Here is a 72,089-nt window from a genome sequence, read left to right on the forward strand (position 1 = left end):
AAAGATCTTCTATTCTAACATATTTTGCTAAAACAAGAACTGCAAACCTTCTCAACCATCTCTCAGGCTGCAAAATTCCAACTGCGACCAAGAATTATCTGATGTAGTTATTATTATAATCTTTACTGAACCAGCCCTGGAATTAATAAAAATCTGTATATGGATATGATTTTCTCTGATGGGACCACTATGGAAGCTGTAGTAACAATTAACTATCCTTTGAAGGGAAAGATTAGGTCTTCTTCAGGTGGACAAAAAAAATGCTCTCCCTTAAAAAACAAAAAAATTGCATACAATAAAGTAAATCTCTTCTGCACTGCACACATACTACACTTTTGTATAACTCTGGATGTCAGAGTAAAGGCAGACAGATCCACCGATCAGCCACAACATTCTGACCACTGACAGCTGAAGAGAACAACATCCATCATCTTGTTCTAATGTAACGTTCTGCTGGGAAACCTTGACGTTCATGTGGATGTTTGACATGTACCACCACCTAAACACTGCAGGACAAACAACCCCCTAGTCTCCATGGCAACAGCAGTCCTTGATGCCAGCTGCCTCCCTCAGCAGGACAAACTAAAACTGATCAGGAGTGGTCCGAGGAACACGACAGAGCTAAGCTGTTCACCTGGGTTCCACACTCCCCACATCCAGATCTGATTGAGCATCTGTGGGATGGTCCAGGATCAGCCTGGTCTAGGTAGGACCCACCCTGCAACCCACAGGATCCACAGAATCCACAGAACATCCCCAGAGGTTCTGATGAACCACTGGGTCAGAGGAGTTTTAGCAGCATAAAGGGACCAACACAGTATTAGTCAGGTGGTCAGAATGTTATACTGTTATATTGTCATGCTGATTATATGATCAGTAAATGTTACCATCGATTATAACATCCACATTGATCAGGAAAAAAAACAACAACTATCAGTTCATTCAGAAACTGTGGGGTTAAACCTAAAAACACAGACCTCAACAGCAGTTTGTTTCAAAGCAGAACACCAGCTGGTTTTCACTAAAGAAGCTTTCAAAGCAACAATTAAATGACAGTTTTGTTCTCATTAAGTTCAGAGTGAGCCAAAATAATGTACACACATCAGGAAAAGAAAAACTTTTATAAATATTTCATTTTTATAAGTACTTCTATACATATTGATACCTCTTTCTAAGTTTGATCAAATCACGATAACTCTGTGTCCTGTTGTACGATGTTTTCCCAACAGATGGCGCTACCCTCATGAATGGAGCATCAACAAGTGACGTCTACAACACAACAGAAATGTCTGGAAGCCAGTGGCCACCACTTTGAGCACCTCTTGTAATTGTAGAGGCCAAAGATAACTTTTATTAATCTCATGATGTCTGAATAAATTTGGTATTGATATATTTATGCAAGTTTTTCTTTTCCTGATGTGTGTAAACATTATTTTGGCTGACTCTGTATAATGGGTTTCTGACAGGTCACCAGGCAACATCTTTTTATAATAATGACAAACATACCTGCATTCTACAGGAGTGATTTTCCTCATGTGCAGGTAAAGATGTGTGAGGAGCTTAGAGATGACAGGAGCAGGAGTCATCCTCACTAATTCAGCTTCCACCTAGAAACAGAAAGACCACAAACAAACACACTGATATACTCTCAAACATTCAACCTCACAGCCTCAAATTATCTGTTTAGGAAGTGTTGTGTTTCTAAATTCTGCTGAAAGCATTGACAGACATTCTCTTACAAGGTTGTGTAAAAAGCAGCCTGTCCTCTGAGCTACTCAGAAATCTTCCTGAACAAAGTTTCTACGTGTAAATCAGCTCAACAAAAACTAAAGCCTCAGTCACAGATAACAGGTATCGCAAATTATAAATAACTTTCTTTGTTAACTCAGACTTTCTGCTTCAACTTCACATAAAAAGGGGAGTTTAACTCATCAGGTGACTGAAAATGAACGGCTTGTGCAGTTTTAGATCCAAAAGTAGGATGTTTCAACTCATGTTTTACTACAAATACATGCAGTAATAAATAGATACAATGGCTGGTTGTTAGTTTATTCACTATTAATGTCATTTTATATACTGGATTGAACTTGAGCAGTGGAAGAGAGAAGGAATTTAATGAAATTATGGAGATTCAGAGAGGTAATGTTGTGCAATGTTAAGTTAAGCACGGTTTAATTCAAACCAGCTGAATGTTAAACTTCAGTGCAGCTCAACGGGTTTCAGTTAACCTTAAAGTAAAATAACTTTTTTAAAAGCTAAAATACACAGCAGAGAAATACAGGTTGAGAAGGTCATTCTAATAAGGAGGACAGCTGCTGCAGCAACTAACACAGGTGTTCAGCGGTAAGTTAGCCACCTGTGTTAATTAGCCCGCTAGCTAACTTAGCCACTTAGCTAGCTAACGCGTCCGGACCAACTGCTGAAACACGACAAAACACAACTCTTCACAAGTCGCTGACTTAACGTACAACAAAACAACGCTACTGGTTAGAAGTATTTATCGTCTTACCGTGTTTTACTCCAAAAACAAGGTCAACAGCAGCCAGAGATGCTACCAGACGTGCCGACCATTGATATACATAGTAGACTAGATACGCTAGCGCGCTGTCTTCTATATTATCTGTGGTCTGACCAATCGCTGCTCTCTGGTTCCGCCCTCTGAGAATCTTGTTGTCGTTTGGCTCCACTCTTGCTAATGACCACTTCCGGTCTCAGAAAATGAAAAAAATGACCTTTTTTCGTTTCTGTCTCTTACTGATTTTACTTTCTTGTTATTCTAAATATAAAACGAAAATCAAAGCATTTTAAAAAAAAAATGGCATATCCCTTTGTGATCATGAAAAGGAAAAACGCCTTGTATTTTAATTTTTATATTTTAAAACGAAAATCAAATAACCACTCGTTTATTGTTTTTCAATACCGTTTTCAGAACGGAAAATCCAACTACCAGATCCGTACACGGACCGTTCTCATACCCTTTGCTTACATTTTGAGCCCAGAATTAGCATTGCTAAGTAAAGGGTAGAACTGAGGAGTGAACCTTTAAACATACAGCCCATGCCTTTAACGCTGTGCATTAACTTTGACCCTGAGCGCTTGCCGTAGTCGAAGCGGCATCATGGCGGCTGTCATCTGACTCGAAAGTTTTGACGTGACAAACTTTTTCAACTGATATGTCTTTCACATTTCTGACAGCCGGTTCCAGAGCACTCCATCTGCAGCCTTTCGACCCAGCACCGGACGGCAGATAAAACAACACGAACAACGACCTTCAGGATGTAAAAGTTTACGACTGTTAACCGGCGCAGAGACGCAGCGCTGATAGCTAACGGTTGCTAAGCTAACTACTTTCAACAAGTTAGCCCGCTGCTGAACTCACTGTGGACTTCAAATGTCGTAACGGACAACAGACCGAATATAACTCGTCAAAGTGCCTGTTTCTGGGTTTGTGCAGTCAGTCTTCCAAATCAAAATGTGTCGCTTTCTACGCTACTGTGTCAGCCACTGCCTTCACGCAGCCATGACACGGCTGGAGGAGGTCAACGGGGATGTGAGCATGTGGTCGTCTGTCCGGTGGCTGGGCTACCTGTCCAGTCTGAACCTGCTCATCGCCCTCTGTCTGGGTCTGTATGCCCGGTGGGAGAGGACCGCAGAATCCACTCTTCTGGTCATTTTTGTTCTGGCCCTGTTTGTCCTCGGAATAGCCAGCATATTGTACTACTACTTCAGCATGGAGAGGATGAGCCTCAGCCTCCTGCACCTGTGGTTCGGCTTTCTGCTGGGTCTACTCTGTTTTCTCAACAATCCTGCCCTGGAGAGCGACGTCAAGGAGCAGGCGGCCAACTACCTGCTGCTGGCCAGTGTGGCTCTGAGGACGCTGTGGGCGCTGCTGGAACGGCTGTTCGGATGTACCCGGTACCGTCCCGCCTTCCTCACCTCGGCGGAACGGCTGGAGCTGGCGGGCTTCGCCACCGCCAGCACGGCGCTGCTCATCCAGAAGTCCCTGAGCGTGATGGTGCTGGTGGTGTCGCTGGGTACGGTGATGGTGGCCCTCAGGATGAAGGCCCTGCTGGCTCTCCCCAACCTGGTCTGCTTCGCTGTCATCACCGCCGTGCTGTTCTTTAAGTCCCTGAACATCACCACCAACCCGTTCGCCCTCGCCTGCTTCTTCAGCCAGCTCATCTGCGACCCCCTGCTGGACGTCTACTTCAGCGGACTCTCCGTGACCGAGCGCTGGCAGCCTTTCCTGGTGTGGAGGGGCATCTGGCGCCGCCTGTCCCTCCTGCCTCTGCTGGTGGTCGAGGTGATCTTCATCGTCCTGGCTGCTCGGAAGCTCACAGACCTGGACCAGTGGTACGTGATGATCCCAGGCTTTGTGGTGTGTGGGCTCTTCTGGGCCATCTGCCACATGGTGTTTGTCATTACTGTGTGGGGCTTCCACACCAAACTCAGCGACTGCCAGAGGTTGTGCTTGTCCCAGGGGTCAGAGGACAACAGCCTGGACAAGGTGATGGCCTCAAAGGGAATGAGACATTTCTGTCTCATCTCTGAACGCCTGGTGCTCTTCACGCTGGTGTCAACTGTTGCTGTGGCAGCTTTTTGTTGGCAGGTAAGCAGGACATATTTATCTCTATATTCTATCTATATTAAATAGACTTTGCTGTAGTGGTACATTCTAAGCACAACTACAGAAATATCCTCAAAATACAAAACAGTCTCATTCATGTGTTTATTTACACCAGTTTGCTTTCCACTTCTTAGTATTTCAGTGACTCTTGTGAATTTACTCTGCAGGCCTCCAGCAGTATTTTTGTGAGCATGTTCCTGCTCATTCTGCCTCTGGAGTCTCTTTTCCAAGGACTCTTCCATGAGCTCGGGAGCAGCCTGGGAGGAACCTGTGTGGGCTATGCAGTGGTCATCCCCACCAACTACTGCAGGTAGTGCAAAAGTCAAACCAATGCACTTGTGTGAGTTTATTAAACAGTCATCGGTCAGTTTAGACCATGAGGCCCTATAATGTCACTCATTATTTACTTTGACTTAATATGAATTGATATATTTATAGTCTTCACTCGTGATTTTCTTCATTGTCGTCTGTTTTATTTGTGTTTGTCCTGCAGTCCTGATGGTCAGCCTATGCTGCTGCCTCCAGGCCAGGTGCATGAGCTGAACAGGCGCTCTACAGGTATGTTGAGCAACGTGCAACGTTTCTTCGCCCACCACCTGATTGAGACTTTTGGATGCGACTACTCCACCAGCGGGGTGACTCTAGAGGCTCTGCAGGCCAAGATGAAATCCTTCTTGGAGCTCCGCACAGCAGACGGTCCTCGCCACGACACCTACGTGATCTTCTACAGCGGCCACACACACCGGACAGGAGAGTGGGCGCTAGCAGGTAATCATTTTAATAGTAGTAGAATTAGATGTTGGGGCTGCGCAATTAATTGTACAATAATTGTTTTCTTCTGCCAGTAGTATGCTTTGTAAACTGAGAATTCCATTTTTCTCATGGGTAATTTGTTTTAGTGTAATCTAACATGGATTCTGTGTTCTCAATCAGGAGGAGACACTCTTCGTCTGGATCAGATCTTGGACTGGTGGAGGGAGAAAAATGGCAGCTTCTGTTCGCGCCTCATCGTGGTGCTCGACTGTGACAACTCGTTGCCGTGGGTGAAGGAGATCAGGAAGGTGGAGGGCCTGTATGTGGCAGTGCAGGGAGCAACGCTGGCCAGAGTGACGGATGTTGAGCTGCAGGACCCTCCACAGCTCGGAGACTTCACCTGTCAGTGGGTGGAGTATAACTGTAACTCAAACAGCGACATCCAATGGTCAGAGAGGGGCAGGGCGGTTTCTGCCAACTATGGCATCTCCAAACACTGGAGCGACTACACGCTGCATCTGCCGACAGGAAGTGATGTGACCAATCACTGGAGCATGTACTTTCCACGGATGACCTACCCGGTGGTCCAGCTGGCGCTGTGGTGCGGCAGTCTGAACCTGCTGTGGATCTGTGGCGTCTGTCTGCGATGTTTGAGGAGAGTCAAACTCAACTGGTTCCCACCAGCCATACTGGACACTGGGCAAGGCTTTAAACTGGTCAGATCATAGAAATATAGGCAAAGGCTATTTGTTTTTTTTGTTTGTTTTTTTGTAGATTGTATTTCACCAGAATATTTTCTTAAAGTGAGTAAGTTTTTTTGTTTGTTTTTTTTTTTACCCTGAAAACAGGCAGCTATTGGATCATCAACTCCTTGTTAACCAGCATCCTGTTAAGTTACTTAAAAAATAATCAGTTACTAATGGAGCCATTTAGAAATTTTGTCTTTAAAGCACCATTTTTTATATTCTTTGAAAGTAGTTATGTTGATGTGTTCTATTTGACTTGGAGATCTTATTGTCTAACATCCCTGACAGACACATACATGCCAACTTGTGGGATCAGACTGAGCACACTGACACTATTTTGCACATTAGATCTGATTCCACCTTGAATTTACATACATTCACACGGTGCCTTTTAACCTTAAAATCACGAAACATCAAGCTAGCTTGATTGATCTTTCGAAGCTTAAACCAAAGTGGCCGAGGTACATTTTTAGACCAAGATCTCAGACATAAACTCTATTTTAAACAGTCGGTTTGTAGAGCACCAGCTTTTATATTCTTGTTTTGATGAAATGATTCCTCTTACATGCTTCGGCACTCCTTTATGTATTTTACACTCGTAGATTCTTTCTGCTCCAATGCACTGCTTTGTGTCTGTTGTAACAATGCTTTCTAATGCTTCAGGGGTGAACTTTGAATCCACTCCAGCTGCTTCAGGGAAAAAAGAGAGTTTTAACTGTACTGATGAATGCACTACAAGCAGATGTGTATGAGGACTGCAGTATTTATCTCATGAATGAGTGAACCGCAGGAATTAAATGCATCTCACAATGAGATTAATTTTCCTCCTGGGGTTTATTACCATTTACTGCTCTATGCAAGTTTATTCTCATCAGTTTACTGTGTTTGCAAAGGGATATGTGGTAAGAAAACTAAGTGGAAGGTGGATGGAACTATGCAATAAACGAGAAGTGGAACTTGACTGCTCAAATTATGAATTTACTGGGGTCCAAGTACTTCTTATTGGATATATTCCATTGTACACAAAATGAAATGGGTTACGTTCACACGTCAGTGACAAATCAGATTTTTTAAAAACTCAAAAATTTTATATAGGGCTCTATTTCATATATTGCAAATATTATATATTATTCTTGAAATTCTCCTGGACAGAACAGTGCATTTTGGTACTATTTATATGGGTTCTGGACAGGAATTAGGAGACTTATAATTTAGTTCAGAGATTAGGTTTGTTGAGTTTAGAAACATTTGTTGGCATCCAGACAAATTTATTTAAAGAGGGGCTCTATTTGAACTTATTCAATATTCACTCCTCATTAATTTATTAGAAATTTCATTTGTTTTTATATGTTAGATTGCCTGCCTGCAGGAATTTCACATTTTTGCATCTTAAGTTGACATGAATAAGCACCTAAATATACAATTACTTCACAGGAAATATAGTAAATGACGAGGACTGGGAGGACCTGCAGGTGAGAGAGAAAAAAAAACATTTTAGACTGTCACTTAGTCACTCTTACAGATACACAGTGGAGGGCAACCTTCTCACTGGAAGCTGTGTCTTTGTTAAGGTCGCAGTCTACTACAAAGATGGGTAACTCCATTATAAATTCACTCATTTGGCCAAAATAAAGTGTATGTATGTGTGAACTGTGAACAAAGCAATAAAGGCCAAAGTGTTTGCTACTTCATTTCAATGTGAAGTGAATTAAAGAAGCAGGCAATGCCAAGGTTTTGTAAGTATCCATGTGTAGGTGTACTGGTCCAACCTGTTGGCTTATCAATGGAGTATCTGTGTGAATGGTGACAGAAAATGTACACCAAGCATGGATAAGACTAAACGGTAAACCTTTGTCTCTGTGGAGTACCTGGTAAAATAATTGATTGCACTCTTTGGTGGTTACAATAGATTAAATATTCTATGAAAGTACCAACAGTGATCTAAAAATAAAACTCCTAGCTGCCTCGGTCAGCTGAAAATCAAGCAGACACTTTGCTAAATTCAGGTTTTCTGTTTATTTTATTGAAAACATTATAAAATTATGTGGTGCAGCAGCATATTTCAGTTTTTCTGATCTTTTAACATTTTCACAAACGAAGTTGAAAATGGCATTTACAGCAAGTTATCATTGCTCAGGGCAGAGAATAACTGAACATCTACTGCCCCCATGTGGCTGCATGTGAAACTAAACGGAATCCTCAAACGCTAAAGGAAAAGGACCTGTTTTTGTTTTTTTGTTTGTTTGTTTGTTTGTTTTTTTTACCAATTCCTGTTTGGTTCCTCAGTTCATTTTGGAATTCCCCATTTAATGATTTCAGCACGGATGTCAATTTACATAGCCTGGGTTGGTTTAAGCTTTCAGTTAATACAAACAAAAAGCTGTTTGACCAATCCGAGGCATGACCACAGGTGCAGTGAATCTTCAGCCTGCGTCTAACAAAGCTCTCATTTAAGAAAGGAGGGGGAAAAAAAAGCAAATTCCTCAAGTGACTGAATGAGCACAGCACAGGACAACAGGAACAAACTGACATATCTGCTAAACATTTTTAGGGCTTCAAATCTGCACAGCAATCACTGTATTCAAAAAAGAGGTTGAAATATGAACGGCAGGATTTGCTTGAATAACAAACTTCAGTTTAGTGTTTGTGGTAAAATCACAAGTGGCCAATCCCCTCTCATTTGAACTGCATATCTACTGGATTACATTCACAAGAAACTTACTATAGTGGTGTTAAACATCAGCCTAGTTTACAACAGGAAAATTTGAAGCTATAGTCTCGAATGTCATCTACTTCGCCATCAGCTATTTAATACAGAGTCACTGGGGCACAACGAGTAACACAGAAATTTACAACTGAGCCACAAGACAAACACTAAAGGTATTTGGTAACAGTGTGGTGGACGCTGACCAAGACTAATTGTATTCAGTTTGACCAATGGCAACGTGAAGCCTGTGTTTTGTTGAACATTTAAATGGATTTCAAATAATGATTATTTTTTATTATTAGATTAATTATTACAACTGTGAAAATGCCAAGTGTAAGCTTAATAATCCATGATGTGTCATCTTCAAATGTCTTCTTGTGTTCAACCAACAGTCCCAAATGCAAAGATTTACAGTTTACTGCTAGAAACTGAATCATGCGAATTAAACATCTGTTGACTAATCATGGCAGCTTTACATTTAGCAGCTTTGTTACTACCATAGTAACAAAGACAATTCTACACATATAGATAACATGAACATACTGTCTTTGTTCAGGTGAATTTGGTTTCAGTGACCAGACGTCCAGGTAATCTTTTGTAACATAAAGATTGTATACAGTCGTGACTTTCCCTGACGGTTCTGAACCTCTGCCTAAATTAAAAAGATACAAAATGCAGCTCAGCAGCAGTTTTAGAGGCTCAACCAGTTCTGGATGGCATTTATGGCTTTAGCAGGAATGAGATCTAAGCTTTGGCTGATTGCATGTGCAATATGGCAACCCCACGGAGCTGAAAGGTTTGTCTCCAAACCCAAACCCAACCAAAACCTTCAATGCTGTCCTCTGACAATAAAGTTGGTTCTCATTTCATTTCAGCAAATTCAGGCCACACATATCATGACATTTAAACGAAATCTCAAATAAAGACAGATTTGGCATAAAAGTAAATATTAAATGCACGTTCTGATGTGACTGAATTCCAGCCTTAATTACAAAGCTGTTAGAGTGAGGGAACATCCAGATCTCTGCCATTTACTACTGTGAGCCAGCACATCTCCACCAGAGGAAAACTGAGCACAGTTTTCTATCGGTGTGATTGTCATGGATGTGTTCATCAGAGCGCTCAGCATCTTATTTCACAAAAAGTAACTTGAGCAAAATCTAGTGTTTACCATCAATTTACCCTAAAGAAATAACAATAGGCATAACAAAACATCTACAAAAACACCCAAACTATATCCCATATATCATGTATAATATCACCAGTTAAATAACTAGAATATGGTACATCTTGATTTTATTTTTTATTTTTAAACAAACTCATCGTTCTTTTCAAGAACAAAGCCTGAGAGAAGAGAAAGGCTTTGGCCAGTTGTCATTTCTGTGTCTGATTGAGGGAGGATCCTCACTGAGGACCCTCGAGGCCCTGAACTGTAAATGAAATGTGTAACTTGTCTCCTACATGTAAACCTGGGAGTACCTGGGACTAACCGTATGTAAGCTGTTAAAGAAGCATGGGAATCAGTGGGTATAATGCCTGTCATTTCACCTGAACCCAACAGAAATATGCCATTTTTGTTGACCGAGTTTAATTTTAACAGCCGCTTGGCAATAATGTACTCCCAGGTTGATACTAAAGATTGCATAGCAGTGAAAGATAAATGTAATCCAACTCAGTCGTTAAACAGAAACTTGTTACTGCTCCAAACACTCTCCCTACTCTCACCTCACTCTCATCGATGCACAACACAGAGCAAAGCATATTTACAGTTGTCGAAATGTTCCTGATGCTCGTCTATTGTGTTTTTTTAAGACAAAGTGAAGCTGAGAAAACAGCTGGGATTATTATTATCACCTACATCCCATCTTCCACTACTCTTTGATTCAGTTTCCCCCTTCATTTCCCAACATTGAAACAAAGTAATAACACAAAAATGTATCTTTTCCTGTGTATAGTTACCCAAATGTTCTTAAAAAATAGAATGAGGTAAATCCAATGCACCAAATGAAAACTGCTCCTTCCACCCACTGCCTCTGTTGAATGACTACTTGGTTCATTTAGGCACAAGAACAGTCTACACGGCACATGTGTGTCCATCTGGTTGCCTCGGTATGTCTGTGTCATGATTCTTTCATGTTCCTCAGTATTTTCCCCATCAAACCTTGTCCTTTCCCCTCCATTTGCTGTCGACAGTGTGACTGACCGACTTCCTCTCAGGACCTCCTCTGCCGCAGCGTCTCAGAGCTGCCGTTCAGTTTGCTTCTCCCAGATGGGGTGGTTGTGCTGCCGTTGCCCAAAGGCCGGTCCCAGTCGGCGGGGACTTCCTGTTTGCGCCGACGCGTTTCTTTGTAGCGGAGTGTGATGTCACTGTGAGAAGATCAGAGGAAAGCAGACGAAGTATTAATAGAAAATCACCCCTGGGAGCACTTCCTCCCTGCTGGTTTCTGTTCCACTAACTTTTATTACATTCATGTGATTCTCATGGAAACCTTGAATAACTCTTTCTGTTCATCCCAAGCTCAATTATACTGGATGTTTTTTGTTGCCAAATAGATATGTGAGCTTTGCTTTTCTAAAGAAAAAAAAATGTTAAAGCTACAAGTCAGCATGGGACTTGAATACAAATGAATGTTACATTCAAGCCCTCGCCAAACCAGTTGACAGAATGCTTATAAAACCTATCAGCTCTAGGTATATGTTTCTGTATTCTATAGTTTACTAGAATTTTTGATTGGGTGTCTGCGGTGACATTCCCACGCTGGTGCTCTGGTAGTGATGCATTTTATACAACCTAGCAATGTTTGGCTGAAGAAGGGAGCAGCTGTAGCTAAGACTGAGAAGACTACAGCAACTAGGAAGCATCCAAGAAAAGTTTCTGATGCTATAGATACAATTCTGTATGTAGGAGACTGATCACAAGTTATCGCAAATGTTTAACTGCAGTTATTGCTGATAAAGGGTGACCCAAACATGTATTAGATTTAGGAAGGCTGTTACTCTTTCACATAGGGCAAGGTCGGCCTGGACAGCACATGGACTATGCATACATCATAACGTGCGCGTCGACAGTCGCTGTGTAGTGTAACAGCAAAATATTGATTTAATTAAGTGAATAATACTCGATAGCTCATTATTTGTGCATTAAAGTGTGTAATCTGGATACTTCTTTGTATTTGGTTGCAAAACAAAAAGCACCAAACACAGATCGTATACCATTAACGTGTCCTAGATCAAGATGGGGTTTAGTCAGAAAATAATCAGTGACACTGGAAAAAAAGGGGCATCATCTTAAATGCTCCTGATGAGAATCTTGAAGACACTTAATGGTGGCGCACCCTCAAAACTCACCTGTGTCTGCTGATGCTAAATGCAGTGTATTAGATAAGGACCGGGACATGACACACCTGGGTCTGCACAACTGGGTAAAAATAGTATTTGCAAACCACTCGCAGATACGATTCACCCAGGTGGGGAATAACTACATAATGGCATGCTTCAGTGCCTGGTGTCCTTGATGCACTGTACTATATGACTTGGAGGGAGGTGCACCATGAGAACTGGTGGAGGTGATCTGCAGTTCAGTAAAAAGGTGCCGACATGCTGACTGGCCAGTGGTGTGTATTAACAGCTCCTCTGGGTTTCATTCTCCTGTCTCGCTTCAGCAGTGTCAGCACAAGCTGGATGTCTGCTGCATCACTCAACTGACTGCAACTGATGTGAAAATGATGGGAGGGGAAATGAAGATGATACAAATTCACCACAGCAAGAAACTGTAAACTGCCATGCAGGAGATGGATCCACGAGGAGTGACATCTGTGTTATCTCTAGAGGATCCTAAAGATCTTCTGATTATAATAATGGATTCAAACAGTGATGTCTAGAGAAGAAAAAAAATACAACACTGCTGACAGGAGGGAGTGGATGGGGGACAAGGCACCTCTCTCCTATACCTACCTCACTTCACAAGGACATTACTGCATTACTGCTGAGCATGAGCAGGAAGGAGTTGGGAAGGAGGGGAGGAGAAAAGGAAGGTGGGCGGGGGAGAAAACAGACAAGAAGCTTAACATGCTGGGACTGGGCTGCACTTAACAGGAACACTACTCAACAGAAGGTGAATCAAACCAAAAGTAAACTAAATCATATCACCGCGTGAGGTCATGAGGAAAGACTAAATCAAATGGACGACCAGCTGCTAAAACTCACATTGGATGGGATCCCTCACATGTGAAGCCACCCTTTTCAAATTCAGTTGACCGCTGGGATTAAACTGTGCTTTTTACTAGGTAGCAATCACCAAAATAAACTGATCAAACTGTAAAAGTCAGTCGTGCTGCAAAACAGCAGCATGCAAACTGATCGTTGTTTTTTGTGCATGTGATGCTACACTGCCAAAGCCCTGCCGGCAAACTTAAAGAACACATTTCCATAAAGAAAAGAAAAAGTCTAAATGATGACAACTATCCATCAGAGTTTCACCTGTCTAATAGTTCATGACCTGCTCATCTGTGACGTGGTGTTCCATTAAACAAACACAAGCAAACCTACACTTTGAATAGTGATATTTCACCAAATTCTTCATGTCTCATTGTAAAAAATGATAACTGACTCTGCAAAAACTAGAATTTCTTCCGGTTTCGATGCAACACTGAAGCCATCAGTGACTCGGCTGGAACTAACAGTCAGGTGACAAACATTCTAGGACTTTTCAGCTGAACTGCAGGCTGTGTTTACACGGAGCACAATAGAGAAAACTATCAAAGTAAAATATCTGTCAGTTTTGTAAAATAGTGATGATTGTGCCATTTTCATAGAGGTGCAGGACTTTATACTGCAGAGAAAAATGTGTACGCAAAAAAAAACATGCTCAGAAACTGTGGCTCAAAGAGTTATTTGTAATTTTGTCAAAGCATTATTTGCACCAAACAAAATAATCATGGCTTTACCTCGAGAAGCAGAGATTTTAATTAGATTTTACATCTTTGCATACCGCATTGTTTACAACCCTAACCATCTTTCGCCCCTGCCCAGTAAACCATCCCACTTCTTACCGAATGAAAAACCTCCACAGGGTCCAGATGAGTATAAGGAAGATTCCTAAAAACCAGCACTGCATGACGACGAAGGGGATGGGCAGCATGATGGTGTTGGGGTCATACTTGACCACTATGAGGAACTCAGTCACTGTGATTGCTGCCACCAGCCACGCCTGCTGGCCAAGCTTCTTGTGGAACTTCCTGTTGGGAAAATTACATAATGTGTTGTTATGGAAAAGTGATATAACTAGGAGGATGTTTGTACTGTTCTTAGGTAAGTTGGTGAAGTGGAAAATACCAGCATGCAACATCACTGTATTATAAAAGTGCCCCTATGATCTGATTCTGGATAAATGGCAGATAATAAATATTTTGTTGATAAAAATCCTGTGCGGGGAACTTAAAAAAATAAAAAATCAACACCATCAGATACAATACAGAAGTTTATTTATGGCTGGTGGGTGTAAATGTTCTCTTTACTCCAATCAGTTTGCACGCTGCTGTTTTTTTATTGCTATTACACACATGGGAAGATTGAGTTTTGACCAATCCAATTACCGTGGTGCTTATCATCTACTTTTCTGGTTTAAAATGTGACCATGATTCCTTGTCATATGTTCAAAAGATAGCAATAAACACTGGTGTTACAGCTACCGTAAATGACAAATCAACAGATACAACAGTCTGTCAAATGAATGACTGATTCTGATGATTCGTCAACTCCTGCTCGCTGTACTCATACACATGATCAACAGCTGACACAAGCCACCCCCTCTACCCCCAGCCAGCCAACTCCACATTGCTCCTCACGGGTCATCCATGAAGTCGTAGATCTCCCTCATGGCCACGCCTCCGACGTTGACGAAGAAGACGAGGCGAAGCAGCACCAGGTAGTGTTCAGGAGGCATCCACAATACGAACTTCAAGTAGAAGGTGTTCAGCTCCGCCAAGAGAAACTAACAAGGGAAGGAGGTGAAAAAATACATATTTTAGTTTAGAAACACTGAGACTACAATAAAGAAGAAGGAAGAAAAGGACAGAAAAGTTACAACAATAAAACATGGAAAAACTTTAGATTACTTTGACTGTCGATGATTATTCCTATCCTATATCTGATAGTTTTACAGCTATACTAAAGAGATAGTGAAATTAATTTGTCAGGCAGAGAACCAATAATGGTAAATATTCTTAGGACATCATACATAACTTTGCAGTTCTTCTGAAGACATTCATTAGTAGGGTATGTGTTTCATTTTCAGTGCTTTTATTGTATTATCTCATTTTTAGTTGCGATAAGTACCCCAAATCTTCTCTTTCATGTTAGTAAAAACAGGATATTTCCTACCATGAAGATGATGCCCAACACAGCAAGCCAGCGACGAAGGTTTGAAGCAGGCTTCCACTCAAACTTCACCCAGCTGTATGGTGTGAACTGGAAGGCTATACGCTTTATCTTCCCCCTGGGATGTAAACAGCAGAGATGCTATTACATATGAACCAAATTTAATGTATAACACAGCTGGTTGGTACTCATAATGGAAACGTGTGGAGTAGATAAAGACATACGTTTGTAAAAAATAATGTTGTGGTTTTGAATTCTATATGTGTAAAGGTCTGTGTCCTGCAGTTTTATAAAGTCATACTTGTATGTAGGAATGTTCCAGAGGCCCTGCCACTGGTACGGCTTCATCGACAGCCAAGCCAGCGTCTTCATTCCACAATAAATCCCCAAACCGTTGCACACCAACACATCCATGATCCACTAGCAGGAGAGAACAATTTTAATAAAGTGTAAATAAGGTAACACTCCTACACAACCGTGATCCACCTACACAAGCTTGTTAAGATTAGACCTTTTTTTAAGGCTGTGTGGGTGAGAACACATCAGGCTTGACTAACATCTCCCTTACATTCCTGTTACAAGTTGCAATCTCACTTTCTTTTAAGATTATAGAGTTCATGACCTCAGAAAAAAACAGCATTTCTCCTCCTGTCAGACAGAATGAAATGAAAAAAACAGTGTGTGTGTTTCTCTATTTCTTTATAGAGCATGTAGAAGATATTTACATTCTACATGTATTAAGGTGCCATCCATGTTTACTATAAATATGCAGTTTTTGTGTTACAATCGAAGCAACTGCATATTTCACACAGTCCGTTTAACATGTTTTTACAGTCCACTGTTTATCCTCGCACTAATTATCTGTTTACATTCTATTTTGTTCCCTTTTTACATCCTAATGATGCTCACTTGGCTTTCCTTGCTATCGGCTGTGTGCTTCCTAGTTTGGTGCTTGTATAATATTCTTATCATGTGAACAAATGAGACCTTAATTGATATCATAAATCTCAAGAGCAAAAATGAAATGGCTTTAATTGCTCCACAGTCTGCCCCTTCACTGCACTGCAGTCTGCAGTCTCAGGCTTGAAATTACCAGTCTGTTCTGAAACTCCTCACAAAAAAACAAACATTGGTTTACTTTTACAGCTATACTACATTACATCTAAGTATGCTAGCTCCTTGTTTTGAGAAACTGTAACTTTTATCCTAGGTGGTTTACAAGACAGAACGTCTATGTTATGTGGACACATTTGAACACCTGGAGTCACCTTCAGTATATTGATGTCTACTCACTGCAGCATATTCCCATTTAACACGGTTTGAGGAAAAGCATAATGTCAGCATTATGTCTGCAGTAAACACAGTCAGGGTCTCAAGACTAGGTGTCTTGATGGTTCATACAATTTTGTCTCTAGTACGTCTACATTTTACTTGCTAAAATACAGTATGCAAAGAATAATGCCTCATGTGCTTCTTTAATTGGTGCTGTTGACTGACTTGGATAATGTCAGTGTGTTACACAGAAGAGCAGAAATACTTACGTGGTCCCACCAACACTCTGAGAAGTTGGGTAACTGGTGCTCCAGGCTGTATTCCAGGAATTCAAACATGACACTGATTATCATACACATCCACCAATCCCTGATCATCAGAGTCTGGAGGAAAACAAAGAGGAAAAGGGGAGGATGAATGCATCAAAAAAAAAGTACATTGTTCATTGCTGTATATCTATACAATATGTACAGCCCATTCTTGACACTGCAATTGTAAATAAATTGCAGGTTGTAGCCCACTAAAGTAATGACAACTGAGTTTAATGTAACTGCGTGTAATCATGGGCTTGAAAATTTCTGTCAACAGTTAATGCTTGCAGGACTTACTCGCACAATACTGTGTCACATGCTCAACTGATTTCATGACGCAAATTAATTTTGTTTTGAATAGGGAGCTGAACCGGTGATTCTCATCATTGGACAACAGTACAGTTGAAGCCAGTCAATTGGATCACCTATGTGAACTGGGTTGAGTTGTGAGGCAGACTATTCTGAACTTACCTTGATATACCATCCTAGGAAGTGAGCAGGGACAAAGCCATCCATCTTGTCCTGTAGAGGAAAACCAGTGTGTTAATTTAACACTATGCTCTCCTCACAAAAGCACTGCTAAGCGTCTATCTGCGTCTAATTCAGGCCTAACATACACCTTGATTAAATTGTCAACTGCTAAATGACATAACATAATTTTTCATTGTCTTGATTTAAACTGAGCATTAGAAAACGGTACATACAAGAGCCAGCAACACTATAACATTTATAACTGACTTTCCACTATGAACAGAGGTTTCTATGTAAATTGGTTGTTATTTTGGTAAATTTAAAAAAAAAAAAAAAGCTTTATTTTCCTGCTGATAAAGGCACATATCTGCATTTGTTTATGTAAGAATATAAGGAATTCCTTTGGTATCTCTTGTCCACAGCTTCTCTAGGAAATCATTTATCTCTGTAGCGACTTGAAGGCAGCACACATACTGATAAATATACAGCTTCTTATTTGACAAATGCCACACCACAGTGTAGTGCACGACCATCTGTCGTGTTTACATTCATTAAATCACCTCCAAGTGACAAGGCTGCGACGAGGTAACTCCATTTAATGGAGAGAGATGCACCGCAGTGTCTCATTAATCTGTGTGTGATTGCCTTCTTTCCAACTTTCTATCTCAGCTCAGCTTTCACCTGTGGTGTGACTGGCTGAATGTGTATTTTTAACACCATGCTCTTCAGTTCATATTCTAGTTCATGTAACATTTTTGCATGTTGCACTGCTGCACCTACATGAATCAAAATAGCAAGGTGCACCCAAGACCCATCACTTTGCACTTTTACTTGGATGGCAAAAATAGGGCCCTCTGTGTTCTAATAAAGCGGCGCATCTAGTTCACATTGGTACCAAACAGAAATGAGCACAGTGAGTACTGGGTCACTGAACAGGACAAACTTTCACAGCGCATCATTGAACATCATTAAAATAAAACGCATAGAAAACTACAGTTCAGCCCAATGATACTTGGATTTAGTTCTTTTTGTGATGTAGTTTAGCACATTTCAGTTCACGTTCATGTACCAACAAGTCAAAATCTGTTTTGTTTAAAGTTTCTTTCTAAATATAGGGTCATACTTTGACATTTAAAAAATAAACAGTCAGGTAGATTGGCAGTAATTTAGTGAAGGAAAAGGTGGTTTGACCCACTCTGAGTACAGAAAGAAATGAGGCTAATGGTAGACATGGGCTGTGGGTCATGGCAGCACCAGCAGATTGCCTTCCCAAGGGAGAAGAAGGCCTGGTTCTACTGACGGGCTGTAATCTGCACCAGACACAAGCCTCTGGAGTCAGTCAGCACACAGGAGCGCTCACTGTGTGCGAGTATGAGAGAGAAAAAGCAAGAGAAAGAAACGGCAAAGACAAACTAAGAAAGAAATGAGTGAATGGATCAGGGAAAGAGAACGTGAAAAAGGAAAAGAGAGGATTTACTCAGTTTCGCAGTAATGCAGAGGGCCGTGTATAGACTTGTTTAGCCTGCCACATTATTTGAGATCTGGGTCATTTCCTTATTAGTAATAATGGAGGACGAGGCATACAACACTAGAACTGCAAGGCTGAGCCAGAAATTTTACTTCTTGGAAAGTAGCCTGTTACTTATAAATTATTATAGTACAGCAATAACAAGTAAGAATATTTCCATATAAGTAAAAAAAAATGTTTAACACCTGAGACATCCAAACAGTCACATGGGCAAAGATGAAGTGAATGATTGACAGAATGTAAAAAAAAAAAAAAAAAATACAAAAAAATACAAAAAAACCCCAAAAAACCATTCTCTCACCCAGATGTTGTGGAAGGGGTCCGTAGTGTTGCCTGGGTCATACATGAGGCAGTTTCCTCCATAGTCACGCTCAGGAAGGGGTACGCCCAATTTGGGGTCAATGTACTTCATGAACTGTCGTCCATCATGCACCGTCTGGATAACGTGGTAAAAAGAAGAAAGACTAACCATCACATCTTATGAAGTAGGACCACTACACAACACTTCCTCCAATTAACTGTGCATTTTTAACTATAAAAATAGAGTTTTTAATCGCTCTCACCAAGCTAAAACTTCAACTTTTCAGTTCAGAAGGTAGTTAAGTTTCTAAATTTTTTTTAGTGTTCAAGCCTGATTAAGACACAGTGTGGCTTAGTGATAGAAATTTTAATTAAACTGGGAGAGAGACAAGAGATTTCCAGGGATCACGGCAGAAAGAGCATCAGAGATTGGAACAGAAATCTAATAAAAATCCTGTATTTTGGCGACTGTTTTGAGATGGTTTGTGGACTACAAAATCTGAGATTTAAACCACTAGTCAGTGTGAAAGTCCAGAAAATCGTTTTTAGTAAAGAAAGTCTGCCGTCTTGCTGTGTACTTGACATACTTTATGTGATTGCTATATGGTTTTTTCCTAAGCAATGTATTTGGATGCGTCTTCAACTGTATTAATGCAGGGACTTTAGCCAGTCTAGGCACCAATATTATCAACCCACCTGAAATAGGATGAAGATGAGGAACAGTTCGTAGACAACAGTGACACAAAGCCAGAACCGCCAGTAAGCTACAGACAGAGAGAGAGAAAGAAAGCAACAAGTTACAGCAGAAACAAGCTTAGTCACTTAAACACGATAGATGACAAATTGCATTTGTGTCGAGTCTCACAGACCATTCTGACAAGCCTAGTTACATCTATTTGATTTCAACCTCCCTTCAGTTGGGAGTATTTGTCATTCAATACTCAGTTTATGAAAAAAATTTTATCAGTAAGTTATGCAATTTTTGTGTTCTTACTCCAATTTTGACATTTAGTCCTCCCACTAACGCTCTTATCCAGTCAACACACAGTAAATAAATGGGAAGTGTGGGTTTTGGTGCAAGACATTTAAAAAGAACACATGACCACACACAAATACAGTGCACGTATTTGATTCTATGTTATATTATGACTCTGAGTTGTGGTTGACTTTTTTTTATTTCCCTGAAGGATGTCTTCCTAAATTACTTCACTGAAAATACATTAGTGTGTTTTTCAACTATCAAGGATAAAGACAAACTCTAATAATTTACTACTACAATCACTGAAGCACTGCTGCTAATCTAATTTTCATGAAAATTAAAAATCTAATGAAAGCACTTATAAAAACGTTACTAAAAGCCTTGAGCATTTTTAGTAGAACCCAGTAGTTAGTCACCCATAAGAAGTGTATTTTAAGTCAAATGTTACTGTTATAATATTATGTGCATTCATACGTAAAAGCTCAGTATAATGTGACACTCCCAGCATGTGATCCGTTGGAGTTACAGGTTATAAATCTGAAAATCCCTCTTGGCCTTTGTCCCAGGATGCAAACCCTGAGCTGCAAAAACGTGAACACCACCAGAACTTACTTGGCTGGCTCAACAGGTCAGGGAGCGTGATGCAATAACTGCATGCACACACACAAACGACATCCCCTTCTCTTTCAGCCTCACAAAAGGAGGGGGCAAGAAGGCACAAGTAATGCAACAACGGCAACCCAAATTCTTGCCTGGCCACTTCATGCCTACAACCAACAACATTCAATGTGTCTGTAACTGCGCTCTACACCCTGTTATCTTCCTTCCTTCCTGACATCCCTTCCCTCTGGAGTTGGTTGTTATGTGTCGTAAAACAGACAAGATGCATTTTCTGCATGAATGCTCTCATTAAAAAACTAGATAGACTGCTACTCTCAAGCACAGTGTTATGTAAGTAGAAGCCATCTAAACAGTGTGGAGAAATGTAAAAATATTTCCAGTTTAAAAACACATTCTAGCTGGCCCCAATATCAGAAACAAGTACTGACCATATGCTTGAATAATGTAAAAATGATGATGCAACTTCTATAATGATTCAAAATTACAAAAGTATTAGAAAACAAATCCAACTGCCACAGCACTTCTGTCATAGTCAGGCCCATACAGTTTATTTCTTTGTATCTGCACAAGACGCTTTTCATTCATTTTATCCAGTCAACACACCCAGCAAGTTATCTGACTATTCTTTTGCTGTCCTTTCACATGCAGATGGTCTTAAAACACACCAGTTACACATCTTTTATACCATGTACACAAATTACACAAGCAACAAGCCATTGAGCACAGCCCCAATGGTGCTGACATTACATACAGATTAAATACCAGCATATTAGACCAAATCTGGTGACAAACACTTCTATTAGATATCGAAATCATACTGATAATCAATCACAATTAACAATTTCCACTGGCCATGGAATATTGTCAATAGTCTTAAACATGGAGCATTTAGTTGTTGAAATTTTCTGCATATTTACCACACTTCAATAAACTGATGAACAAGATCATGACAAAAAGAAACAAAGCTTTACACCATTAAAGAGAGTTTATCATTCTCATGTCTAAATCATTCGCTGAGCTTTACAGCACTGTAAATATTACTACTATAAGCCAGAAGAAACTTCTGGACTGTTTGTTGTTGTATACCTTGTTCTCTAAGGGGTTTGGACGAGACCTAAAACACTCCACTTGCTTTTAACAGGAACTCTAATGTACTCAGACGTCTCCTTTAATTTGACGATTACATTTAGTCATTGATCCCCAGCACTCAGAGGATGTGTATTTCATATTCAAGGCCAACATGAGATTCTCAAATGCTGCTATTGAATGAAGTGGTGAAAACAGCTCTCGGGTTCTCTTACCCCCTACACGGGTAAAGGAATGGAGAAATAATCAATACACACTTTAAAAAGTCAGTCTCAACACCTGGGCTTCTGCTGATAATGGCATGCTGTATGAACGAAGTGGTCAGTTACCGTAATGACAAATGTATTTTCAATGACTTTTGATGCTTTGGAGACTGGTAGCAGATGCGTTTCTACCTTTTCATTTAGTGGAAATTTATAACACGGAAAAACCAATGTCACACTGACATAGTCTGGATATGTTTCAGAGGGGAATAAGATAGAACTGAAACAGCTTATAGCGTAGAAATACAGACATTTCTCTGTATGAATTTCTTCATCAGGGTGATAAATGTGCTTTTCCTACCTGGATGTGGTCTGGTGAAGGGTCCATCTTTGGCCTGTGTCACTCCAAAACAGAGGAACACCAGAATGCTGGCCACAATTCCTCTACAGGAGCACAAATAGAAACACAGAAAAATACACTTAAAGTATATGCTATATTGTACATACACTACTAGTCAAAGGTTTGGACACACTTTCTCATTCAACAAGTTTTTATTTAATTATTCAATACATGGTAGATTAATACTGAAGACAACAAAACTATAAAAGAATACATATGGAATTATGTTGTCAACAAAAAGTGTTAATCTTTAGTATTAATCTACACTGTAGAAAATAATACAAATAAATAAAAAGCATTGAATGAGAAGGTGTGTCCAAATTTCGACTGGTAGTGCACAAATAATACGTTTCCTGTGATCCAGAAACTCTTCAAAGCTTAAAAAAAAGTACTCATCCCTGTCAAGCTAGGACTTTCTCAAAGACCTGTGATATCAGGGAATTAAGCACAGCAGGAAGGGGAAAGTAATGACGTATAATTCGATATAACTCGAATCTGGATGCCTTGCTCAGCAGCTGGCCATGGATTCATTCCTTATTGCATTTTCCTTTGTGTTTACTGAAGGATCGGGCCAATGTAAGTCAAGCTGTGACGCCTTTAATAGTTGTAAAGATCTGAAAAGCAGGAGACCAGACAAGCATGTTACTCTCGACTCACACGTAAACAGGGCTGGCTTAAGACACCGAGCATAACAATAAGATTACAGCTTGTGCCTGCCAGTGAGTGTGGGAGCATGAGTGTGTGTGTGTGATTGAGTAATTGATTGCGTGTGAGTGTGTGGGGGTGGGGAATGCAGTGTATGTCATTCAAATAGTACAACAGTGTGTCAGTGTGAAGGTATGTGTGTAAACTAGTGCAGATGAGCCCAAATCACAATGTTGAATGTGACTCGAGTATAAAATTGAGCATCAGTGTATAAGTGAGTACGTGAGCAGGACTCAGGCTGTGTGTTTGTGCACTCCACCGCCAGGAAGAAGCTCTAGGGTCTTTATCCTGGCGAGCCGGACTGCGCTGACTGCAGCAAATCCTGTTAAGAACCGTCCACAATCCCTCACAAACATTAACATGCACACAAACACAGTCTACTATTAGTATCACGCACATCATTAATACAGCATGCTGGTGCTTTCTTTCACTATCTCAATCAATCTGCTAAAGGTTTTCCATGGCATAAAAGCAAATTAAACTTTAAAAAAGAAGTTTATCATAATGTTTGTAATGTGACATGCTTCCACAGTTCCAGGACAACTTTGGTGAACTCTGACATAAGAATTAGAATCTGTAGCAAAACACCTTAAAAGCTGTTACACCATGTAAAGTAATAAAACCCTGCTCTGTAAAATCAGAAGCTACACCAATAAGGTTTTATTCCTCATTTCCATTTCGTCACAAACAAAAACGGCCACAATCAGCAGTAGCTATTGCACAAGCTAGAAGCAGTTTTGATTTGTCAGCCTATATACACAATACTGTGAAAAGGTTGTAGGCATTTTAGATATTTAAATTCATATCCATCATGTAATACCATCAGAAAAGAGATTTTTAAGCTTTAAAGTCATTCTGCAGGATGAAAATTACACCAAACATCAAAGTCGGAGTCAAAAAGAGCTATCTTAAGTCACAAGAAGAACAAGAAGTCCTGCATGAGATTATGTCTCTCCCACAGAGCCCTAATCTCAAAAGGGCTCTGTTAGTGTGGGATTTCATGAAGTTAGAGAAGACTGAGCCAACCTAAATCCACAGAGAAACTGTGACAAGTTCTCCAAGACGCTTGGAAAAACACAACTGCCAAATACCTTGAAACTCTGTGCTCATTTGTTCCTCTGGGGATTGGTACCGTTTCAAAGCCAAAGGAGGCGGTCACACCAAATGTTGACGGGATTTAGAATAATTTTTTTTTACCACACTTTGCATGACATTAATAGATAGGACGTGGGTCAAATGGGTGAATATATCAGCCAAGAGTGATTGAATGAGTCCATCGAATTTGATTGGTTTTATTAGGAGCACATGTTTGGGAGATTGTAAAGCACAATTCAAAGCAAACACGAACAGGACCTGAACGATGGAAGTTACATGTGTGTGGGGAATTAAGTTAGCAGCACATAGCTGCAGCCTAAATTTCAGTATTTTTGTAAAAGTTATCCAAATGTTGTGTACCATGTTCACTTCTTCAGAAAACAAAATGCAGAGTTATGATGGCGTCTCTCTGTCTCTTCTCATCACTTAACAGTTGGTCTGGACAATAAGGCTAGTTAGCAGCTATGAGCCAGATTAGAAGGAAAGACACTTAGCCTAAAACCAAAGGTCTCCATGCCACAATTAGGAGACATATTACCCTAACAGAGTTAACTTCAGTGTGTCACTTTTGAACAAGGTTGTGCAGAAGGGTTCATGATGCTAAGCATTTATAAACTCCGGACTAATTTTATTCTGAAAAGCCAACATGCATGTTTTGACTGAGTGTGCATGGAGGGGAAAGGGCCAATGTGTTTATAAAAGAGAGAGCGAGAACAGGGTGCAGCTCCACAAGATTTTATCTACTTTAAATAGAAAAAAAATTAATATGTGGTGGTCAGTGTTGATATTGTGGTGGGCGGCCACATATAAATCAATGCATAGTAAACATTGATCTGCTGCCATCGGATTCTTTTTCAATTCGTGTCGGACACCTTCCAGAGCATACTGGTAATCTGACAATTTCCAGTCTGACTATAATAACATATCCTACAGCCCATACCCCAACCCTAATAGATAAATACAAGCTATTTATGGCGTTATCTTTGAAAGTATCCTAATATTAGCATCCATGAAATCTTAGAACTGTACAAACTAATAACATTCACCCAGAAGATAAACATGTACAGTGATTCTTTTGCTGTTTTTGACTGCTGGAGTGCTGCCTTGTTTCCTACACTATTTTCTGGAAGCACAGAGTGTTCGATTCAGTTCCTACTAAGTTTCCAGTACCAACTTCGTGTGCCACTTTCTGGAATTGGCACTAACAAAGGAAACTGACTCACACGTCAGTCATTTTGCATTTATTTAGGTCTCTATGGCTCATCAAATGTAATACACTGGGAGGCATATTTTTACTATGTTTGAAAGGACAAGCTGTAAAACCTAGTGGCCATAACCTAATCTAATTAAATGGTGACCTAGAATTCATGTTCTTCCTTTCATGGTCATCAAGGTTTTATTATTCTGTGAAAAGCTACATCTTGTTCCATGGGGCCTTGAAAGAGGGCCAGTTGGGCTCAAGGTGAATGCACCGAAAAAGCAAATGATTCAGTTAGAAACTAATTCTGCACCTCAACTATGTTGCTATGTTCATGTGGCCTTCAGGCCAAAAAACATTAAAAGTGAGGTTAAAAATGCTGGTTGCATTATGTGACCTTTTCATTGAGCTTTCAATGACAACATGACCTGTGCCACAGGAGGCTGACAAATACAACTACTTCTACAATTCCCTTGATTTTACACATAAAAAGGGGAAAAAAGCCCAATGACTAACAGAACACTACTGAGGATAAAGTCACCATGATATTATAAGAGAATAGGGAACAAATTCAATGACTAGCGATGCTGATTACTAATTACACAAGTTTTCTTTACAGATAAACTGCTGCCAAAAAGATAACAAACACTTCAGCTCAAAAGGTTCTGGTGGTATAATTGGTCTGCATCCTGGGGTCCTGCAGGATTTTGGCTTTGCGGATGCTGAGGAAGTGACGAATGTAACCTACTGACCTCTTAGTGTTGTAAGCCGTGTCTTGGGGAGTCTCTTCCAACAGTGTGACGTAGACCAGAGCACAGGTCAGAATGAACAGCACTGTCACAGTATGGGCTCGCCTGTGGAGAGAAAGGACAGACAGACGGATATTAATACTATTTGCAGGGCAGAAAAATTCAATAAAAGCCACCAGAGGAGAATATTAAAAGAAATGTGCTGATGTGATCTGACATCACCACAAGAGAAATTTTAGCATTATTAATACATGCAGTTTGAGCTAATAACACACAGGTAATTACTCAGCAAAGTGTCTTAAAGCATAACATTCTGGGCTCTTGATTTAGAAAACGTTCGTGTTAATTATCAAAAGTAAACATGAGGGTAGATGAAAGCAGTAGTGATGAGATAAAACAGATGAGTTGAAACATACTTCTGTTGAGAAACCGGGTTACTGCTGAAAATAGTTGCATAAAGGTTGGGCCACCAACTTCAGTCAAACTTTGCTTTAACTTAATAATGGAAAGAACAGAAGTCAAAAATAGCTTTTTCTGGTGACTTGCCAGAATGTGGATTGTGGAAATCTTCACATCTATTCTGTTAAAATAATAACATTTGTATGGCTGTGCAGACAAAATTAACTTGAGTTTGAAGGCCATGATGCTGGCCAAAGGCTCATATCTCCCATATCACATTAGGGCAGTGAACTAACCTTGGCCTTTGTGGTGTGACACTACTGTAGTCCAGAAATACATCAATGCTATCTGTGAGAATTATCTCAGCTGAGGGGGCAAAGTGTCACTTATCCAATTGCTGATAATGTGAGTAAAAAAAAAGCATACAGTGCCTAATGGATAACCCCAAGAATTCTCAACTAGAAAGAGGTGCTCAGATGAATCAGACAGCAGGTAGAATGAGTCAATATTTATTACTAGAAGGAATGTCATGCCCATTCAAACAAATGAGATTATAGCCAATCCGGGCATTTTATAAAAGCTTGACCTATTGCAGACCCTTTAATTGCCTCTTCAGGGTATTCCAGCTGACAAAAACACCCTCCACTGGCTTAGTTAAAACAAACACACTGTTAAGCGCATTGTGAGCAAATAAACTGCAAGTCAATTGAAAAGCTCAGACTGAAGTAATTAAACAGCAGGCAGCAACAGTGTTTATTAGCCTTATGATATGGCAATGTGCACTACTGACTGATGTAACAAGTAAGTACATGTGAATTTCAGAATCACTTCAACATCAGAGCACATGTTCAGTAAGTGTGGGCGGCTGAATGCAATGGAGCATGTAGAGACTTCAGATCCGAGTTGTGTGAGTGTGTTGTTTTTTTATTCTGACTAAATACTAAAAAAAAAAAATCAATATTTAGCATGAAAAATTGCAACCAACAGAGTGTTGTGAATTTGCACAGATGAAAATATTTTTTTAGTGCTCTCTTGTGAACAAATTATGTTGTAGTTTCTAAATCACTTCGAATATGAGCATTACAATGCCTTTTTATTTGACAGCTGACATTTACAAAAACACACATACATCTGTGTTAAGATGAAATTATCTGGTGCTAACTTACTTGCTGAGAAACAGCTGAACACTAAAATGGATTTAAAAGCAGTCTGAATGCTGGCTGTACAATTGCCAGGTAGCCAGAAAGACAAGAACATGTGGAGGCCCTGTCTCAACAACTGACAGTAGATAGTAAACAGCATTAAACAACAAGGAAGCCTTAACTTTTAAACCTGCTGATATAAGATCATGTTGCTGTGCAGTCCCAATGTCCTAAAATGAATCAATACAGCTATTTTTCAACAAAAACGACAACTGTAGTCGGCTCTTAAAACTACAAAATTGGATGAAGACATGGCTTCATGTTCCCAAGCATGGGTGTAGTTACAGGGTGCAGTCACTGAATTGTTTCAGAACAAATACCTTGTTCATGTTTATGGTCTGTCAGGAAAGTGTCACCCGCTGCAACAGCATGGCTCTCACTTTTATTCGTTGTGGTTTTGCGACAACATTAGAGGTAGATGGCAAAAAGATAAAAGCTTTTATAGCCTGTAGCGACAGAAACGATGGTCTGATATGGGTATTTGTAATAAAAAAAAAACAATATGACTTGTATTACTATTTAGGGTGCTTGATATTACAATATAGCAGCAGTTGGAAAAGCTTTGGTTGATTTTCTTTCAGACACTGCTGCTGTCATTCGTCTGTAGACTATAGAACCCCCACTGCCAGCCCTTTGGCTCCGAGTCTGAGTCACAAAGACGGCACACCAGGTGTCATTATCATTTCCCCCCTGCTTCACCCCCTTATATAACCTGTTTGGCAGGAGACACAGGGGAACGCCTGGCTTCTCTCTTGCTTGACAACCACTCAGCACTACTGGGAATAAAAAGATGCAGCGGAAATGCCATTCTGTTGCGACAGAAAAGCAGGCTAAACCTACAACACAAATGTACCCATAAGCGTGAGATTGACATGCAGATAAAATGATCTTCTGGTTTGGGATAATCCCGTGACAAATTAGAAGCTAAATGTAAAGTTGAAATAGGCTTCACAAATAAAGCTCACATCCATCATGGACAATCCCTCTCACCCACTGCATGACACTGTGGGGTCTTTAAGCAGCTCCTTCAGCAGCAGACTGAGACATCCACCCTGCAAGAAAGAGCGCTATCGCAGGTCCTTCATCCCATCTGCTATAAGACTTTACAACATCAGCATCACTGGCTGATGTTAACATAAACTGGACTATATCATTACCACCCCAAACCATAAAATTTGCACTGACATTCTTGCACTGCACATCTCTGCACTTTTAAACTTTATTTTTATTTTTTCTGTTAAAAAATTTTGCCACCCTTGTATATATTGTAAATAAAACTGCTGTAACAATGTAAATTTCCCCTGGAGTGGGGAGAAATAAAGAACTTTATCTTATCTTATCTTATGTATCTTTATTAAGCACCAACAAAAAACAATTAAAACAACATGCTCAATCAATTATTGTTTTCATGTATCCTACAAGTCATTTTCCATTGTCTGGAGTTAGAATGCACAAAACTATGTCAAGTCTCTTTGAACTGAAAGGCTTGCTACAGCAAAGCTATTTAAGGAAAAACCAAAAGTGGTATGCCAGCAAAAACAAGTTTTTCATCAGTCTCACTTCTATGTAAGGGCCATTCAAGCTGTTCCTCTTTCTCAGAGAAAAAAAGGACATTTCTTCAATCTATGCCAGTACAGTAGGCTGCATGCCATGCAGTTATCTTTCTTAACAACCAGAGGAAGCTGTCATCATCCACAAACAGTTTTCAGTTCTAACTCTGGAACACTCGGGAGACATCCCACACACAGCCAGTGTGCTCTTGTACTAACTCCACAGTCATAAATCCACTAAGAGCAACCACCTATTTTACTGCTAGTTCTTGTATTTCCACGCTGGTGTGTGGTTTGGATAAAACCAAATATCTAAGCTATTATCAAGGGTCAGCTCCAAAAAATGTTCAACAAATGGTTAAATTTGAGGTGGTGGTTTGCATGAGTGTATGTGAAAAACAAATGTTGTCAAGGAGGACTCAGATGCTACATATTTTCAATGGTGAGTGTTTTGCCTCAATTGTCATGCACACAGCGTTACCCTATAAAGACCCAGGATGTCATCTTATTCCACTTCCCACCTGCAATGAGTAAGCCTGGTTAAAAGTACACCAACCTAACACAATAACCCTGCAATAAATTCTAATACCTTCAGGTAGGTCCGTATTCCTTGAAACCATATTAAACAGGTTCATTGTGCAGTGATAATGATTTAAACTGCATATACTGAGAAGGGCTTCTGGTATTTAGTCAATTAATATAAATGTGATGTCCATATATTATAACCCCCTCCACCCCTCTTTAATAACCTGAGCAGAAATAAGAATGTTATCATCTTTACTGCTGCTAAAGCCTCACTATTGAGACCTGGATGCCAAGGCTGTAACACAGTAATGAGAAATTCCCATTAAGGTCCTCTCTTGGCGGACCAGTCTCCTGTGCTGCCAAAGATATTGAATAGCTGAGCTGTTTCTTATTGACCCTTGCATTACACACAAAGCAGAGATGAAACACATACACACTTACTCAGGCTTTAATATTCCAGATTGAAGAGCCAAGGTGGCTATAAATGAAAGAAGGCTACAGAAGGGAATGTCACTTTTCCTGCCTAGCCACATAGACTCACATAGCACATACATCCTGCATGTATCAACACGCTCATTCTGTATGTGTGTGTCGGTGGGTGCACACTGAATGCACTGCTCCAGTCTACTGCATGGACGTAATATCTATCTTGACTTGAAGTCTGTCATAGATCTCTTTCTGCTGAAGGTGCAGAGCAGGACATTAGCTAGTGTCTCTTAACAACAAGCTCTGAGCCTGGATATGCAATGTAAGCATCCATGACAGCACAGCAAACATTAGCACAACACCTTAAAAAGTAACACCCAGAGGACGAAGCTTTGTTGATTCCTTGCTGTCCTTTTGCATTTGTACAATCCCACCAAAACAGCTCGACCTGAGACTGACCATAGAACTGAGTGTACATTTAAAAATTTGAAGCAAGGTCACAGTATTTACGTCCAATGGAGGTCACTTGGGGCCTGTCTTATGGTTCACCTTGAGACATGTCATGCACCCTATTGTCAACTCCACATGCATCTTTCTACTGGGACTGTAAACTATGAGCATTGCTCTTGTATATTCACTTAGATTGTTGATATTACCAGAAGCCACTCACCAGAAAAAGGTGTTGGTCCCGTCGTCATAGACTTCGCACTCCGTGTTTCTCCGGTGCAGACTCTCCCTGGAGGTCTGCTTCATCACCTTGGCTTTAGTGCTTGTGCTCGGATCCGGACAGCCGGGATCCACTGAGCCGTTGTTGACCTGCTCGGAGGCGGTCCCGGCTGTGGCGCACTTGCCGGTGGCGTTAATCGCAGCCACGCCGCTTTTCTTCGTCTCAGGCTTGGTCATGGCTTCGCCGACCAGCCGCCCCCGGTGCTTCAGAACGATCCTGTGCGGTTTGGTTTTATCCCCGAGCTCCGCTCCCGTCGACTGTCGTCCGCGTCAGCCCCACCCAAGTGACTGTCAGCATCCTGGGGTTGTCGGAGGAAATGTGCGTTACTCGGGAGGAGAGAATAACCTGAAAAGCACGTCATGCGGTTGTTGTTTTAGCTGCTGACCTGCAGCCATCGGCCTGGACAGACAGAGGAGCAGCTCTGCTCATGTCAGAGCATTTCTAAATAACAGGCGGGACAAGACTGTCATGTGTCAGCAATGGCGACCACTTTCTGACACAGTGGGGATCTATAGCTGATGGTTATTAGGTGGTAAACAAATCACAGTATCTGTACTGCGATGGGAGAGTAGCCTCGATGTCCGACAGCTCGGTTAACTGCCATTAGTAGCAGACTCTTTGATTATTTGACCTTGCCAGCAAAGCTAAGTTACCGGACATGCATGTTATAAAACCTGCCGACCTAAATACAAACATCACTATTAAAGACCGCGTGTTTTACCATTTACGCGGAGAAACTATCTGGACACTAGCTAGCCATTTGTTGCCTTTGAATTTAAGCTAACGATACTCACCAGGTGAATTTACAGGATTACTGACTGCAGTTCGGATGAGTTCGGGAAATGCTAACGCTACATTAGCACAGACGTTTAAATTCTGCTTTAGGAGCAGGAAGGACACTATTTTCGACACTTAGTCCGGAGACTCCCAGTGTTACAGCTACAAACACAAAAACCACTCCATACTGCCGACCTACAGTCTACACACGTCACATGGACATGTCGTTAGCTTGAGCTACAAAGCTGCTTCCGGTCTATGCTTTTCAAAATAAAATATCCTCAAATGGTTGCTCATTTAAGCTGTTATATTTTGAATTCAAAATGTTTAACTCGGTAGTCTTACTCATGGTACACTTTGTAATTTTGGTAACAATTACAGTCTGACCTGTCTGGCGGATTTAAGTGGGGATCATCCATTTATACACGCTGCTGATGAGTAAATGCTAAGGTCCTGAAATCCTGCACTTACACTTGTTTAATACAAGTAGCTCCACAACTGTACGCTGCTAAATTGGCGATAGTGTAAAAACACGCTCTTAAAAACAAGCTATGACATGAGTGTGGATCTATTTGTGTAATTTGTATGCCGTCACATACGTCTAGTCCACGCCCTCAGTCGCCATCATTAACCATGGTAACCACGGAGAGGATAATAAATAATACTGGAGCCAAAATGCAACAGAAATGACCGATTAAAAACAGTAGAATCTACATTTAACATAAATATGCAAAATAAGAAATACTACAGTCACACATTACCAGAAATTAGTTAAGTAAGAAAAAAGTGGGTCAAACGGAAAAGAAATTAGTGAGAAAAAATATTAGGGTTAAAGTTTAACTAAAATGATAATAATAAATAAATAAATAAATAAATAAAAAGATTTCAGTGAAATGAGCCAAATAGATAAACATTAGAGATACATTTTTAAAAACAGAAATTAGTAAAATGAAATTTAAAAAAATCCAGACAATATTTGACTGAAATTAGCAAAAGAGAAACAATAAAAGAGATTAAATTTACACCTCTTAGACAACGCTAACCCATTCATTGCCCCATCTCTTAAAATTTGGAGGCAAATTCAGAATAATGGGCCATACACAAAAAATAGCCAAACTACTAAAATGGTGCGCTTTTGATAGTGATTTTCTCCCTAACCTCAATGATGAAAGATTTAAGGTATGGGCAGAGAGTGGAGTTACTGCCTATTGCACTTTAATACGAAGGGGGTCACTGAAGAACCTCCAAACTATGAGGGAAGAATATGGTCTTGAACAGCAAGATTTTTACAGATACCTCCAAATGAGACACTTCTTTGACACATTAAAAAAAGACATAGATATGGCCAATTTAGAGACTGAAATGATGAAAATATTCGGATCTGCATATAAATCTGAGGACAACACTAAAATAATTTCAAGATTTACAACTATTTCTCTCAGAGAAAATCGCAAGACTCTGTAGCAAGTAAGAAGGCCATAACTCGCAAATGGCTGCAACAACAGGCTCCCTTGATTGATGATTGGATTGATATTGTTTATGACATATACAAAATGGGAAGATTGACATATCTCAAACTTCGCCAAGACGTTTTTGCCAGTATATGGTTTAAGTGGACCGTATATTTAGCACCCAGAAGAGTAGATTTTATATGATATATACTATGTTTCTAACTCATATATGTACCTTCCTCCTAGTTCTATGATATATATAGTTCTGTTGATGGCACCAGACAGATTCTTTAAAGAAGGATAATACACAAGTTATCAGATACTTAAGTGTTTGTCTTCTCTCTCTTTTTCTTACTTTTGATTCAGTATTTGAAAGACAACAAGTGATAACAAGGAGGATAACTTTAATGGGGTATTTCTGTTAACATTTGCCCCGAGAATACTCCCCTGGCTTGTGTATTTGCACTTGTGACATGGTTGGAATGTGTTCTGTAATGCTCTGGATACCAATAAAAAAATAAATAAATTAAAAAAATAATAATAATAAATTCATTGAAAGTTTGCAAAAAATACAAGAGTTAAAATTTAATAGAAATTAATTAAATAAAAAAATATACTAGAGTCAAAAGAAATTAAAATACTGCAAAGTTTTTTTAAAAAAATTAGCAATAATAATAATAATAATGGAGACCAGATTTTACAGAAATGAGCAACAGAAAAGAATAAAATAGTAAAGTCAAATTTTTACTCTTTTTTTCCATTGAGGAGATGTTCTGATTAATTAAAAGGGTAAAAGGACAACATAAGTACCATACTTTAAAGGCTTAAACACCAGAGAACTAATTGTTGTTCTTATTACAGCCTTCTTAGTGGCCTATGTAGTTCACATTTATTTATTGGCTATTAACACAGTCATTAGGTTGTTAGATAATACTTTTTTTTTTAAAGCATTTGCAAAGGCTTTTCCCCTGTCTTGAAACTTAGTGTTTACAGCATCAAAGGTCTGTAGTTACATAAGATATTTGCTTTGGAAATATAGGAATGAGACGTTTAGTGTAAGATGCAGATGATCTCATCTCTGCCTCTCAGCGGTATAAACTCACCCAACAGCTTGATGTGCCCACAGATGGAATAACTGAGCAATCTGGAAACCTGTGAAAGTATGCAGGAACTTTCTGTTCTTCTTACAGACGTTTTAAGAGCTTCCCACTGCTGAGCCAGTATAACCCGAACTAAGACTTTGTCAGCAAGACGATCTGGTAAAAGATCCATTCAAAAGATTCTTCTTGTTACTTAATTTTCCAGCTGGAAAATCCCTCAGCTGACAGCACATGGCAAAACCACATTTATCTCTCTCTTGTGTAACCATAGTCTTGGACTCAAGGCCAGAAAAAGAAAAAAAAACAGGATTTACATGCAAAGATCATAACCTTAACACTAAGCTAAGCTGCATGCGAGTAGTTACATCAATTCACCTTTAAGTTAATATATAAGTACTATAACACAAAAACTGTCAGTTATGGCTGATACATCCAAGCTGTTATGAATGCAACATTCCATTATTATATCACTCTTTTTACTAGATTGTTTTTCAGCCTCTACCCAAACCAACCTTCATGTTAGCCTGATAACTTAGTTACTTCAATATAATATCCCAAAATGTATTTGCTGTTTTCTTTTTGCTTATTGCTTTGTATTTGTGTTGAGAAATAATGAAGGAAAAGAAAGTAAAATGTGTTATTGTCACCTGTGTGCGTGCGTGCGCGTGTGTGTGTGTCTGGTACTGTAGCAGCCACAGCCTAAGGCAATGTTCTCTGCAGACTGAGTGAAGCCCACTGAGGTCTAACAACTCTAACAACCACTGTAGATCATAAACTGTGAGGACCTAAGTTTTGTTTTCATAAAGATAAATGAATAGCAGGAGCAGCCCAAGGCTATAAATATTTGTCTAAAGTCAGTTTATAATGTTTGACTGCGTGCCATATAAATCAATTTGTATTCAAAAACAGAGCCTCTGGAGTGAACCTGCTCCTTTGAAGACAGTTATTGTTTTCTACAAAGAATAGTCTTTCAATATATTGTCCATCTGTGACTCAGCATGTAAAATGTTCCTCTTTATCTACCATATTTATAATACTACTTTAACAACTGTAGGGCACACAGCACAAACCTGGGATGGCAAGGAAGTATATTTAGAAGTCTCTTACAGCTATTACAATGGAGAGGCAGAGTTCAAAAGAAGTTCAAGGGTCACCAAGACAAAAGCAAACATCTATTAAGTCTTACCTTGAAAGAGGCTGCACATGTTAGATGCACACATTGCCTAGTGCACTTTGGGGTTCTCTGCAATAGCATTTAGAAAGCTGTCTGTCGCCTGTTACCATGTCTGTACTGCTCAATGATTTTCAAAGCATGAATTTCTCTGAAAGGTGTGATGAGCTTACACACACACACATACACACACACATACAGTATATGTATATATAGTTTGGTGGAGTGTATCATTACATAGGAAATAGTCACCAACTCATCCAGGAAATCACTCCAGACGGGTGTGTCACTTGACTTACAAGGCAGCATGCAGAGAAAACTGTTTTATTGGCGTGGCGTGGGATCAAATGACCCTTTATCCTATTTCTAAGAAGCCCAGTAGTGATGCCTGCAGCCCCTTTGAAACATCACAAGGATCAGTGTGTTCAGGTAAGTGGTTTATGTGGGGGTTGGAATGGATAGCAACGTCCTGGAAATAGCCTTTTAGTTAATGTCTTCACAGGTCAAGAACAAAGACGCTCAATCAACAACAGCAAGACAGAAAAAAAGAGTATAAAACATATGAAACATAAGAAAAACAAGTATCATTCACAACAGGTCATTAAGGTAAACAGTGATTTATACACTTGAATGAATACTGTAGGTGTCTGTTTTTCTTTTGTCTTTTTAGTTTTAGCGTTTCAAGAGTAAAGTGCATACCTCATGTCAGTGCGACCAGTGGAAATAAAACATTAAAATTATTTTGTACAGATTTTATGTATGTTTTCTTTTCTTGGTTCAAGGTCTTGCAGTGATTTATCAAACCTTTGACAACAGCTGCAGCACATTCAGAGGATACTGCTGTCAAACACATACTGTGCAAACCTGTTTTTGGTCTTCGATCAACAGTCAGGTGAGCCTGCAGGGTGTTTTTAACTTGGACTGAACCTGCTGGATATTTCCACTTCTGTCAAAGAGCAAGTTAAGTCATCTGAAGTGTGTGTGTGTGTGTGCGTGCGTGCGTGCGTGCGTGCGTGCGTGCGTGTGTGTGATACAGACTTTCTCCTTGTGTTTCTTTGCCTTTAAAGCCGCAGCTGATAAAATCTGTTTGAACAGTATGCCTGAGGAACAGAAGTGTTTCTCCCAGTTCACAAAGAAAACCTGTCATGTGCTCAAAACTGAGTAAAAAAAAGTGATATTATTTTGTATTGGAGAAGACTTTAATGTAAATGATCAGAATAAACACACTGTTGAACTTCGTTAAATTAAGAATAATACAGATAAAATCAAGTTGGATGCTATATTCAATGACTTACACGTACTCTAGCTGATTTGTTAGTTTTTTTTTTAACAGGTGAGGTTAATGAGATTTAATGAGAGCATCTCTCTGCTACAACACCAACAAACACACACACAGTATTGATGGCTGGTTAACAAGGGAATGTATTCTGGTCATTTTGCTGACAAGCGAGGCAGTATCCCCTCACACTCCACTTTTAAATCAACTATATGAATATTTGTTTTACTGGAGGTCAAATTTTACTATTCACCACTAGAGGGAGCCAACAAACAACACATAGAGACTCTTACTTGCCTTAATCGCAGACAATGAGCTGATTTGTCTCATGTTTCTCATTAGAACCTACACAAGCCTGCCTGTGATTATTAAATAGATATAGCATTCATCATAACTTAGTTTAACAGATTCAGAATGTGTGTTATTATTTTCATTGTAACAATAAAGAGCAGCCATCAAGAAAATGTGATTTAAGCGAAAGGTAGAAAATCTGATGCACAGGAAGGATCGGTGACAGTATCTCGTCAGTCTTCACTCCTTCATTTGATGTGAACAGAGTTTACAGTTGGAGATCAGGAAGCATGTGTTGCATCTACTCTGCAGATGAATCACACGTCCAACATGAAGTGCACAAAGCCACCCGGTGAGGAGACAATGCTTTACAAGAACAGCTGACCTCTGGGGGAACAAGTGAGTCCTTTAGGCAGGCTGCTGCTGCAGTAACATCCCTCTATACACCTTCTCCTTCATGTGACTCTGATGACACTCACATGTAAGCTGTGACCGCTTGACCTGTAGGTGATCTCTAGTATAACATCACAGGGGTGGATGAGGGTCAAAGCTTGTCACTTTGAGAGATTTACTACAAAGAAGCAGTAGGTTCAAACCCTCGCAGCTGCTCACTTTTTGTTGGGATAAGTCAGGACATTTGCGTCTTGAGACAATCTGAATTGTAATTTGCGCTATAGAAATAAAATTGAATTGAACTGAATTCAATAAGTGCACCTAAAATAAATTCCTAGACACTTTTAGATAATTTGTTTATATTGAACCCAATTAATTTAGTCCATTTGCACACTGAGAATGGGGTGAGATAAGATTAAAAAAAATGCTGATACACAAACACTGACATGTGGCATTACAACAGCATGATGTGGATTAAATGAGCTTAGGTGCTGTCATTCATTTCCAAGAAATATATTTTCTATACTGGTTCTTCTTTCTCCTTCTTTTCCTTTTAGCTTTTCCCTTCAGGGGTCGCCACAGCGAATCATCTGCTTCCATGCATCCCTATCATTTGCATCCTCTTCTCTCACACCAACTAACTTCCTGTCCTCTTTCACTACATCCATAAACCTCCTCTGTGGTCTTCCTCTAGGTCTCCTATCAGTATCCTTCTACCGATGTATTCACTGTCCCTTCCTCTGTACATGTCCAAGCCATCTTAGTCTGGCCTCTCTGGCTTTATCTCCAGCAAATCTAACACGCCCTGTCCCTCAACATTCAACAAGCTGCAGTTTCAGGTTTTAACCACTAAGGGTCGCTGTGCGCCTGTCATCCAGTGTAAAGGCGTTGGCCGATTCTCCTGATTGTTGTGATGTGAGGACAGTAGGCGTCCTGCTAAGCTGTTCTTATTGTTCTGACATTAAGGAAAATTATATATAGATATTCATATTAGGTCGCTCCACTATGATATAAATGTGCTTAATAAATAGCAATGCTTGGGCAAGTCTGACTAAACTACCTATTTTAACCAATAACTATCCATGAAACCACATTAACAGGCTGATTTAATTTTATTTTGTGCGTTTTTTTTCACCAATTAACTGACATTGAATTTAATCTGCTGCTTAGATGGTTGTGGATAATCTTTATAAAACATTAAAGGATGTAATCAGTCAGATGAGAATAAAGGCCAAGCTTTTATCTTAAGAATAATCCTGTCCTGCTTTTCTAAAGCTATACAGCTTGCTCAGCTGACCGCTTACAACCACATTAAAACAGCTCTCAGTGGTGACCATGCATCTCCTCTCTGCTGTTTACTTTGCTCCTGTGCGTAAAACCAAAAGCAGCTCTCACTGCAAAATCCCTGCAGACTGCTGAGTGGAGTCAGAGTGTGACCCCGAGCAGCTCATCGGTTGTGTTATTGTGGTGAGACGCGGAGAGAAAAGGGCCAAAGCGTGTGGAAACAGAAACAGGGTCTGTGCCTAAGTGTTGGATCACGTCGAAGGGTCAAACATCGGACAGAGGATTTAACGGGCGAGAATGAGTTACTCCTAAATGTGTTTTCTCCTGCATGTTAGAATACAAATTGTTCAGATATGGAGCTTTAAATGTAGGCTAATTAGATATGAACAATCCTCCGTAAGTGTGCAGAGAACGAAAACAAAATCGTGTCCGAGAATGGAACCAAGAATCCAAACGCGAGCGAAAACGCAGCTTCAACACCTTCCCGCTGACACCGGGAAAGTCCGCTCGGTTTCGTCCGAGGGTTGACACTGGGAGAAAAATCAAAACGCTGCGCTGTGCTCGGCGCACAGCCAAATGGGCACAGGGGGTCGATGGGAAATCAGGGTGGGGGTTGTCTGTGTTTGGGAAGAGGGTTGGACTTACGGCAACCAATGAGAAAGTCGTCCGAGGTGCCTGCTCTGACTGACGACCTGTTGGGAGGTTATATACTCCGAGGCTCACCATGAAAAGTACATTTAAACTGATCTGTGTGGCGTAGAGAGACGCAGGAGTGAGGAGAGGAGACGCACACGCACTTCAAGCACAACAACAACAACACCACCTGATACTCTCTCATCGGGGATCAATCAGCTTTCTGATTTTGTCATTTTGGGGGCTTTTCGGAAAGAATCTCGGAGATGTCTCACGTCCAGTTATCGAGCAGCGCGCTGGAGAGGCTGGTGGCCAGGAGGACCTTCCCTCTCCACAGGCGCACCAGCGTTTGCCGCAACCTCTTCGGACCGGTGGATCACGAAGAGCTGAGCCGGGAGATGAAATCCAAGCTGCGGGAGATTTCCGAGCGGGACCAGCAGAGATGGAACTTTAATTTCGAGGCCAACACCCCGCTGGAAGGGGATTACAAGTGGGAAGAGGTGCCCGTGGATAAAACCCCGGTGTTTTATCAGGACTCTGTACAGGACGACAGGACCAGGGTGCCTGCCACTCCCGTCAAGCAGAAGCCCTCCTCGGAGTCTACTCTCCCCTCGGAGACCCCTCGGTTGGATGTACTGGAGCGCCTGGCCGCGCCCGAGAGCAGCAGCACTCCCTGCCCGGTGGAGGTCAACCAGGAGAACCGCACAGACAAACTCAACTCAGGGAAGCCGGCTCACAGACAGGTCCCGTGTGTCAGACACAAGAGGACGGCCACTACTGACAACAACACACACATTCCAGGTAAATAGAAGGGCTTTAAACCCTCCACAGCCTTTGGTGCGCTCTTGGCTCCAGAGCATCCAGATTTCCTCCCTGGCTGACGCTCTCCTCCGTGCGTAATGTATGTGCCTAAATGTATCCCTTCTTTCCTACAGACTTCTTCGTGAAACGAAAGAGGGCTGCTGATAGAAAACTGAACGATATGAGCGCTTGCCACCATTCCAAGTCTCCCATCCCGGTGGAACAGACTCCCCGAAAGAGGATCCGTTGAAGGTATTTATCTTATTTTCTAAATTGCTCCTCAAAATTATTTTAAATGTGATTACGCGGATTTATTTCTCCTCCCTGCTTCATAGTGTGTAAATGACACGGGTTGAGTTAAAGCTGTCTGCTGCCTCATTATCAGCTATTTCTGGTTTGTTTTTACGCATTAATTGCGAAGGATTGCATGAGCCAAGAAAGCGCAGACAGTCCTTATCTGGAGGGTGGGGGTGGGGGAGAGTTTGTGGTGGTGAAATCGCAGTAGTAGTGATAGTAGTAGCTGTAGTAACACCAGTGGGTGGGGGAGGGGGATGTGCGTCACGATGTGGCGGGAAAAGGCTCGGGTAAAGGGTGACGCCTGCCGCTGAGGTTACGTCTCCTGTTTCCTCGAAAAGCTGACTCGCCGTCTTTCTCCGGAATTCTGCAGAGAACTTACCCTATTTTTTTCTTTTCTTTATTCCTTCCTCAGGTGGTTTTTGCACTATTTGACTGCGCATTTTTTTTGAGGGGGCAAACTCTTCGTCCGCGCCACTTAAGAAGAAGAAGGAGAAGGAGGAGCAGAGACAAAAACGGGAGACGGTGCGGGACAAAGAAGTCCGAACCACCGGTCGGCTGCGGCTCGGTGCGCCCCGGCGGAGCGCAGCGGACCAGAACACCGGCGCAGACTCTCAGGACTGAACGGTTTGGGGAGGGAAGGGAAGAGGAGAAAGAGAGGAAATATTCGCCGAATGACTTCTATCCAGTACAAATGTAGCATTCATTGTTGCTTTTGCATACAGCCACTCGACAGTGTTAAATGTTTTAACATCTGTGCAATCCTATATTTCTTTAAAAGAATCGTCTACACTGGCCAAAAGTGTACAGCTTTATAGAGACAATAGCTTATAAATGTATATTTCTGTTCTGTTTTGTTTTTTCCCCCTCTGTAAATGTATATTTTTAAGTCTATTCTAACTTATAATTTATTTATGTTTCTTTATATTTGTTAAATGCCTTGTTGATTTAGCCAAAGGGCATATTTTTATTTTATTTTATTATTTACATTTTTTTGTTATCGTGATGTTTTGCAATCATGTAGCTTCCCCATTAGTAGTCCACACTTGAAAAAATAGGTTTCTTTGTGTCTCTGAGCCGTTGTTTTTTTTTGTGTGTGTGTTTTCATACAAGTGCCCTAATTATGTCTTGCAAAAGATGGGAATAAAATATCTTTCACTTCAAACTGCGGATTTGTTTGTGTGCTTTGTGTAGTTAAGATTATTTTGTTTTATATGAATTATTGTGGAAACTGAGGTTGAAATGCGCATCATGACTTAAAGGAACACAGAACAGCAGCTGTTAGTTGCAAGGCCTTAATAATTTTACAGTGGTTTACTGCAGTGAAACAATAAAGGAATCAGTGTTATGAGACATCTAATAGAAGCAGGTACGCTACTTTCCTTTGCTCCCCACCTCTACCTGCCTCTGTGCGCTCAGGCCCATCCAAGGAAAACGCATTCAGACGCGCAGCCTCGGGCAGCGTGGCAGCTGCGGGATATAGGCTCGGATTTAAAGGCCCTTTCGCCCCTCTAAAGAAGCAGCAGCTGCCTTTGGATCCCCGCTTTGTCCGCCACGAAGACACCCCCACATCCACCCGCACTCAACAAGCCCTCTAAAGACCCACTCACACACACTGTTTACCCCGCCGTAGATACACCGGGCGTGGAGGCCACCTGCCAGAGCTGGAAAAAGAAAACTACTAGTCTTTGTAATTGTCCTCGTCTATTGAAACAAACCATTCAACAGGTCATACTTGCAAGTTTACCCTTAATTGAAAGAAGCCAAATGCAGCAGCAGCAGCAGCAGCAGCGTCTGAATGCGCGCTCGGCCTGCTGCCTGTCAGTGCGCACCAAACAAAGACGCATTTCATCATTTTCCATAAGTTTCTCCGTTCAAGGTGCGCAGCTCCGACTGTCTGACTTTAATGTTTTGATGAAAATGGAGACTTTTGATGGCCAGAGTGACTTTGTCAGTTTCATGCAGCCATAAGCTCTGACGGAGCTTGTTCTGATTTCCAACACAAAGCGCTCTCCGGCTCCATTCTTTCCTTTTTGTTGCCATATGGCAAATCCATGTAGACATAGCCAAGACCTATTCAGTCAGCCACAGAATGTCCTGCATCAGAGAACAAAAGACACTTTGTCTGGCTGCTCTATTGATACGAATGGGCGAAAAAAATATTATAATTAATCTATGGCTATATCCAGCTAATTAACGCCCATATGCCCACGGGGAGCTGCGGGGCCATTCAGTGCACTTTTAAATTCTCAATAGTTTACATGTTAAAGACAACAGCTGTTTATGTGTTACTTTAATGAAGTCCCCTCTATGTTGGAGACTGGACACATTCAGGGGCCTCCAGTCCCCCATAGTGCTAAAGGGGTCATCTTCCTTTATTTGTCTCTTCAGCTGTGTAACTATATAAAGTTTGTCCCAGTAAATAGAACTTTAAATCTCATTCGTTTTCTCCAAAAGGTATTGAATTTGAGCTATTCTGGGAGAGGTCACAGGTTAAGGCCTGAAAATCAACTCATAGTCTAATAAGCTCCTCTTTAAACAGAATAAATGAAACTGTAGGCTAGGTGGATTTTACATTTTTAGAAGACTATTCAGGCACAAATAAGGGAAATGTCATCACTTTGCACGAGCCTCTGTTGTGCCAAGGCCTAAATACTGTGTGAGCGGATGGAGTCTTTCAGTTTTCAATAAGCTCCACGGGATGTATGACAATTATAACTCAATTCAGCCCTGTTGTATGTATGATGGACATAAAGGAAAGGCATGAAAGCTAACATATAGAGCTCATTAACATGCCTGCCACAGCAGAATATCATTAAACAACCAGCTGCTGATGGAGAGAATCAGCCTCATGGGCCCTACAGTGTTCCATGACCTCTAACTCTCATGCACACTCTCATTTGTCTCAGTCATCAACGAAATAGTATTTATTTGCTTCAACCAGCTTATCAAAAGAGTCAGAGTTTCCATATATATATATACATATGCTATTGTATTTGTATTATTTATTATCACATATGTAATGCTTTCAGTGGCACAATAAACATGTAGCTCACATTTTAGTCACTGGTTGCAATGAAAAAAACTGAATCTTAATACTCTTTCAAAAAAGTTTTTCTTTAAATATAAAAAGTGCTTTATACATGTCTTTAAAAGCAGGCCTTTGTTGTTTTATTATAGCCAAATTTTAACTGTAAAGACAGGCTTTGCTCAAAAGTAAAGGATTATTCTGTCCTTAAATGAAACGGGAATGCACACTTGAAAATGAAAATGTACTTAGCTTGCCCAAAAACAACGAATAATTTGTAAATCTAACTCGATTTGATCTTTTTTTTTTTAAATTACTGTAGTAAAAGTAAATAAAGCTTTAAAAAAATAAAGGAATAAGTAAAGTATTGGGATACAGTTGAACCTGTTGTTAATTCTAGGAAACGATCATCGTTTGCTTATAAAAACTCCAATAAAACGCGTCACCATTTCCTCCAAAACCTTGCTCCGTTGTGCGTGTCAATAATTTAGTTGCAGCTACTTTGACATAAATAGTAGCTTCTGGGCTTGGTCTAAATGTAGCAACCAAAAATATAATTTCAGAGAACACATTTTCCACTCAAAACACACAATTAACGGTGCAGTCTGCAAAGGCTGCAATTAAATATAGAAAAGGAAGAAAATCAGCCAAGAGGAATTAGCATTTTCCGTGACCATCTGGCATCGGCGCAGGCGACAGGGAACAAAGGCGAGCTGGATGGAGAGGAGAGGCGAGTGTGCCATCGCATTGACCTGCAAATGAGGCTTTGTCACCGAGTTAAAGCTCCCTGACCCCCTTTACCCCCCTTTCCAAAAAACACTTCTTTTTTTTTTTAAACCTATAGCGTGACGAATGGGGCCTGAATCCAGGTCTGTGTATGTTTAGGAGCTGCAGACCAAAACTGTCAAAACGGAATCATCGACAAAGTGCAAATAGTCTAATTCTGTCTAATTGATACAGAGTCTTAAAATCTGCTCAGCTTTGAAGCAAAAGAGACATTTTGATTTCCATCGTGCTCTTTCTGAAACAAATAAAACTGATCCGGAATCGAGAAAGAATCAGAATCATTGAGTCAACGATTTCAGCTGTAGGTCTGTTAATGTATAAAACAACTGAGTCGCACTGAATCTTCACTTTGTGACAATTTCATGCAAACTGAGGCTCTGATGTCTTTACGCACGGGCCTGCTCAGCTTTACGCACCAAAAGTGTCCAAAATGCCTCTTTGATGCCTCTGCGGTGCTTTTCTTGCAAACATTAACTCTCCGAATATAGTAGAAACACTCGGAATGATTGAGAAATGTCGTGTAAAAGAAAAAAAGTACACTATTCCTGTTTGTTTCCCTTTGTAGCGTGCGTACTGGGACCTTCAATGGCAGTCTGCGTATGAGTGTGTGCGTATTTTGGGGGATGGATAGCTGTTGGATTGTTGGACACCTGTCCCCCTTCACTGAGTGGAGTGGCAGACAGACGTGAAAGGTGGTTGCATCCGGCAAAGGATCTGTTTTTGTGTGTGTGTGTATTCATTATATGATTAGAATAGAATGAGCCTTAAACACAAAAGTATGACGGTTTCCTGACAGCACACAGATGTTCTAATTTCAATAATAAAATCATCAAACGACACAATCAAAGTTAAATCCAGTCTGTTAGAGGGACAAGAACTAATAATGCTATATAAAAGAAGGCCAACAAAGCCACTGATATTTATATAGTGAACTAATTTAATTTCAAAGTAGGTAAAATGTCGTATTAAGTCTGTGATGAGGAGATTATATGATTATAGTGCATTTTCTAACAAATCTTAAACATTAGGAAGCAATGGAGCCACAGTGGGCTTCAGTATTAACACTTTTATACATATCATGTTACACCAAACAAATTTGCACCAAATACCAAAAACTACAATGAGGGAATTACTGGAGAAAATTTGTAGGTCAAGTTATTTTTAGTTTGGGTTCTACCAGATACAGACGTGCCCCAGTGTTTTCCTTTTTCTCTCGCTCTTCTCTTGGGCCTTTTTCTCTTTACATCCACTCAGTATTCATGCCTGTGGATAACAAAGAGCATGGCTCAATCCACGCATGAGGCGGTGTGACAGGGAACTCGTGGCAGCTTTTCAAATATCTTCTTTCTGTGTCTCCTCCTTTTTTTCCTGTTCTTTTTTTTCTTCTTCTTTTTTTTTTCTTGCAACGCGACTTTGGTCTCGGTTTGAGGAGGAGGGAGGGAGGTGAGGGGGAGTGAATCAGGCTGCCACCTCAATCTCTAATTCACTTTCCTCTCCGCACGCATCAAGGGGATCGGATTTAATGCTGCGCACAAGAAAAGGCAGATCCTTTACAATGTTTCACAACATGATGGAGCGAGTGACCCACTGCGTTTTTGGAAACTAGTCTGGGGAGCTGCTATAAAAAAGTGTATTTCACCCCCAGGAAAGTGAAAATATACAATAAAATAAAAATATATGTGTTGTTTTAACCCATTTTTATTAACTCCAAGCTGGAGAATGTTTAGGAATGTTGTTTAAAGAATATAGGTTAGTTATATCGTTTTGTTGTGACATATTTTTTAAGGAAGTACATTGCATAGGCATGACTCAAAAGGCTATAGTATCATATAGTGTGCAGCTGGCAGGTTTTGATTGTCAAATGATTCAATATTGATTTGTTGCCGCTTTAAAATGTAAGAATATGACAAATCTGTTCATGTACATAAGTTGCATTTTTATCATATTTTCATCCAGTGTGAAGACAAAATACTTCTCTAAGACAAATAATTCTACTGAAATTGTCTTTTTAGTTTTTTAATATAAAAAAAATCTTAATGGATGATTAAAATGAACCGCTGAATTTCCCCTAAAAGACATTTAATTACACAGGAAACTTCTCTTAGTGTGGGTTGCAATTTGTCAGTTTTGAAGCAAAATAACACTTTACAACACAACACTCCACTAATTGGCTTAAAGTGTAAAATGTCCTTGTATAATGAGTGTCATTCAAGGGGTGTCCTCTCTCTATAGGGCTGGCTATTCTGCCCTGAAAAGGTGAAAAGGTCAACCATGTCTGGCGCCAAAAACCGCTTAGAATATTATCATCTTCACTCCACCACAGAAAGGCCTGAAATATATTCATATATTCAGAGTGTCTTTAATTATGTGACTATAATCTTTATCAATTAAGAATCTCTTGAAGCAAACACCAAGTCTCAGGCCTCTTTTTACAATTTTCTTAAAGAAAATAACACAAACTTGTCATAGAAGAAAATGCAGGTGCAACTAATAACATTAACGTGACTGAAACTTCCATAAAAGTCATCACAGTGATCAGCAAAATTCAGGGTTCTTGTACTGACAAAGCTAAATAGAACAAATTATATTCACTACATGCTGCAAGTATCACACTGCTGCTGTACTATTGTACTTAATTTCACACTGAATGTGGCATTAATTCAAATAATTTAGAACAACATATCTTTTCTAAGTAATCTCTAATCTACTGTGTGCCCATAGATGTTTTGCAGCACCACATGATCTATGAAGGAGCTTATGATGTAAATAGTAGTCTGCGGTGACCTTTCAACATGTCAAACTTTTTTGCAAAATTGTTTGTCTCACTCAACTCAACACTAAATACACATGGTCAGTTGGAGCCTTTCATCTTAGCAAGCATCTAATCTGCCAAAATACCCTCGAGAAAGACACTGATTCCTGTTTGATTGATCCTGTAGCTGACCTCGAGCTGCCGTTCTTCTAAACACTGGTCTCTGTGGCGTCATTAATAGACTGCCGACGACATATGGTGTGGTTGCATTCCTGCAGGAGATCATTACACATAGTGATGCTATGTGATTATCAAATGCCTTCACAACACGAATGCTAGAGGAATGTCTGCAGCTCCTCTTTATTGTTAGACAGCAGTTTTAAAAGCATTTGTGCATCAAACAGGTTTTGGCATTTAGACTAAGAATTATAATCAAATCACCAGCATTGTTTTGGTAGATCTTCAAGTCTCTGATGAAAACTGGTTGCTTTTCTGTAAACCACTTTACCAAAAGAAAAAAAATTAAACCTGTCGGCGAGAGAAAACAAAGTATTAAAGTATGAGGCTGGTGCTGAAGCTGACAGTAGATGATTTAATCCTACACTGTAGCTGATAGGCTGGTGGCATGTTAGCATTCAGAGGAAACCGTGTTGAGACGAGCGCTCGCAGCAGCCGCTCGTACTCCATCAAACAACAACCTACTGTGGGCCTTTGAGGTCCACACATACTGTACCTATCAAAAACTGCATAGCTGTGCTCCAGAGTGATGACTTTACAACCAGAGAGCCATATGTGGCTCTGCAGGGAGAGGCCTGCCTCATTGTGGCGGTAATTGGACAGAGAGGAGAGAGGAGGAGACACAGATAGTGCGATGACACTTGAGAAATGAGATCTAACTCCATCCCAGCGCCAGTCCTGACAGCCAGAGTCCTCCACCTCCATTATTTTCCTCTTTGCCTTTGTGTGAATCCTTTTCAGTCTGTCTGAGGCAAACCTGTTCCCCTTCACATCCCTTCTTCTACGGGATGCGAGTCCTCTGCTGAGCGGCTGCTATCTCTGTTTTATCTGTCCATCCATCCATCTCTGACGCCTCTCCTCCTCGCTCCTCTCCTCCCTGTCCTTCTCTATGGGCAGAACAGTTTTCTTCTCCTTCAATCATCTTGGCTCATAAAACTTGGGGAGGAGGGCTAGCAGGCTGTGTTTTCAGGGCTGGCTACACTGCTATGGGTGCACTGACTCGGACTAATGCTATTCACGCCTCACATTTGCTCGCCAGGTCCTATGAAAAGGGATGGCCACGGCAGCCTTTATGGGACACACAACAAAGGACCATCATTCATCAGCCAGCAGCAGAGCACCCAGGAGTGGCCGAATCTGGGTTCGTCCTGGTAGCGCATAGCTGATTGCTTCTGCCAGCATCATGTTCAGGCATGGACAGCTCTCTCTTTTATCTGCTTTCGTTAGAAGCTGTTTTACGTGGGGGAGAAAAAACGGCAGGAGAAGCAAAAATTTCAGAAATTCTTTATGTTTTTGATTGTTGGAAGTTCGCTGTAGCCTCTGTGTCATGCCTGAACTTTCACTCAGTGTGGATGGTGTGTGTGCGTTTGTGTGTGTGTGTGTGTGTGTGTGCATGTGTGTGTGTGAGTGTGTGTGTGTGTGTGTGTGTGTGTGTGTGTGTGTGTGTGTGTGTGTGCATGTGTGTGTGTGAGTGTAGCACATGGAAAGTGTCTGGTGGCGATATAGATCTATAGCCATACTCCCAGGTCACCAAGTCACTATTAATCTTCACCTTTCCTTGGCTGTTCTTTCACACAGGACCTGAAGCTTTAGAGGCCTGTTGGCAGCTCACAACAATACCCAGAATGCCTCGAGGCCTTGTCAGCCTGTCCTAATTTGTGGCTGTGGTCCTGGGGTTGAATTCAGTCACTGCTGGCTGCTTGACCTGGCGGATTAGCAACATCTTTTAGTCTCCATGCGGGGCAGCGCCAATGGGCTGATACGCAGCCTGCAGTTACGCAGCAGGAAAGGCCTGCTTAGACATGAATCCATATGCACGCATGCATACACACAGTTATAAAAGTGTATGGACGGATGGATGGATGGATGAAAGATGGATGAATAGTTGGCTGAGGAGAGAAAGAGAAGCAGGTGATACTTTGATGAAGACTTAAAAAAGCGAGACGGAGGCTGAAGAGAAAGGGAAACTGTCACGCAGTGTGTTTTGGGGGTTTTGTACTTACACAGTGGGTATTCAGTTACACTGTTTACATGGAAATCGATGTATCGAGGAGCTTATCTTCATGGAGATGGCATTGCACAACATCAGGGCATCAGAATGCCGAGAGATCCTTGGCAAAGATGGAAATGCTTCCAGTTCAAATCTATCATGGAGTGTTATTAGGAGGATGTAACCATGAAGTTTTCCTATTAGGGTTTTAAAAAATAAAAACTTTCAGCAGTGTTGGTATTGACTACTATCATAGTAATGCAATGGAAGTCAATGTTAAATGACGTTTTACTAGTATTATTCTTAGAAAGTATAGAAATCCATACTAACTCATGCTAGTAACTTGCCTTTTTCTTATATTCTTCTAGCATGACTACTTCATTAATTTAAATCTGTACTGCCCACTAAGATATTCCTTTGGTAACTGTCGATTTTCTATCATTATAGCTTGCTTTGTCAGGCAATTTGATTTATTAGAATGGACACCTCCCATTAGGTTGTTTTTCCAACTTTACCTTCTGTAGGAGGCCACAGAGAAATTCTTTAAGAATTTACTACTGTTATTAGAAATGAGATAGATCATTTTGAAGTGCAACATGTATGTTTTGCCTTATAGTGTGGCAGTTCTATTATATTTGCTAGGTCATTCCAATCATGGCCTTTGCTGTAGTGGAAGTTGTAGTGGTAGCAGAAGTTGTGGTGCTACAAGTAGTAACGACTGTTGCTGTGTTGTTAATTTTCCCAAAACAGCCACAATAAGATTCCTTTATAGTTGGCTTTCAGGGACAAGAGAAAATGCAGAGTTTAAAGAATCCCCAGAATTGTACACACAGATGCATTTGCACAATGTTGTCCCTGAGTAAAACAAAAGACCTGGACCTGGAAAACAACACGCAGATATACAGCAGGTCAAGCGCAGATCAGAATTGGCAGCGCAGTGCAGCGTCTTACAATACACACAAAGCCTTGAACGATGGGAACAGGGAAATTGGCAAACCTAACATGGTGTCCTGCCATCATCCCTCGCTCCCTCCCTCTGTTTCACAACAGATGCTATGTTCCATGAAGACACTGTCAGCTGCACAAGAATGGGCCGAAATTTGTCGACAATGACGGTGGACAAAAAAAGTAAAACAAAACAAAAAAAAAAAAACGTTCTCAAAGTCAGCATCCCGAGTTAACAATAACGACACAACACCGTGGAGGAGGGTACCGTGCAAGTGTATGCACAGACCTCTCTCCAGGAATAGGACCTATTGCTATGGAAACACGCCCCCACCCCTCCCCTCCCCTCTACTACTACTATAGTATACACATATGCACACACTTGTCAGCTGCAGGCCAGGCGCTGTCTGAGCCCAGATGGTGGTGAACTGCATAACTCACTTATCTGTCTCTGGCCTCTAAAGGAATGCTTAAAGGCCTCTCCAATTCCCAGTGGACGTCACCAAAAAGAGAGAGAGGGAGAGGCACGCCATCTGCTCCCAGACACCGTGGACACCCCCCTTTCCTGTCCGTCCCCCAAATTCATCCCCCCTTCTCACCTTCCAAACCCCCAGAACCCTCCTTATGATCCCCAATCCGTTCTCGGAGATCGACTGAGGAAGGGACAGCAGTGCTGACAAGAATCAGCATCATTTGTCAATTTATAACAGTAAAATGACTTGTTTTGCAATCAGGCTTCTCGAAATTGGACTAAATGAATAAAACAAGGCAAAGGTGTAGCATATTTGATTCAATTATCTATTGAAAATACTAACAACCCCTATGTAGATCAGTGACTCCCAAATCCTTTGACTAGAGACAGTGATAAAAGAGACAAGTATTTATTATTTCTTTGATTATATCAATCAGTGCTTCATTCGCTAGAGCTGTTGCAGATACACAAGCCAGAAAGATGTCATATTAAATTCATCATTTAGCTAGAAATTACTTGGAAAATTTTAATATATCTTAAATATAATGATTCCTAACTAATTGCTGCTTGTGATTTTTATTCACGTTTTGCATGAAAAACATGCAAATTACAATCATTCCTTTCCACACAAATATGTAAAACATTCACTGTTTTTATGCTGCAAGAGCAAGTCAGTGCTGAACCACATACTCCAGGACAAAGAGACCTTGCAAACTTCACTCAAGAACATTATAATCAAACCCATACAACCCTCTGTACAGGAATCTTCTCATTGCTATGAATGGCACACCTGGGACATGTGCACATTAGTTGCAAATCATCTCATGTACATAATATGTTACCTCTCATACAAAAAATAAAGGCTTCTTTGAGTAATGCAGTGATATTATTCTTTTTTCAAGAACTCAAGCTTTATTTTATTACATTTAAATCGTGGGATTTAGGAGAATCTTTAAGCATTTTCCAATAAGTGAGGAGATCTCAGTATCAGTTGCTAAATATAAAGTGTTTCCACTGGAAAGACATGTAAGGAGCAAAGATTTAAGTACTCAACATTAGAAAAGAACGTACATTTGAAACCATTTCTGAGAAGGCAGCGAAGGCACCAGCATGCTCTGCCTTCATCAAGATGCCAACTCTTTACTCTGACTCTTTAAGCCCCTGATTACGCAGCACGCCCTTCTCCATCTTGCTGAATATTGCTGCTCTGTTTAAAGAAGTGAAATCTGGCGAGTTCTCCACCACCCACCGAGTCAAGTGTGGCTCAGGTGTGTGTGTTCACCACATGTGCCTATGCGCATGCTGGTGTGTGGTCCCGTTCATATAAGCATAATCAGATGGGTGTTGTGCGTGCCTGCATGTGCACACAGAGAAAACAATAAATACTGTATAGCCTTTCATGGGCAGTGAGAGCGAAAGATAATGAGAGTGAGAGGTGTGAGGAAATAGTGTGCGAGTTCTTGTTTCCTCCCAGTTCAGCAGAGATGCACTTGCAGCAGTCGTGGAAAGAACAGAAGTGCTGACTTGTGTCTATGGTATCAGTGTTTTCATGAAATGCTCTCACAATGGGACATCCACTGTATCAAAAACAAATTTTAGTTGTGCACAATTTTGTTTAAGTTGCATTCGGTTAACACGGCGAGGGGGAAATGAGAAAGTGGAAGCAGTCGCTGGCACATAAGGAAAGTAAATAGGGTATAATGTGCCTATGTGGTTTCTATACTAAATGGGAAAGTGAGGTGACAGTTCTGTACTGGTGTCCACAACTTTCCTCAACATTTCAGCCTCTCCATCACTTCACACAATCCGATCTCAGACCTCCTGAGACACATGATGGACCTCGTTGTGGCAGCTGGAATGTCCATTTCAGAAAGTTTGGATGACACAGGTCCTCCTTGCCCTGCTTGAAATGATTTTTTCCCCCATATCACCCCAGTTCTACAAGGTGCCTTCAAATATATTCTCCACGCTGACATACACAAGACACTGTGGTTAAAAGGAGACACGCTTTTATTTTGAAGAAGTTACTGACTATCCAGCGGCACACAGCTCTGCAGAAGTCACATCCTCAACTGGACATCCTTTAAGTCTATGCAGCTCCTGTATATCTGCAGCTAACAATAGCACTGTGACTTTTAACACCTATTTGAATAATACGTCTTCAGATTTCAAACTAACCTTCAGTCCCAGATCCTTAGCTGGTTGCGTTCAGCTTGTGGAGACAGTAACATATCAGCTGAATTAATTCAGTGTGTACCGGTGACAAAATCTACTTCCAAATACTATTATGGTGCTAGAAATATCTTTACATCTGATAGTTAAACTCTTGTTAAAGTCTCAGTTCGTGACATCAGCCTTCAACAAGTCAGGACAAGACTTCCATCATGTGGCCTCACAGCACCACCAGCTCAGAGCAGCTTTTCGTCGGCCACCAACAAAAAGTGTGGAACAAATGGCACCAGCCAAATGTAGAGGCAATAAGGCGAGGGGCCCTCTGTGGAGTGTGTGTGTTGGTGTGTGTGTGCGTGCGTGTGCAGGAGCGTGTGTGCGTTGATAAAGTGTACCCAAGCAGACAGGACGGTGGTGTGTGTGGATTTTGCAGAGTGAATGGTGATTGTGTATTTTCAAAAGACAGGGGGTGTCACCCTGTGTGAGAGTGAATGTCGGAGCCCTCTGCGAGTGAGGGCGTGTGTGTGTGTGTGTGTGTGTGTGTGTGTGTGTGGGGGGGGTGTGTGTGTGTGTGTGTGTGTGTGTGTGTGTGTGTGTGTGTGTGTGTGCCTAGACTCCGTGAGAAAGAGCAGTCTATTGGTTCAAGTATGCCCCCATGTGACCGCTGGGAGAAGTAAAGGGTCGAAAACAGAGGAAGACGGAGTTCTTCTAGACAATTAAGTGTACTTTATGCTTGTTTTTTTATGATAGTAAAGTGTCAGGGTCCATGATGCTTCTCTTGGGTCTTTGTCTCCTATCTTACCTTTCTGTATCTCGTTAGCAGGATTTCAGTTAGTGTAGGTGAAGGTTCATGTGACGACTCTTCCTCTTTGCCAAAGCTTGCAACTTTTAATTATCTTATTATGCTTTAGTTATTAAAATTTTACTTCACTCCTTTGTTTTAAAAAAAAAAAAATCTCTGTTGTACATGGATTACACGTTGACTCAGTGTATGTGCTGTAGTTGTACACCTGCTCTGTGAAGTGATGCATTATTATTATCAAACTTTCTGGTGGAATTAATTTTCACTTTACCGCTGCTACAAGTGAACTCTACACAAAGATTGCCACAATCACCTGTGTCAATCAAGTATCCTAACTAATGGGAATGCTGACCAAAGTACCGCTCAGCTTATAAAAGTACTTGCAATATACTACCTTGGGTCACCAGGTGACTCCAAAAACTCATTGGGTTCAATAAACTCACGTTTAAATAGCATCAAATTCTCTCATGAAATACTAAGCCAATGCATTTTTTACATAAGTCCTGAGGATGTAACAAGTTTAAGTCACTCCTTCTGATCAGCATGGTGTTGGTCATTTGGACAACATATCCATCATTAAGTAGATATTAGGCCTCAAAAAGAGGCATGTTTGTGGACATGACTGGAATGACTGACATGCCCTGTGTAGAGTGAGCACCAATCAAGTTTAAAGTGTTGTCTCTTTGCTCCGCTTTGCTTCCCATATTTGGAAGACCCTCGCTCCGTCTAGAAAAGATATTGTCCATCAGCTTTTATAGGATATAGCTGTTAGTTGCAGACTACCACCATGTTGATGATTATTCTTGAGTGTGCCAAGACTATGGAATAGCCTGCAGCTAGAATTTGTTGCCTTCTTATTCCAAGCCAAGGATAGACATACCACAGAATTTCTGGAGGATTAGAAACTTCCCACCGTGTTTTGGCAGAACTGATGGAATGCGCCTCCAGATTCTGGCTGCTACTATTTAAATTATGACTCTTCTAATGATGAATTTAAACTTGTGGATGATGGCCTATCACCTTGCACAGCTTCATAGCAAGTAATTGTTTTGTTTTCCTTGCACGCGTGCAGTTGGCACACTTGTGTTGTGTACAGTCCAAGCAGGCCGCACGATGATGCCACCTTGCAGACTTGGGCAGATGGGGAAATTTACGTCACATGAACTTTTAAGGATCTTTGCAGACATGCAGGTGTGGAAAGTACAGATTGTCCTCAAGCTATTCTCTGGTCTTCAGTTCTACATCCATCTTTCTATGCAGTCTATGGTTGTTCATAGCGCAACATCATTATCTCAGCTTGGACTTTGACACTAAAAGGAGAAATATTATTCGTTCAGAAGATAAGGACTGTCGACACCTAATGAAAAACAGCTGCTGAGTTTTACTAATAGTTGGATGTACAGGACCAAGCATTTTGAAGATGAACCCATATGAAGAATAGTCAGGACATTTTCATCTGCTTATTTTTGTGTGTATTCGTGTTTTGAGTTCCTAAACTTTACAACTTCTATAAATAAAGGTTTTTTTTGTTTTTGGTTTAGACTTTATATAGTGTTCTAGATCTTTGTTAAAAGTAAGAGATGAGAAATTGAGATTCCCCACATTATGCACTTTCCGTTGTAGCCACAGTAAACTTCTCACCCTGTGAGTGGACTAGAGGGGGAACAGATAAAGTCTTTTCATTGTGGATCAGAAGGTTTCTCTCATGAGCAGCTGAAAGGCTTGTTGCTCGTCTAAGGGATCCAATCCCTGTTTCTACTGCATCCAAGAGGATTTTCACCCCTTTGATTAGAGTCCCTCAACAAAGAAGGAGAGTGTTAAGATTTTAAAGCCCCTCAAAAAACACTGTCAGCCTTAAGAGACACTTGCAGCGCAGCCAGGAGGGGAGGCAAGCAAAGTAAGCAAACAAACCCACTGGGACTGAGATATTGTGTGTTTACCTTTTGTCATGAAAACACAAATCAGCCTTTTTGTCAGGCTGTTTTTTTTTTAATCAGATGGCCATAATGAGCTGCCTTCTGAATAGTTCAATAAGAGACCCTTATGATCAGAGGGGACTCTTATCATCAACAGAAAACTTCAAACCGAACAACAACAAACATTTCGAAAAGCCATCTGAACCCAGGAGCTGGCCTCTTTTATCTGCCTCCCTCCCATCCGTTCCGTACATTGTGATTGCGATTGTGTTTCGGAGACGGAGAGTCCAGTGTTATCAAGCCATTATGCTTAAAATTATCTCTAGATTTTTTATCTCTTCTGCTACCACACCACCGCTCGCTCCTTGTTACCCTTGATGGAAAAAAAAAAAATCACGTCTATTAAACTCTTTCATCTGCCCACAGCGTCACATCTGGGCTGGGCTCTGACATCAGTGAGGACGCTTGTGTCAGATGTGGGTCCCAATTAGCTAACATGGCTGCTTCACCGCCTCCAATCCCTCCTTCCTTTTTTTGTCTTTTGAGCTGAGACAGACAGAGAAGCCTACATGAAAAGGCCAGGGGCTGCTGGGTAGCTGGGCTGGAGTGTAAAAACACAACTAATTGCGCTTGGCTGATCTTTATGAAGTTGGAAGTCATGTCGCTTGGTGCAACGCCCACCTCTTCCACTCTTAAGTCACACAGAGGCGACAACTACACCACTATAAACACCGCCCCAGCTGGATTTGTGGTTGCTGCGATCAAAGCCACGAATGGGGATGATAGGTCTGGTGCTGCATGTGGGCGAGTGTGTGTGTCTGAGAGGAGGTAATGCATAGGTTCCCTTGTTGTAATTCTTTATGGCTGTAAGTGCTGTATGGCTTGATGAGCGAACATGACGCTAACATGCTACCCTCTGACGCATTTGTGTGTGTTTGTGTAAGGGTGTGTTTCTTGCCAAGAGTACAAGTGCAACAGTTGCCACTCATGTATTCCAGCAACATCCGGATTAAAATGTATGCCGTTCATTAAAAAAAAAAAAACTCTATAATTATAAGACTTGACTGTTGACCAAACCCATGTTGAATTAGCCCTGAGTGGAGGTTTGTGAGGAAGGATGCTCTGAGGTGCCACTACATATCAACTGCCAACAATGTAATGCAACTAAGTGTTTCAAACCTCAAGCTGAACTGAATGTCCTGACCAAGTCTGTAGCAATTAGAACGAGGATGACAAGAGTGTAGCTGCATGAGGTCATGACTTCAATATGTGCCTCTGTATACCTCTGGCCCTTCCACACAGAGCGTGACAACAGTACTGCTGTGCTGTAAAACCCATTCATTCCAAAGATTTGCGCAACAAAGTTCAAAGTTTAACTCAGTCATGCAGTATGATGTATGCTTGCAAGCCAGAAGTCCTCTCACCTTAAGGAATGAGGTGACATGGTCCCGTTGTAAGTTTCAAAACTTTTTTTTTGCTGTGTGCTATATGACTCCCCTCAAGCAGCGCTTTGTACCCAAGGGAAGCACAGCACAAACCATGTTCTTTCTAGAAGGGGCTTAACCAGTTAACGGGGAAGCAGCAGAAAATGCTTACTTTTTGCACAGAACAGGGCGTATGATTTGAAATTACTCAGCTCTTCAACGATGCTGTTGTCTACTTCATAGAGAGACGCCATTATCTGAGACACATCACAGCTTTCGTGTATCTCGCAGTTCATCAAAACCTGAGACCTGACTGGGAAAAGATGGTGGCACACTGGCCATGGGGCAAGCAGACAAGCTTGGGGTTCTCACTCCATTTGTGCGATCGTCGGACAAACCTGAGGCCATCTATTTTCACGATTCTTACAGATTGTAATGCCCACTGTGAAAAAGATTGGTAATAGTTGATTTCACAACTGGGAGAATCCAAGGGAGACCTGTACAGAGAATCCCAGGGCAGCTTCAAAGTTGTTGTAGAAGCCAAAAAGGGCCTTGCTGATCTTCTCCAGTGGGACAGGATAACGTGAGTTCTGATGACCCTGGTGCATCTAGTAAGACCGATGACAGCACTGTCTAACAAGGGCAATTTAAAGGGGTCTCAAAAGGAAATGGATTGCTATTAGTTGTAGCTCTATGTGCATTATTTTATTTTTAACTTTCTTTAGATTTTGGCTCTAAGATGCCTCAATTCCAAGCCCTTACATGTGCTGAAGAGTTCCCGGACAAGACACTGAACCCCAAGCTGCTCCCAATGTAAATTGCAGTGAAAAACATCTTGTTTGGCCTAACTAAAATGAAAACGCACTATATTTCTATATCTTAAAAACAATGTTTTCATTAACCTAGTTTTGTACTGACCTAAACAACACATTGTTCATGATAGTAAAAAAACTACTTGACCCAGAATCCTAGACTGACCAAAGTGCTTCCGTGATATCGTCATGTCATGATAACAAGTGAAAATGAATTAAAAAATGAAGCAAAACAGTGACAGTGGTGACTGCTTTGTTGGTTGTAGAGCCTCAAATGACCGTCTGGTGAAGTGAAATCAGAAAAGAATTCGGTTTGTTTTCCAGAATGGAGAAATGAAAACAACTGAGTTTGGTTGATCAGACTAGCACGGGCAGATTTTTCTTTAGCTTGTGTTTTGTATTTGTACTTTATCTTACTCCAGTATTGCTGTTTGTTTTTAGGAAATTGAATGCCTTTTGACATTTGCCCAGAGCTTTCTTCTACATCACCTTTCAGGACACTGACTTAAAGTACACTTCTTGGCATATTCCTCCCCTTTCCTCCTTCTTCTTCTTCTCCCCGTTGCTTCCCCTTATTGTTCCCTTTGTCCTTTCTCTTCCTCCTCCTGTTTCCTATTCTTCATTTTCCTGTCAGTTCCACCTCACCGCCGTCCCTTCTTCCAGTTCACTCTTCTTTTCCTCTCTGATTTTCTTACATGCTTTTGTCTTTTGCTCCCTTTCTTTGTGTTCACTATAAATATATATCAGTCTTTATATTTTTTGCTTTTGGCCTTTTTGGTCCACATTTTACCAATCCACATTTCTTTTCTTCCATTTTTTGGTCAGTCTCGCTCTTTTTTCTCTCCGTCTGTGTCCTCTGCATTTATTATCGCCAGCTGAGAAAAACATAGGAGTTTTTTGGTGCCGAGCCAGAGCAAACACTGATATCCAACCAGCCCCCCCCCCCCCCCCCCCTCGCTGTTCTCTCCTTCCACTGGCAGCTGTCCATAACTAAGCACACAATGTAACAGAACAGACACACACACACACTCCCTGGAGTGTCCACTGTAGCTGTTTGCTTGGCTGACATGCTCTACTATAATTGCAGTGGTCTGTATGGTGCACTACAGCCTGCAGCTGTGGACCTCTCCAAAGCTCAGACTGCAGCCAACCAGAAACAGCAACAAACTCTGGACAGGCAGAAAATAAACAGACACTTTTAGTCTTTTGCATGGCCTCTCCACTCATTTTCCTCGGCATCGTTTTTCTTAAGGATTGTCAGATTTTTCCAGCCATATACAGAGAAACTAGTTCGTAGCAGATGGGGTCGTGAGTTTTTTGTGTGGCTGGTAGCAGTAGTAGCAATGTCATTAAGTTCCCTCTTTATAAATTCACTGTCACACTCTCACTTCCCTCATGAGAGTTATTTTCATAGACCTGCATACAAGTGGTATGTTTTTTTTGCAATTGGTTTTGCCCCTTCCTAATTTTTGCTGTCATTTACTTTTCGTTCTGTTTGTTGGAGAGACTTAAAGAGAAGAAGACCTATGTTGCTCACATCTGTCCAGTAAATTTGAAGTTACGGTGAGCAGCCAGTTAGCTTAGCAGAAGCCTACATCCACAGTTATGTGGAATACACATAACTTTAGCTATGTGTATGCTTAGAGCTCATACTACTCTGACATTTTACAACAGGTAAAATGAAAAATGTTTTCATTTTAGATTTTAGAAAAGAGACTTTAGACATGATTAAACAGACCCTCATTTTTGCTTTCAGTTGGGGGTTTGATTGACACTACACATCATCTTTCATCATGCTCTTATCACGTGAGTTTTTTTCTGAGAGTAAACAAAGACATCAACCTTGACTACCAGTAAGTACTTCAACCTGGAGAGTAAATTACTGGTGGTAATTACCTTGATGTCTGTTCTACAGTTAATTAAACCTCTGGTCTCAGAAACATGCTCCTTAAGGATGCTCGTCTGGACAGCGATTATTTTCACTCCACAATACTGTTTCAAAATTTAATCATATTACTATGGATACAATCTCAAAACAAAAATACATTTTAATTTGAATTAAAAAATTTTGTAAAGCATTTTTCACACAAATGGATGCAACACCAAGTGCTTTACAAGACAAAAAGAAACAAAAAAACTCATGTAAAAGGTGTAAAAATTAATCTCCCATGAACATTATGTTATAAAAGAAGGACTTAATAAAAGGAACTAAGGAAACCTACCGTTTCTAAAATTCACTATGTCCTATGGAATAAGACTAACTATCTTTGAATAAGACTATTAATTTTGTCATTTTTGAAACAGACATAGCCAGTATATAAGTCTCTATTAAATCACAAATTTCATCATCTGCCCAAGTCTGCAAGAGTCCACTGCATTCTGTCGATACTGCTACCACTCTACAAAGGTAATAAGAATGTAAGAATGTAAGATACATAAAAACAAAGTTGCTGATGCTCGTGCTAATGCTGTATTTTGTGTATATGGTTAAAATAAGAGAGACATCCTACACTCTGAAATTGCAAGCATCTAAATGTTTTGTCACAAACATTTCCATTTCCTTTCAACATTTATACCCAGCTGAGGTTTCACTTGCATGCTATCTGCCATCTTTGCATGTGGACAAAACTTGACCACGTTTACATCAAAAACATGTTTTTTTCATAGACAACGTATGTTGCAACATGCTGCATTTGTAGAAAACGGAACAAAAAATCTTTTGCAAGGTTATTGCAACAAATACGCCTTTGGCAAAGATGAAACGCGGCTGAAACAAAAATGCACAAATTAGTCCAAATGAATTTTGCACAAAACGCGAAAATAATGTGCAGATAATTGATAAGCTGTTTTACACTGTGGTTGCTCAATTTATACTTTTCTAAATTTTCACTCTAGGGATTTGTTAATAATAAGTGTTCATAGAAGAAATATCCTCTCAGCATTCGAAACTATAACCTGAAGTAATCACATTACTTCACTCAGTCACAATCAACAGGAGCTGCAATTACTTGAATTACTCATTTTTTAAAACATCAACACACCTCACACTGACTTTTTACACCCTCCTGACTGCCTCCAGTCTTTGGGCTAAGCTAATGCTAGACTAAGCATGTCCCCAACCTTTCTACTGTCTGCACAGATATGAAATTGGTATCAGTCTTTTCCTATAGGTTAGAGAGCAGACAGTACTATCTCTCCAAGTGTGGAGGTAAAGTAACCTCACGATGAAGACATCTTGATTTTTTCCAAACAATCTGAGATCAAATCCACAGATTCCAACCACCTCTCAGTCACATCCTCTGCACATATGTTTCTGAGGTAAACCTTGAATTGTTTCCACACACACATGCTGACAGCTCGTTAATGACAGGTAATAAAGGTTGTGTAAACACATCTGTTGGTGCTGAGTTACCAGACAGTAAAAGGCCTTCTCCTCTGGCTGTAAAACTGTAGGCCATCAGGCGCAGTACAGAGTGCCCATTATCATTTCAGTGTCCTACCTCCGAGCACCAACCCTCAATCACTATTCAGTTGCTCGTTGCCACAATTTGTTTTTGTTTGCTGGTTTTGTCTCCCTCTCTGCTTTGTCATTGTGTTTTATCGCTTCACACGTTGTCATAAAAGGTCAGCAACAAATGATATGGAGAGATTAAAATCTACAACATTTCATTACAACATTTCTGGTGGATTTGGGGACACTTGTAAAATGTTTGTAGATGGTCAATTTTTAACAATTCTGGAGGGTAAAGCAAAGAATATAGCGCCCGCCCATTCCCCCTGCACACCTACACACACATACACACAAGTATCATGTAGGAAACAGTAATGAGCTGGTGGGCAGGATTAGATCTGTTCTGGATGAGCAGGTCGCCTGAGCGTTGCATGTGCACGTCACCTGGGAATAGGTGCCACATGGCTGATAACTAGATCTGACCCAAAACTGAACAGATGGCATTTCATTAGTACTGCACACGTGGTCCCCAAACGAGATGAAACCAATTGCAGTGATTAAGAACAATCAATAACGGTGATTAAATAAGATTTTACACAAAAGACAGGATGCCAGGAGATGCCGAGACAGAAGGGTTACACATGTCCCAAAGCACCTATTAGGATCTGTTCAGAGCCCCGTCGACCTCTGGTGTGAAAATGAGGCCTTTCATAAAATCACTGGCGGGGGTTCAAAGAAAGAATTCCCAATGACAAGCAGAATAATCTGACTTAATTTGGCACAGCTCATTGGTGTTGCTAATGAGTACATTGATTTTATTCTCCGCAAATCAATGAGCATCGGCGTATATCTTTTGAAATTCAAATGTAACGCTGACTATGATGCAATACCTGAAAGTGCTGTTCTGTAAAACCTGTCTATGTATTCTTTATGAAGGATTTACCTTCAGTGACCGACACTTGAAGTATGTAAGTAATCTAATCGGAATCTGGAACATCACTTCAAACTGGTGATGACTATCATAAATTGCACGTATTTTAAAGGAAAGTATCTGGTCAGGTTCATTACAAGTTGTTTTTTGTGTTGGATTATGTCCTTAATAAAGAAAATTCTGAGTATGCAAGTGCAAGTGAGTACACTCTTGTGCAAAATCACTTAAACGCAAATGAATTAAAATTGTATCACCTTACAGCAGCTGCATTACTCTGAAGCTGAACTGAAGGTTGTTTGCTCTTATGTATAATTAAATGCTAACAGCTTAGATTTACTCTATTAAAATGCTTTCAGAATGTGAGTTACTGTGTCAGCCAGTGTTTTGGGAAATCCACTGGCATACATGGTGCCATCTATAAATGTAATTTCCTTTTGCACTCATTCATCATCCCACTCCTTACTGTGAGGAGTATGTATTCACTGTGGTAGTCTTAGCCAGCTTCAAGCCAGATATACTGGACCCCATCTGAACCAAATACATTTATGTTGATTGCAACCCTGCAGTTTTCCATCTTTAAGTCTCACAATCAAATTTTTCCATTTCTTTGGCAATTCTTCTCCATGTAGAGCCATGATGTAGACATGCAAATAAACACAGCCCATAATTTTAAAGCTTTGTTCTGGTGTTTAAAGGTAATTTTCTAACCATGTTCATATTGTTAGGCTAATTGCTAATGACAGGTTTACTCGATTTTTTTTGTATCTTGTGTGACATTTTTACACCTAAGTTTTTTTTTCACTTGTTTGGTTGGCTTTAGACACCACAACTTTAGGAAATGATGCTTTGGTTGATGCCTTCTCAATGACAACTAGACTTTAGAAGCTTGGTGAAGTTCACGCACTAAACTATGTGGTTAGGTTTAGGAAAATAGCACAATTTGGATTAAAATACAACCCTTTCACAATGTTTTGAAGCTTCTCCATTTTCTGGGTTACCAGCCAGGGTTATGAGTCTCGCCCCATTAAATATAATGGTGGCTGGCAGGAAAGCAGTAGAATTAAAAGGCAAAGATATATTGATTTCTGATGTATTTGTGATACATCACAAATGTAATCCAGAAACACAACTGAGAATGCAGATAAGTCGTATAGGAATGTCATGTTTCTGAGACAGGGCCAAATGTAGGACAAGTGTGAACCACTTTATCTGGGACAAACAGGGAGTACCTAAAATACAGCACCAGAGCAAGTACAGTTGAAACATAGAGGTCTAAAGTTCCTCTGTTCTTGTGAAAAATTTGTCGCCATCCCATTAATTTGAATAAAATCAGTCCATCAGCTGGGGGGCCTGTGCATGGGGCTCTGGCAAAGCAACGGCTGCAAAAAGCAGAACTTAGCTCAGCATTTGCTGCAAGGCAATGTAATGCACTGACAGCCAGCAAGCTGTTGTTTTGGGTGATCACACACATGCACACTGACTCCTGGTAGAGATATTTCATTGTGATGAAAGTTTAACACATTTGTACAACATTTCTAGATTGCTAAAAATGATTAACTACAGACCTATTTGTGTTTTTGTGTCTAATATGCCTTTAAGCACATGTATCTATTACTGTAACTGCACCTCCTGGATCATATTTTGTTGCTTCTCTAGTGCTTTCTGTGTTCTTTTAACTCAAGGCTGTATCCTTGCTAAGGCTAACACTGTTTGCTGCTACAGCTCCTTACATCAATATGCTTGTTTTATATGTGCTAAACGTTTCATAAATCTGTGTATAAATGGCATGAGTAAAGAGGTATTTCACAAGAGATTTCGGTAAAAGTGTGCAGAGGTAAAATGAAACTCTCCCCCCCTCCAACTCCATTTTTCCTTTTGGACACTTAAAACACACCCCGCCTGTCTTAAAACTCTTCCAGGTGTTCTCTGCAGGGACTATGAATTAAAAATGATATAAAGTAAAATGCTAGCTACGTCTCAAGGCTGGTGCAGCGCATATGGTTTAATAAAATTCACATCTCGAGGAAGGACGTGGAGGGTGATGCTGACAGAGAAAGACAAGAGACAGAGAGAAAAATCGAAGAAGGGCAAATACTGCTTAAAAACTGAGCCCTGCTTTTGCTTTTTTTTAAGGATTTACAGTTCATGGCTGATTGGAAACTACGAAATAATGTCACAAAACCATGATCAAAATGGTATTTTGTTTTCATCAATCCATCCATGTCCTCTTTGGGTGGAAAATGATTGAAAGATGTGGGACATGAAGCAGAGCTCAAAAAGGGGAAAGTGAGCAGGGTGATGTGTCCTGGCTTGTTTTTATTCCGCCTCTCTGACTTGTTTATGTCAAATCAGCAGAGTGCCGGTCGGGGAATGGGCAAGGTTCATGTGTGTGCTGCGAGTTTGTGTGCATGTGTGCGTTAACAACATATGGCTGTTTGGCAATATACATTAAAGTTTACAGGGAAACAAATGAGCAGTAAAAGGAGCATGACTTCCATTGTGATGGTAAAGAGAGAGAGAGATGGAAGGGGGAGAGAAACTAGGGCTGTTGAGTGAGACGTGCAAGTGAGAGTGAATTAAGGAAAATAAACAGCTGTCAATAGGTGTGGTATACACTTCTGAAGTTGTAAATATTTAGGTCATTTACCGATATTATTCTGTTTATTGTAAGACTGTAAATGTGTTGTAGACTAGATTGGAATCCCTGAGACGCACATGTGATTTGTGATTCTGGGCATTAAAAATATTGACCTGAGTGAATATTTGAGGCTGAGATGAATAGACAAGTCCAGACCTGCACTGGAGTATCTCTAACCTGATGTCTTAATTGATAACAGGCTTCAGCAGCTGCATTTTTTAGCTTCCAAAATGTGATTTAATTCTAATTGATCATCCCTTTCACAAATAAAACTTACAAATCAGTACATTTTTAGAGAACCTGCACTCCAGCTACTTGAGCGCCAGATCACCAGTTTACTTGACACACTTAATGTTTTAGTTTTATTGTTTGGGCTTTCTGGTGGAGGAAAAATAAGGTCTTAGTGAATGGCAGCAAGACATGGTTGCTTTGTCTACAGAAAAATTAGACATTTCTCAGTGTCATTATATTTTAATCAGCCTTTTTGACACTTATCTGCAAATAGTTCTCTTCAAACAACAATATAATTTTATTTCATAAAAAATAATCTCTAAAAAACTGGCAATCCACTCAGTTTTTTAATGCACATCTATTTCTGACTCAGTGGCTCATTCACAGCTGCTCGGAACAGACAGTCATATTCATGCAGGTGAACGGCACATACATTATAACCTGACACTTATCACTGTGGCTTTGCTGATTATAGGCTCCCTTCACATCCCCAATCTGTGGGGCTTTTTTGTGTTGTTGATGTAGCCCAGATTTACGTTCATGTATGTTTATTTTGGGGGATTAGCTCTCCAGGAGGATCCTCGTTGCTGCTAAGCTTCCTTGAAAACTCCCACAAGCAGCAGAGCCTTTTCAGCCAAAACCATGGGCTGTAAATGCCCTGTTTGTTCTTAGTGTCTCTGAGTGAAATGTACGTAACCTTTACCTTCAACTGCGCTACACGTGATCCAAGAAACTATTCGTCTTTGTAGTTCATTAACACTGAACACGTCGGTTATCAAGGCACACATGGTCACAAGAGGTCAGATTGTGTCAGATAATAGAGAGATTTTGTTGTTTGTTTAAAAAAAAAAAAAAAAGAGGTGATAGAGAAATTAGAGCTGATTCTTTCGTCATTTAATGCTAGTTGCTTTGGTCCAGTCAGCATCAATGACCCCACATTCTACCTCTCTGGACACTGAACATAATCCTTCACTTTCTCTCTCGTTTCTGTGGCACGATTTTCTAATGCAGGAAGCCAGACGGGAGTCTGACATTCCCGGCATTTCACCTGGTTCTAGTCGTGTCTCTTGACGTTTTCCCTTATGATGGCCCGGGCATGAACCGCCTCCTGCTGAGACACGCGACGCCCCTCTCATTGTTCGTGGTTTTGGCTGCTCCTCAGAACTCCACCGCAGGCTATTGTTCCTGACAGTGGGGAAGAGAAAGAGGCATGTTCACACAAACAAGGACAAACTCACCCAGGCTGAGGCGCACACGTGCACACTTTTATGCTCGGGATCACTGAAAATTTTTAATAGAAAAACATTTCCAAGAGCCAAAGAACACACCTACAGTGTATGTTTTTATTCTGCTAAATACAATAAATCAGCACCTTCACTGCCTCTGCACACTGTTCTGATAGTGTGTATTGTTTTCTCTCTGGCCGTTTCTTTAATAGCTGTGAATCCAAATCATATTTTATGAGCAGTTTTAAGTATCACATTTCAGAAAGCTAATGGAATAAGCAACATTTGATAAGACTTTTCAAAAGAAAAAAAAGTTTTGCACTCGCTTGAGGGGGTTTTTGACTTTTTCATAAAAGAGTTATTGAACATAACAGAGACTGAAACACCTTTTTTTCTTTAAAAGAGTCTGACATAATAAATATTTCACAGTTTTCACTTCTTTTTCTGTCTTTATCTTCAGACAGCATGAAACACACCTTTTGGAAGAAAAATTCTGCGACATGAGAAAACTACTCCTGAATTAAATTTTTCTTTTAGAGTGGCTTCTTAATTAGTTGGGAACACATCATATCTATATTTGAGGCAAATTTTTGAAATGTTACATAAAACAAAATTGAAATTAACCCTTTTTTTCCATTGATGTCTTTGAAGTGAATAAACTAATGTAACGATGTAGGCTATATCATGCATGGCTGTAATAGTAGAACATGTGTTAAAGAACTTGAAAAGTGAAGAAACAGACATAACGGTGGTCTTCTTTAAAAAAAAAAAAAACAGGACAGAAATCTGCATGAAAGGTTTTCATGTGGACAAGTTGGAAGGTGAAGACAACGAAAAAAGCCGAAACAGCAGATCAGTCATGTGAATTAAATGTTAACTATGTAAAAAATAGCCCTTAAAAGTTGTTTCCAATGTCCATTACGCACATCAACTCTTTTTTGTAAAAGTCAAACCAGTGTAAAAGCTGTTTTGGGGATTTTTTGGAACTTTTGTTCTAACATGCGCTGTGACCCTTGAAAATGCACCTAAAATCCTTCACCCTTCATCAGTTTATTCTTGATTTTTCTTTCTTGCTTCTTTTACTTTCTTACAATGTTCTCTGCTGCTCCCCCCTCTTCATTCTGCTCTTTTAATAGTCCAGCGGTGGGTTTGCTGTGTCTGTATCCATATTTTTGAAATATATTGTTTTACAGTCTGTCTGCAGGTAGTAGATATCCAAGAATAAAAATAAAACGTCTGTTGATAATTGCCATTTGTGATAGTTCTTGTGTGTATAAAAGGAAAGTTTGGTCAAATCTATCACTGCTGCTGAAGACAACAAATATAAAATTTGTAAAGTTGTGAGTCTCAGATTTGTCTTGGGCTGAAATCAGAGAGTTATTTTTTACACATAAGATAAGGCAATATTATACAAGTCTAACTGTCGGTCAAAAAAACCCTCCAAAAGCACAAGGGCACTTTTCTTCATGTCAGTTAACTGGACAGTTCTACATTGCTACCAGTCACACAAAAGAGCTGTTGCCACCTATTTGTAGTTATGTCAGTGGATCACTTCATGAGAACAAGGTAGGTATGAGTGTTTTGGTCAGTAATTGTTTTTTATTTCTCTTTTTTATAACATTATGTTATGATTAAACTAGTTGTCTCACTAGGATGTACAACCTTTTATCAAATAAATGGCTGCGTCTGGTTTCCTCCAACTTTTAGAAAAATACGCTTTGTAAAAGTTCAGTAGTGAGGGTCTTTTCCTTTCCCTAATTGTATTCCTGCTTCTTCTGTATTACTTCTGCTTTCTACACAGGGAAGTCTTTTTTTTGTACAATTTTGTGTATGAGCTGTGAGGACTACAGAAAGAGTGATTTCATTAGTCCAGCTTAAAAATGCCAGTATTTCATCTTCAGCCTGATTCCAAAGGCAGAGACTAAAAGAGCTTGATGTGAATAAGGAGAAGTAGTGAATTCAGTTCTGTGGCCGAGATCTACGCAGCAGTAGAGGAAGGAAGTTAGGATTCTATGTGGCAGATATATGAATACTATTCTTACTTCAGGATCTTGTGGAAACTATAATGCACTTCTGGGACTTGGAATCATGGTATCTGGAATGGATGCTTTGACCTCAGCTCTCCCTTACTCATCTCTTCACATCAAGAGCAGAACTTACTGAATTACTCCCAACGTCGAATGTGCAGTGTTTCTGGTGAATTGGCCACATGACAAGCCATGACAAGAAAATTGGTTGCAGTTTTTCTGTGTAATTAGTCTGCTACATTTGTATTGAGATAATGGTAAGATGGCAAAGACAGCTGGTGTACTCTTAAAAAAAAAAAAAAACATGTGCTGCTACATTGGAACTTACTGTCGGCTCTTTTGGCTTGGGACTTGGCTCTGTTTGCAAGTTCTGTGGAATTGGCCAAAACAATGGAAAAATCATTTTGGAGGAGAAGAGTCAAATTTCCAAGCAGACTTCTTCTCAAGCAACCACAAATATTTCAGTGTTTGATGGTGCCCTGCATCAAGCTGTGGTGTGGTGCATGCACATTGGACATGCATTCAGTAAAATTAATTTTGCACAAAGAGGGAATTGCACAAACAATGAGCCTGCTTCTTGTTACTCCACAGCTTGCTTTCAACATCATCTGGAAATGCAGTACACTGACAAAATGTACAAGTGCAGAATGGTAATTTTGATGATGTGCTGCCTCTTGTGCTGGTTTTACTGTTTAGCTCTTAGGCAGCAAAAAGAAGAAGAAACTTGGATAAGCTTTATGATCTCTGATTCTTTAATACCTTCTTCCGAAGTTTACTGAAAAAAAAGGATAATATGATATACATGTTCTTTGAAGAAAAAACATTCACCATGTCACCATAACCCAAACATTATTTTTGCCTATTCCTCTCAAATTCAATTCAATTCAATTCAATTCAATTTTATTTATATAGCGCCAATTACAGTCAAATTGTCTCGAGACGCTTTACAGAACCCATATGCCTGACCCCCAGAGCAAGCCAAAAGGCGACAGTGGCAAGGAAAACACCCTTTTAACAGGGAAAAAAACCTCGAGCAGAACCCGGCTCTAATGTGGGGGGACCCATCTGCCTGCTGGCCGGGCGGGTTGAGAGGGACAGAAGAGGTAGAAAGGTAGAGATAGAGGGATAGAAGTAGAGGGGTAGAGGTAGAGAGGTAGAGATAGAGGGATACAGATAGAGGGGTAGAGATAGAGAGGTGGGGGGTGGGACACAAGGACCATAAAACACAGCCACACATCTGAAGCATCCAGCATCCAGCTCTGGGACCAGGGACACTCGGAGAAAGGACACAGAAAGAAACAGAGTGAATGTAATGCAATAATGTTATATATAGTAAATACATAGGTAGTTAGAGAAGGGCTCAGTGCATCAAGAGAGGTCCCCCAGCAGCCTATAGGCCTATAGCAGCATAACTAGGGGCAAACTAAAGGGACGTCAAGAGGGGAAGTCAGTTGTGCAAATGAAAACACCAGCTCACCCCGTCAGGGTCCCCCAGTCAGCCCTAACTATAAGCTTTGTCGAAAAGGAAGGTTTTAAGCCTGGTCTTAAAAATAGAGAGGGTGTCCGCCTCCCGAACCCAAACTGGGAGCTGGTTCCACAGGAGAGGTGCCTGATAACTGAAGGCTCTGCCTCCCATTCTACTTTTAGAGATTCTAGGAACAACAAGTAAGCCTGCAGTTTGAGAGCGAAGAGTTCTGCTAGGATAATATGGTACTATCAGGTCTTTAAGATATGATGGAGATTGGTTGTTAAGAGCTTTATATGTCAGAAGAAGGATTTTGAATTCTATTCTAGATTTAACAGGAAGCCAATGAAGAGAAACCAATATAGGAGAAATATGATCTCTCTTGCTAACTCCCGTCAGTACTCTGGCTGCAGCGTTTTGGATCAGCTGTAGATATTTCAGAGAGCTATTGGGACAACCTGATAATAAGGAATTACAGTAGTCAAGCCTAGAAGTAACAAATGCATGGACTAGTTTTTCTGCATCACTCTGAGACAGGATGTTCCTGATTTTCACAATATTTCTCAGGTGGAAAAAGGAAGTCCTACAGATTTGTTTTATGTGCGAGTTAAAGGACATGTCCTGGTCAAAGATAACACCGAGGTTCCTCACAGTAGTACTGGAGGCCAATGTAATGCCATCCAGAGTAACTATATGCTTTGAAAGCAATTCTCTAAGATGTTTGGGGCCAAATACAATGACTTCAGTCTTGTCTGAATTTAGTAGTAAGAAATTATAGGTCATCCAGGTCTTTATGTCCTTAAGACAATCTTGCAGTCTAGCTAGCTGATTAGTTTCATTTGGCTTCATAGATAAATACAATTGAGTGTCGTCAGCATAACAATGGAAATTAATACAGTGCTTCCTAATAATGTTGCCTAAGGGAAGCATGTATAATGTGAACAGTATTGGTCCTAAGACAGAACCCTGAGGAACTCCATGATTAACCCTAGTATGCTCAGAAGAGTCATTGTTGACATGCACAAATTGGAACCTGTCTGATAAGTAGGATTTAAACCAGTCCAGTGCTGTCCCTTTAATGCCAATAGAATGTTCTAGTCGCTGTAATAAAAGTTTGTGGTCGATTGTATCGAATGCTGCACTAAGGTCCAATAAAATAAGTATAGAGACCAGTCCATTATCTGACGCTATGAGAAGGTCATTAGTAACTTTCACCAGAGCTGTTTCTGTGCTATGATGCACTCTGAAGCCTGACTGAAACTCTTCAAACAAGCTATTCCTTTGTAAATGTTCACATAATTGATTTGCAACTGTTCTTTCCAGAATTTTGGAGAGAAATGGGAGGTTGGAAATTGGTCTATAGTTGGCTAAAACATCTGGATCTAGAGTGGGCTTTTTAAGTAAAGGTTTGATTACAGCAACCTTAAAAGCCTGTGGTACATAACCTGTTACTAGAGAGAGATTAATCAGATCTAACATTGAGGAATTAATTAAAGGTAAAGCCTCCTTGAACAGTCTAGTTGGGATAGGATCTAAAAGACATGTTGATGGTTTGGATGTAGAAACTATTGAAATGAGTTCAGAGAGATGTATGGGGGTGAAAAATTCTAAATATCCATCTGGTCTTACAGCCAATTCTAAAGTATCTGTACTCGATGATACATCTGTGACATTTGCAGGAAGGGCCAGAGTAATTTTTTCTCTAATCGTAATAATTTTATTTGTAAAGAAGCTCATGAAGTTGTTACTGCTCAAAGCTAAAGGAATACAAGGTTCAACAGAGCTCTGACTCTTTGTCAGCCTGGCTACAGTGCTGAAAAGAAACCTGGGGTTGTTCTTGTTTTCCTCTATTAAAGATGAATAATATGTTGTCCTGGCATTACGAAGAGCTTTTTTATAAATTACTAGACTATTTTTCCAAGCTACATAAACTTCCTCTAAATTAGTGGAATACCACTTCCTTTCCAGCTTTCGGGACGCCTGCTTTAAAGTCCGCAGCTGGGAATTATACCAAGGAGCAGGTCCTCTCTGAGATAGAACTTTCTTTTTTACAGGTGCAACACTATCAAGTGTTGTACGCAGTGAGGCTGCAGCATTATTAACAATATAATCCACTTCTGTGGGGGTAAAATTATAATATTTCCCTTCCATTATATCAGTAAGTGGTGCTGGACTAAATAGAGAGGGTATTATTTCCTTAAATTTAGTCACCGAATTGTGAGACAGACATCTACTGTAATGATATTTATTCTTAACTCCTATACAATCTATTGTTGTAAATTGAAATGTTATCATAAAATGGTCAGAAAGAAGAGGGTTCCGGGGAAGTACTGTTAACTGTTTGATTTCTATGCCATA

General features: G+C 40.4%; 3 protein-coding genes and 1 long non-coding RNA gene across 6 annotated transcripts in view; 2 read left to right on the forward strand and 2 right to left on the reverse strand.

Annotated features, from left to right (window-relative positions):
• The first annotated feature begins 3,110 nt into the window (after positions 1-3,110).
• Positions 3,111-7,087, forward strand: tmem168b (transmembrane protein 168b). Its single transcript, XM_023291651.3, has 4 exons — positions 3,111-4,609; positions 4,795-4,937; positions 5,121-5,395; positions 5,561-7,087. Exons 1-4 carry the CDS (start codon positions 3,473-3,475, stop codon positions 6,106-6,108), a joined length of 2,103 nt encoding a protein of 700 aa, XP_023147419.2. The 5' UTR covers positions 3,111-3,472; the 3' UTR covers positions 6,109-7,087.
• A 1,040-nt stretch (positions 7,088-8,127) lies between these two features.
• Positions 8,128-34,398, reverse strand: ptdss2 (phosphatidylserine synthase 2). Of its 3 annotated transcripts, none has more exons than XM_035957857.2 (13): positions 34,290-34,398; positions 30,902-31,256; positions 26,133-26,234; positions 22,344-22,426; positions 19,790-19,857; positions 19,095-19,229; positions 17,266-17,316; positions 16,753-16,866; positions 15,513-15,631; positions 15,215-15,329; positions 14,680-14,825; positions 13,885-14,070; positions 8,128-11,200 (listed from the first exon to the last, which is right to left on the reverse strand). In XM_035957857.2, the coding sequence occupies exons 2-13, from the start codon at positions 31,132-31,134 to the stop codon at positions 11,047-11,049; spliced, it is 1,506 nt and encodes a 501-aa protein (XP_035813750.1). In that variant the 5' UTR covers positions 31,135-31,256; positions 34,290-34,398; the 3' UTR covers positions 8,128-11,046. The 3 variants fall into 3 exon arrangements, with proteins under 3 accessions (XP_035813750.1, XP_023147418.1, XP_035813749.1); XM_023291650.3 differs by lacking the exon at positions 34,290-34,398 and adding an exon at positions 31,753-31,941; XM_035957856.2 differs by lacking the exon at positions 34,290-34,398 and adding an exon at positions 31,753-31,941 and having other exon boundaries at positions 30,902-31,303.
• Positions 34,399-39,425: 5,027 nt separating this feature from the next.
• On the forward strand, positions 39,426-41,597 carry LOC111582800 (cyclin-dependent kinase inhibitor 1C-like). The gene is made up of 3 exons (XM_023291649.3): positions 39,426-40,135; positions 40,270-40,387; positions 40,845-41,597. Exons 1-2 carry the CDS (start codon positions 39,601-39,603, stop codon positions 40,383-40,385), a joined length of 651 nt encoding a protein of 216 aa, XP_023147417.1. The 5' UTR covers positions 39,426-39,600; the 3' UTR covers positions 40,386-40,387; positions 40,845-41,597.
• Positions 41,598-65,244: 23,647 nt separating this feature from the next.
• LOC129347891 (uncharacterized) overlaps positions 65,245-72,089 on the reverse strand; it is a 158,262-nt gene continuing 151,417 nt past the window's right edge. Inside the window, exon 3 of the long non-coding RNA XR_008600209.1 lies at positions 65,245-66,198. This is a non-coding gene — a long non-coding RNA (uncharacterized LOC129347891). The remainder of the gene's footprint in view (positions 66,199-72,089) is intronic.

The sequence above is a fragment of the Amphiprion ocellaris genome, chromosome 3 (assembly GCF_022539595.1).
Source record: "Amphiprion ocellaris isolate individual 3 ecotype Okinawa chromosome 3, ASM2253959v1, whole genome shotgun sequence".
Lineage (NCBI taxonomy): Eukaryota > Metazoa > Chordata > Actinopteri > Pomacentridae > Amphiprion > Amphiprion ocellaris.

Coding starts and splice junctions, on each gene's coding strand:
- ptdss2 (XM_035957857.2), bottom strand. CDS start 31,134: ATGACCAAGCCTGAGACGAAGAAAAGCGGCGTGGCTGCGATTAACGCC. Junction 15,330..15,512: donor TGGAACATTCCTACATACAA/GTATGACTTTAT, acceptor TTTACATCCCAG/GGGGAAGATAAAGCGTATAG. Junction 11,201..13,884: donor CTGTGGAGGTTTTTCATTCG/GTAAGAAGTGGG, acceptor ATCTTCTCACAG/TGACATCACACTCCGCTACA.
- LOC111582800 (XM_023291649.3), top strand. CDS start 39,601: ATGTCTCACGTCCAGTTATCGAGCAGCGCGCTGGAGAGGCTGGTGGCC. Junction 40,136..40,269: donor CAACAACACACACATTCCAG/GTAAATAGAAGG, acceptor TCTTTCCTACAG/ACTTCTTCGTGAAACGAAAG.
- tmem168b (XM_023291651.3), top strand. CDS start 3,473: ATGTGTCGCTTTCTACGCTACTGTGTCAGCCACTGCCTTCACGCAGCC. Junction 4,938..5,120: donor ATCCCCACCAACTACTGCAG/GTAGTGCAAAAG, acceptor TTTGTCCTGCAG/TCCTGATGGTCAGCCTATGC. Junction 5,396..5,560: donor AGGAGAGTGGGCGCTAGCAG/GTAATCATTTTA, acceptor GTTCTCAATCAG/GAGGAGACACTCTTCGTCTG.